The following is a 60,948-nucleotide window of genomic DNA, read 5'->3' on the forward strand; positions in this document are numbered from 1 at the left end:
GCGTCCTCTCATGAATAATGTCGTGTTCCACACAAAAGGAATCAAACTCACTCGAGAAATACTCTCCACCACGATCTAACCGGACTCATTTAATTTTCTTTTCAAGTTGATTCTCAACTTCTGCCTTATAGATTTTAGAGTAGTGTAGAGCCTCATCTTTAGTATTTAACAAATACACATAGCAATATCTAGTGGAATCATCTATCAATGTCATGAAGTATTTCTTTCCACCTTTAGCCAACACACCATTCATCCCACAAAGATCAGAATGTATGAGTTCTATTGGTGCCAAGTGTCTCTCCTCCGCGGCCTTGTGAGGCTTGCGAGGTTGCTTAGCTTGCACACATGAAAGGCACTTAGAACCTTTGGCTAAAGTGAAACTCGGGATTAAATCCAACTTGGCTAGCCGCGTCATAACACCGAAACTGATGTGACAAAGACGTGAATGCTAAACTTCAGATTCATTAACATTCGAATGAACATGGTTCAAGACTTTATTACAAAAATCTGCGAGGGAAAGGCGGAACATCCCTCTGCTCTCATAACCTTTTCCAACAAAGAGTCCATATTTCGTAACAACTAGTTTATTAGACTCGAAAACCAACTTAAACCCTTCTCTACATAGAAGGGAGCCACTAACGAGGTTCGTCTTGATGGCGGGGACATGCTGCACGTTCTTCAGCTACACGATCCTTCCCGAAGTAAACTTCAGATCGACCGTGCCAACACCATGAACAGAAGCACTCGCGCCATTCCCCATCAATACGGACCCGTGCCCTGTGACCTGGTAAGAAGTGAACAATGAAATGTCAGCACACACATGAACATCTGCACCTGTGTCCACCCACCAATCGGTAGGCTGAAACACTGAAAAAACAGTAAATAAATTACGGTACCCAGATGCACCATTGTCATTGTTGCCCACAATAATGTTGACAGACTTGGAGTCCTGTCCTGACTTCTTGTACTTGTTTGGGCACTTGTTGGCCCAATGTTCAACTGACCACAAGTAAAGCAGCCCTCGTCCTTCTTGTTCTTCTTGAAGGTCTTCTTACCCTTCTTCTTAAAGTCGGTTTGTGTTGGACACCGTTCTTTCCCTTGTGCTTGTGGGAGTTATGGTTCCTCTGGTTCACCATGTTGGCAACAGAAGTTCGTTCGACCCCTTTTCCGTGCGAGTCCTTTGCCCTTGAATTCTGCTCAACACTCAGATGGCCAATGACATCCTCTACAGAGAATTCACGCCTCTGATGTCTCAGAGTGGTGGCAAAGTTCCTCCAGGAATTAGGGAGCTTAGCGATTATGCAGCCCGCGACAAACTTGCCCGGTAACTCGCACTTAAGAAGCTCAAGCTCCTTAACAATGCATATTATCTCATGAACCTGCTCCAATACAGGACGGTTTTCAACCATCTTGTAATCGTGGAACTGCTCTATAACATACATCTCGCTCCCTGCATCGGCGGCCCCGAATTTAGATTCGAGCGCCTCCCACAAGTCCTTGGCGACATGCACATGTAAATATGCGTCGACCAGTTTATCTCCGATCACCCTAAGAACTGCTCCGAGAAAAACAACGGTAGCCTCCTTGAACGCCTTCTCCTGTTCAGGAGCAATCGTTCCCATGGAGACACCGGTGACCCAGAACACGTTCATTGCCGTGAGCCATAATGTGGTCTTCGTCTGCCAACACTTAAAGTATGCACCGGTAAACTTATCCGGTTTCAGTGCAGCGGCAAAGCCACTTGCCGAAAAATTCCTACCCATAATAGGTTTTTGGATTGTTGAGTAAATAGGCAATTTCCCGATTAAATTAATCCACGAGTAAATCACTAGCATGGCATTGACACAAATAAATGCATACTGATATTCAGTCAAGCTAGCACATACTACGCTAATTGTAGAAAGATCTATGTACAACGCTAGCATGGCTAAAACAGAAAACAGTAGGAGCGGGATAAACGAGTTATACCCTCCAGTAGGCCATGCAGAGGCCGCGGCTTTGGTGGCAGCTGATACGTCTCCGTCGTATCTACTTTTCCAAACACTTTTTCCCTTGTTTTGGACTCTAACTTGCATGATTTGAATGGAACTAACCCGGACTGGCGCTGTGTTCAGCAGACTTTCCATGGTGTTATTTATGTGCAGAAACAAAAGTTCTCGGAATGACCTAAAACTCCACGGAATATCTATTTGGAAAATATTAAAAATACTGGAAGAAAAATCCACGTTAGGGGGCCCACACCCTGTCCACGAGGATGGGGGGCGCGCCTGCCCCCCTACCTCGTGGGCCCCCTAACGCTCCACCGACCTCAACTCCAATTCCATATATTCACTTTCGGGGAGAAAAAAAATCAGAGAGAAGGATTCATCGCGTTTTATGATACGGAGCCGCCGCCAACCCCTAAAACCTCTCGGGAGGGCTGATCTGGAGTACGTTTGGGGCTCCGGAGAGGGGAATCCGTCGCCGTTGGCATCATCAACCATCCTCCATCACCAATTTCATGATGCTCACCACCGTGCGTGAGTAATTCCATCGTAGGCTTGCTGGACGGTGATGGGTTGGATGAGATCTATCATGTAATCAAGTTAGTTTTGTTAGGGTTTGGTCCCTAGTATCCACTATGTTCTGAGATTGATGTTGCTATGACTTTGCTATGCTTAATGATTGTCACTAGGGCCCGAGTGCCATGATTTCTTCAGATCTGAACCTATTATGTTTTCATGAATATATGTGAGTTCTTGATCCTATCTTGAAAGTCTATAGTCACCTACTATGTGTTATGATCCGGCAACGCCGAAGTGACAATAATCGGGACCACACCCGGTGATGACCGTAGTTTGAGGAGTTCATATATTCACTATGTGTTAATGCTTTGGTCCGGTACTCTATTAAAAGGAGGCCTTAATATCCCTTAGTTTCAGCTAGGACCTGATAATCCCCAAGTGCAAGGAATCATCGTAGCAATTTCCAAAGGTGGAAGTGATAAGTATGGAGTGTCGAACCCACAAGGAGCTAAAGGTAAGATCAATATTCTCTCAAGTCCTATCTGCCACTAATACGACTCTACGTACACCGAACGTTTGCTTCCAACTAGAAACGAGAAATAAAACTACATTGTGGGTATGAAGAGGATAACTTTGCATGATATCGGAGAGCTAAAATATAAAAGTAGGTGCTGTTATCATAAAGTTAGAATATATTACTAAATATTATAAATAGCGAGTGTGGAATAATGGTGGATCGGTGTGCGGAATTGTCCTAGGCAATTATTAACAAGACCGGTAGTCATCATTGCAATTTCATATGAGGGAGAGGCATAAGCTAACATACTTTCTCTACTTGGATCATATGCACTTATGATTGGAACTCTAGCAAGCATCCGCAACTACTAAAGATCATTAAGGTAAAACCCAACCATAGCATTAAAGCATCAAGTCCACTTTATTCCCATACGCAACAATCCCTCTTACTCGGGTCTGTGTTTCAGTCACTCACCAACCCACTATAAGCGAATCATGAACGTATTGCAACACCCTACAGAGGGAATCCCTCACGCCGTGACACGGAGGGCACCACAGGACAACACCAAAATAAAACATACAACTCATACCAATCTATATCATCAATCAACCCAAGGACAAAAGAGATCTACTCAAAACATGATAGGATGGCAACACATGATTGGATCATAATATGTAGCATAAAGCACCATGTTCAAGTAGGGATTACAGCGGGGTGCGGGAGAGTGGACCGCGTAAAAGAGGTGAGGATGGTGATGATGATGGTGATGTTGATGAAGACGATCACCGTGGCGATGATTCCCCTCCTGATGGCACCCCAGCGCCACCGGAAGAGAGGCGGAGAGGTTCTCCCCCTTGTGCTTCCTCCTCCATGGCCTCCACCTTCTGGTCCTTGGCCTTCATGGTGATGATGGCCCCTCCGGGATAATCCTCCATGGCCATCGATGGTGATGGCCCCCTCCGGCAGGGTGTCGGAGAGGGCCTAGATTGACTTCTCGTGGCTACAGAGGCTTGCGGCGGCGGAACTTCCGATCCAGGTTTCTTTCTGGAAGTTTGGGTATATATAGAAGAGTTTTGCGTTGATTTCATGTCAGGGGGTTCTCCGGGCTGTCCACGAGGTAGGGGGGCGCGCCCTAGGGGGGTGGGCGCGCCCCCCACCCTCGTGGGCAGCCCGGGACTCTTCTGGCCTGCTTCTGGTACCCCGTGGGCTTCTTCTGGTCCAAAAATGTTCTCCGTCAAGTGGCACGTCAATTGGACTCCGTATAGTTTTCCTTTTCTTCGATACTCTAAAACAAGGATAAAATAGAAACTGGCACTGGGCTCTAGGTTAATAGGTTAGTCCCAAAAATCATATAAAATATCATATAAATGCATATAAAACATCCTAGAAGGATAGTATAATAGCATGAATACTTCATAAATTATAGATACGTTGGAGACGTATCAGCATCCCCAAGCTTAATTCCTGCTCGTCCTCGAGTAGGTAAATGATAAAAGAAATAATTTATGAAGTGTGAATGCTAGCAAGTGCATAAGTTTGATCAATGATAATTCCAATCACTTTTCTAGCATCATTATATATCATAACAATAGCTCATCTCATAAAACTTTTCATGATCAAGTAACAAGCAAATCACATGTTTAAAGTATAGATCATAAACTTTCTTGAAAACTAACAAACAATATTCTCAGCCATCAAACAATTGCAATTCATCTTATTTTTAGGAAGAGTCTATGTCAGAGCTTTGATTTAGCAAACTCCACATACTCAACTATCATTTAGTCTTTCACAATTGCTAACACTCATGCAATACTCGTGGTTATGCAGTTTTAATCGGACACAGAGAAAGATAGGGGCTTATAGTTTCGCCTCCCAACCTTTTACCTCAAGGGTAATGTCAACAATAATAGCTCATGCTAACTTACATCCAATTAGATATATATATCAGCATCCTTCCAACATCCTGTGCTTGCCATAGGATAAAATGTAAAAAGGAAAGGTGAAGATCACCAAGACTCTTGCATCAGGTAGAAGATAAAAGTAAAAGATAGGCCCTTCGCAGAGGGAAACAGAGGTTGCCATGCGCTTTCAGGGTTGGATGCACAAAATCTTAATGCGAAAGAACGTCACTTTATATTGCCACTTGTGATATGGACCTTTATTATGCAGTCCGTCGCTTTTATTTCTTCCACATCACAAGATCGTATAAAGCTTATTTCCTCCACACCAATCAATCATACATATTTAGAGAGCAATTTTTATTGCTTGCACCGATGACAACTTACTTGAAGGATCTTACTCAATCCATAGGTAGATATGGTGGACTCTCATGGGAAAACTGGTTTTAAGGGTATTTGGAAGCACAAGTAGTATCTCTACTTGGTGCAAAGAATTTGGCTAGCATGAAGGGGAAAGGCAAGCTCAACATGTTGGATGATCCATGACAATAAACTTTATTTCAGATATAAGAAAACATAACCCATTACGTTGTCTTCCTTGTCCAACATCAACTCTTTAGCATGTCATATTTTAACGAGTGCTCCCAATCATAAAATATGTCCAAGATAGTATATTTATATGTGAAACCTCTCTTCCTTCAATATTCTTTCATGAATTGTTCAAGTGACCAATTCTACGTTTGCTAATTTCCAATAAGTTTACTACCTATACTTATTATGTGTGAAGTCATTACTCCCCATGTTATAAGCATAAGAAACATATATAGATTCAGATTTATGACATTCAATTTATTCAACCATTTACTCATAGGATATACGTGAAGCACATGAGTAAATGACAAACTACTCCAAAAATTCGAGTGAAGAACACTGAGTAGTCAAATAATTAACTAGCCATGGGAGGATTCTTTTTCATTCAATATTTAAGATCCAATGATTTTATTCAAACAACAAGTAAAATTGAAAATACGCTCCAAGCAAAACACATATCATGTGACGAATAAAAATATAGCTCCGAGTAAGGTATACCGATAGTTTTGAAGACGAAAGAGGGGATGCCTTCCGGGGCATCCCCAAGCTTAGGTACTTGAGTCTTCCTTGAATATTGCCTTGGGGTGCCTTGGGCATCCCCAATCTTAGGGTCTTTCCACTCCTTATTCTCATCATATCGATATCTCACCCAAAACTTGAAAACTTCAATCACACAAAACTTAACCAAACTTTGTGAGATGGGTTAGTATGATAAAGAGCAAACCATTCACTTTGGTACTGTCAAAGACAAGGTTCATAATTGTTCTCACACAATGCCTACTGTACCATATCATTTCTATAATTTATATTGAGGAATATAAGTCATAGAAATTAGAAAACAAGCAAACTATGCAATGAAAACAGAATCTGTCAGAAACAGAATAGTCTGTAATGATCTGAACATAAATCATACTTCTGCTACTCCAAAAATTATGAAATAAATTGGTGGACGTGAGGAATTTTTCTATTAATATTATTCAAAAATAATCAACTCAAAAGCACTCTTCTGTAAAAAATGACATCTATTCTCGTGAACGCAAAGTTTCTGTTTTTTTTACAGCAAGATCACATTAACTTTCACCCAAGTCTTCCCAAAGGTCTTACTTGGCACTTTATTGAAAAAAAAGATATAAAACATGATGAGTACAGTAGCTTAATCATGTAAACACACAAAAACAGTAAGGGTAAATATTGGGTTGTCTCCCAACAAGCGCTTTTCTTTAATGCCTTTTAGCTAGGCATGATGATTTTAATGATGCTCACATAAAAGATAGGAATTGAAGCACAAAGAGAGCATCTTGAAGAATATGACTAGCACATTTAAATCTAACACACTTCCTATGCCTAGGGATTTTGTGAGCACACAACTTATAGGAACAAGAATCAACTAGCATAGGAAGGCAAAACAAGTATAACTTCAAGACTTTAAGCACATAGAGAGGAAACTTGATATTATTGCAACTCCTACAAGCATGTATTCCCCCCTCATAATAATTTTCAGTAGCATCATGGATAGCAACTTTGTTCTCATCCTCAATTGGAACCTCTTCCGAAATAGTGGAATCATTACTAGCTAAAGTTGACACTCTTCCAAATCCACTTTCATACATATCACACTAAGATTCAACACCCTCCAAAATAGTGGGATCACTAATTCCTAAAGTTGACACTCTTCCAAACCCACTTTAAATGATAGTATTATTCATACTCCAGAATATATAAGTGAAGTTCATGGAGAATTCTAGAATTAATATAGACTAACCAATATCCAAGCTCAAAATATGTAAGTGAAGCACACGAAGCATTCTATAAAACCATACTCAAGAGATTTAAGTGAAGCACAAAAAGCAATTCTATAAGATCATACTTAAAAGGTATAAGTGAAGCACATGAAGTATTCTATAAATCAATTAAGGGATATCTAATGCTAGCATGGTTCTTAAAGGAAAAACAAAAACACAAAGGACACAAATCATGTGAACAAAACAAAAACCAAGGTATACCGATATTTGTTGAAGAAGAAAGATGGGATGCCAACCGGGGCATCCCCAAGCTTAGATGCTTGAGTATCCTTTGAAATATTTACTTGGGGTGACTTGGGCATCCCCAAGCTTGAACTCTTGCCTCTCTTTATTCTTCTCATATTGATAGCTCCTCGACCTTTGGACACTTCATCCACAAAAACTTAACAAAAACTTTGTGAGATCCGTTAGTGTAATAAAGCAAATCACTACCTTTAGGTACAGTTGCAAACCAATTCATATTTTGTTTTTGCATTGTATCTACTGTAATATAACTTTTCCATGACTTAATCCACTGATAGAAATTGATAGTTTCATCAAAACAAGCAAGTAATGCATCAAAAACAGAATCTGTCTTAAACAGGACAGTCTGTAGTAATCTGGAAGTTTAGCAAACTTCTGTAACTCCTAAAATTATGAAATACATTTGACCATTTTAAAAATTTGTACAGAAGTAATGTGCAAAAAGTTTCAGACCCATTTTACTTTCCAGTAAAAAATGTAAAATCATGCACTACAGCCAAAGTTTCTGTTTTTGTTCTGCACATAGTAAACGAGCAATCTAATCATCCTAAAACCATAGCTTGGCACATTATTTTTATAATACAATGGATATATACAAGGGGATAATTATTTACAGGGAAAATTGCATGAAAAATTCTACATTGTTTCCGTGAGCATGAACACAAGTGCTCAAGGTTGACCCTCACTTCTTCAATGCATAACTTTCCAATCACTTCTCTTTTTTGAAAAACTTTTTAGGCATGAAAGGCAAGTAATTTTTTTGTATTTTCATTCTATTAATTTTTTTGTATGTTTCACCCACAACTAAACAGAACCAAAAAGGAAAAAACAAAATCTACTTAGTGAAGAAAGCAAACAAGCACACACGAGAATATCAACCCCACGCTATTGCTCCCCGGCAACGGCGCCAGAAAAGAGCTTGATAATCCCCAAGTGCAAGGAATCATCGTAGCAATTTCCAAAGGTGGAAATGATAAGTATGGAGTGTCGAACCCACAAGGAGCTAAAGGTAAGATCAATATTCTCTCAAGTCCTATCTGCCACTGATACGACTTTACTTACACCGAACGTTTGCTTCCAACTAGAAACGAGAAATAAAACTACGTTGTGGGTATGAAGAGAATAACTTTGCATGATATCAGAGAGCTAAAATATAAAAGTAGGTGTTGTTATCATAAAGTTAGAATATATTACTAAATATTATAAATAGCGAGTGTGGAATAATGGTGGATCGGTGTGTGGAATTGTCCTAGGCAATTATTAACAAGACTGGTAGTCATCATTGCAATTTCATATGAGGGAGAGGCATAAGCTAAGATACTTTCTCTTCTTGGATCATATGCACTTATGGTTGGAACTCTAGCAAGCATCCGCAACTACTAAAGATCATTAAGGTAAAACCCAACCATAGCAATAAAGCATCAAGTCCTCTTTATTCCCATACGCAACAATCCCTCTTACTCGGGTTTGTGTTTCAGTCACTCACCAACCCACTATAAGCGAATCATGAACGTATTGCAACACCCTACAGCGGGAATCCCTCACGCTTGCGCGACACAGAGGGCACCATAGGACAGCACCAAAATAAAACATACAACTCGTACCAATCTATATCATCAATCAACCCAAGGACAAAAGATATCTACTCAAAACATCATAGGATGGCAACACATCATTGGATCATAATATGTAGCATAAAGCACCATGTTCAAGTAGGGATTACAGCGGGGTGTGGGAGAGTGGACCGCGTAAAAGAGGTGAGGATAGTGATGATGATGGTGATGTTGATGAAGGCGATCACCGTGGCGATGATTCCCCTCCCGATGGCACTCCGGCGCCACCGGAAGAGAGGCGGAGACGTTCTCCCCCTTGTGCTTCCTCCTCCATGGCCTCCACCTTATGGTCCTTGGCCTTCATGGTGATGCTGGCCCCTCTGGGATACTCCTCCATGGCCACCGATGATGATGGCCCCCTCCGGCAGGGTGCCGGAGAGGGCCTAGATTGACTTCTCGTGGCTACAGAGGCTTGCGGCGGCGGAACTTCTGATCTAGGTTTCTTTCTGGAAGTTTGGGTATATACAGAAGATTTTTTCGTTGATTTCATGTCAGGGGGGTCTCCGGGCTTTCCACGAGGCAGGGGGCACGCCCTAGGTGGGTGGGAGCGCCCCCACCCTCGTGGGCAACCGGGGACTCTTCTGGCCTGCTTCTGGTACTCAGTGGGCTTCTTCTGGTCCAAAAATGATCTCTGTCAAGTGGCACGTCAATTGGACTCCCTTTAGTTTTCCTTTTCTATGATACTCTAAAACAAGGATAAAACACAAACTGCACTGGGCTCTAGGTTAATAGGTTAGTCCCAAAAATCATATAAAATATCATATAAATGCATATAAAACATCCTAGAAGGATAGTATAATAGCATGCATAATTCATAAATTATAGATACATTGGAGACGTATCAGGACCCCGCTGCCATGGGAGGGTAGGACAAAAGATGTCATGCAAGTTATTTTGCATAAGCACGTATGACTATATTCGGAATACATGGCTACATTACATTGGTGAATTGGAGCTAGTTCTGTGTCACCCTATGTTATGATTGTTACATGATGAACCGCATCCGGCATAATTCTCCATCACCGATCCGATGCCTACGAGCTTTTCACATATTGTTCTTCGTTTATTTACTTTTCCGTTGCTACTGTTACAATCACTACAAAACCCAAAAATATTACTTTTGCTATCGTTACCATTACTTCCATATAACTTTGCTACTAAATACTTTGCTGCAGATACTAAGTTATCCAGGTGTGAATTGACAACTCAACTGCTAATACTTGAGAATATTCTTTGGCTCCCCTTGTGTCGAATCAATAAATTTGGGCTGAATACTCTTCCCTCGAAAACTGTTGCGATCCCCTATACTTGTGGGTTGTCAAGACTATTTTCTGGCGCCGTTGCCGGGGAGCATAGCATTATTCTTTGAGTCACTTGGGATTTATATCTGCTGGTCACTATGAGGAACTTGAAAGACGAGAAGACAAAAATTTATCCCTCAACTACGTGGGGAGGTAAGGAACTGCCATCTAGCTCTGCACTTCATTCACCTTCTGTTTTGAGTAAGCTTGTGACACCTAAACCTGCTTCTGCTATTCGTTCTGATATGTCGCATGTTATTGATAATGCCACTTCTGCTATGCATGATACTTATGATGAAACTACTTCTATGCTTGATACTACTGAGCCACTTGGTGAATTTCTTGATGGACAACTTGCTAGGGTTAGAGAGGATGAAATTATTGAAACTGATAACATTGATGAAAGTGATGATGAAGACTCTCCCCCTAATAAATATGAATCGCCTGTTATTCCTAAGGGTTATGTTCTGGAAAAAGAAGCTGCTTTAGCTATTTTAGCTTGCAAAGGTAGATATGAGCTCAAGAGGTTATTAGCTAAATGGAAGCAGCAATCTCTTAATGCTAGAATGAAACCTGACCCTGCTTTTGCTACTTCACCTATCTGTGTTACTAATAAGGATTATGAATTCTCTGTTGATCCTGATATAATTACTTTAGTTGAATCTGATCCTTTTCATGGCTATGAATCTGAAATTGTTGTGGCACATCTTACTAAATTAAATGATATAGCCACCCTGTTCACTAATGATGAGAAATCTTGCTACCTATATATCCTTAAAATATTTCCGTTCTCATTAAAGGGTGATGCTAAGATATGGTTTAATTCTCTTGATCCTGGTTGTGTGCGTAGTCCCCAGGATATGATTTATTAGTTCTCTGCTAAATATTTCCCCGCTCATAAGAAACAAGCTGCTTTAAGGGAAATATATAACTTTGTGCAAATTGAAGAAGAGAGTCTCCCACAAGCTTGGGGGAGGCTTCTCTAATTACCTAATGCTTTGCCTGATTATCCTCTTAAGAAAAATGAAATACTTGATATCTTTTATAATGGACTAACCGATTCTTCCAGAGATTACCTCGATAGTTGTGCTGGTTCTATTTTCAGGGAAAGAACACCAGACGAAGCTGAAATTCTATTGAATAATATGTTGACAAATGAAAATAATGGGACACTTCCTGAGTCAACTCCTGATCCTATTCCTAAACCAACTCCGAAGAAAAGAGGTGTTCTATTTCTCAGTCCTGAAGATATGCAAGAGGCAAAGAAATCTATGAAAGAAAAAGGTATTAAAGCTAAAGATGTTAAGAATTTACCTCCTATTGAAGAAATACATGGTCTTAATTTACCGCTTGTTGAAGAAACATATGATCTTAATCCTTCACCTATTGAAGAAACTCATGGTCTTGATAACCCGGCACAGGTAGTAAAGGTAAATTCTCTCTATAGATATGATAAGGCTGAAATCCCTCCTACTAAGTTTGCTAGCCAATGCTTGGATGAGTTTGATAACTTTATGGTTAAGCAAGAAGATTTCAATGCTTATTTTGGTAGACAGTTAAAACAAAATGCTTATATGATTGAACACTTGGGTGATTATATGTCTAGAGTTAAAGGTGAACTTAAACTCATTACTAAACATGCTTCTATGGTTACCACTCAAGTAGAACAAGTACTTAAGGCTCAAAATGATTTGCTCAATGAAATGAATAGTAAGAATAATGACTATGCTGTTAGAGTGGTTACTAGAACTGGTAAAATGACTTAGGAACCTTTGTATCCTGAAGGCCACCCTAAGAGAATTGAGCAAGATTCTCAGAGAAATAATATTGATGCACCTAGTCCTTTTAAAAGGAAGAAAAAGAAAAATGATAGGACTTTGCATGCTCTAGTAAACATGTTGCTGAAACACCCGAGAATCCAAATGTTATTTCTATTTCTGATGCTGAAACACCCGAGATTGAACCTGCGGTTGATCTTGATAACCCACAATCAAAGAATCAACGTTATGATAAAAGAGACTTTGTTGCTATGAAGCATGGTAAAGAAAGGGAACCATGGGTTCAGAAACCCATGCCGTTTCCTCCCAAACCATCCAAGAAAAAGGATGATGAGGATTTTGAGCGCTTTGCTGAAATGATTAGACCTATCTTTTTGCGTATGCGATTAACTGATATGCTCAAAATGAATCCTTATGCTAAGTATATGAAAGATATTGTTACAAATAAGAGAAAGATACCGGAAGCAGAAATTTGCACCATGCTTGCTATTTATACTTTTAAGGGTGGAATAACTAAGAAACTAGGAGATCCAGGAGGACTATACCATGCTCCATTAAAAGAAACTATGTTAAAACTGCTTTATGTGATCTTGGAGCCGCTGTTAGTGTTATGCCTCTCTCTTTATATCGTAGACTTGATTTGAATAAGTTGTCACCTACTGAAATATCTTTGCAAATGGCTGATAAATCAACTGCTATACCTGTCGGTATTTGTGAGGATGTGCCTGTTGTAGTTGCAAACATTACTATTTTAACGGACTTTGTTATTCTTGATATTCCCGAGGACGATAGTATCTCTATTATTCTTGGAAGACCCTTTTTGAATACTGCAGGGGCTGTTATTGATTGCAACAAAGGCAATGTCACTTTTCATGTTAATGGTGATGAGGACATAGACCTGGGGTAGGGCAATAGGCCTGACCAATACCTCCTACCTAAGGTCGTTGTCCTAGAAGGAAAGAGGTTCAAGAGTAAATAGAGGGGACCCAACAAAGGTGTCGAGTGTAATCCACTTGACCTACCATTCACTCGGAGACCCCCCTTTGTTTCTGTCACTCTACCACTAAACCACTCGACGTGCAGAAGACCTAAAGCCACTCCGCGCAGCAACGGTCGGGCATTTACTCTTAGACTTAATAGTCATTTATATTACTTTACTACAGACGTTACCTGTAACGCTCCTGCTTTATGAACATTGAACTCCTTGTAACGTGGGCTGGCCGGGGTCCTGGCGCACTCTATATAAGCCACACTACAGGAAACAGCTATTTTGCCGTCCGCCACGGCGGACGGCAAAGGCACGAACGACAAACGGCAAAGGCCTTTGCCGTCAGCCGCGGACGGCAAAAGGCTCCGTCATGACTCTTGAGACCAAATATCTTCAATTTATCAAGACTGGCTCCCCTTTGTAGATTCGCTGCATACCCATCTGGGAACATCAACTGCATTTTCACCCACAAGATAATTTCCCTCATAGCTGGCCATCCAAGATTGAACCATGCCTTTGGCTTCGTCCAGTTCTGCTTTCCTTTCGGTTCTTTCATGTTTTGTAACGGCCTATCACATAGCGCCTCCAGATCGACTCTAGCCTTAGTATTATCCTTTGACTTCCCATCTATGCCGAACAATGTACCAAAAAGTGCCTCGGCGATATTCTTCTCAGTGTGCATCACGTCGATGTTGTGTGGGCAAAGGAGGTCTTTGAAGTAAGGCAGATCCCATAAGCATGTTTTGTGAGTCCAGGCGTGCTTAGAATTATACCCCTTGAAGTACCCTGGACGCTCTGGATCTGGCTCGAGAGCGTTTAACTGATCCAGGGTCTGTTGGCCTGTCAATGCAGGTGGTGCAGAGTTTTTGACAACTCTACCTCTGATGAAGTTCTTCTTGTCTTTCCTGAACTTATGGCGAGGATTCAGGAACTGTCTATGCATGTCGAAGCAAGAAAACTTGCGACTGGCCTGAAGCCAACGAAACTCAAGAGCTCCCTTGCATGTGGGGCACGGGAACCTTCCATGCACACACCAGCCAACGAATAGCGCATACGCTGGGAAGTCATGCGTCGAGTACATGTACCAGACACGCATTATGAAGTTCCGTTTGCTATAGGCATCGTATGTCTTGAACCCATTATCCCAGGCTTCTTGCAATTCGTCCTTAAGCGGTTGCATGTACACATTCATATTTTTCCACGGATAGTTGGGCCCTGGAATTATCAACGTCAGGAAAATGTTCTTTCTTTGCATAATCTGTCCGGGGGGAGATTGAGTGGAAAGACAAATACGGGCCAACAACTGTATTGGGCTGCCATCATACCAAACACACTGAACCCATCCGTGCTGATGCCGACTCGAGGATGCCTCGGATCTGCCGCTTTGTCACCATGTAATTCATCAAACTTTTTCCACGCAACACCATCCGATGTGTGTACAATCATCAGATTCCCATCTGCATCTAGTTCGGTTCTTTTGCCCGTTTTGTGCCATGTCATCTGTCTGGCCGTCTCTTCGACCATGAAAAGACGTTGAAGTCTTGGTACGATTGGCATATACCGAAGAACACTAACGGGGATTTTGGTCTGTGTCTTCTCACCCATACCGTTGTCTACCACAAGATACCTGGAAGACTTGCAAATGGGACAATAGTTCAAGTCCGCATAGTCAAGCCTAAACAAGACACATCCTTTCTCACAGGCATGTATCTTATCATAGGGCATCTTCAGTGCACGGAGGATTTTGTCCGACTGGTACAGGTTTGTAGGCATTACAAGGCCTTTGGGTAGAAAGCGTCCAAATACTGTCATCATTGCATCGTAGCATTCTCTACCCAAGTTGAACTGAGCCTTTAGAGCCATTACTTGTGAGATGGCATCCAACTGACACAGCTCAGTGTGCTCATGGAGCGGACGTTTTGAAGACTCCAACATTTCATTGAAGGCCTTTGCAGATTCCTCCATCTCCTCGTCCGAATCCCGAGCATCATCAAAGTCTTGCACCATGTTTTCCATCCCGGTACCATGCTCGTCGGTGTGACGACGATCCACCTCAGCTCGGTCACGTTGGGCAGACTCACCATGAAATGTCCAGGCTGTATAATCGGGCGTAAAACCACTCTTCTGTAGGTGTTTGCCCATTTCAGCCTCTGTCCTCTTTTCCCAATTGCCGCACCGTAAACAGGGGCACCAGGTTTTCCTCTGGACATTTGCAAATGCGGCTCACACAAACCCCTTGGTTTTTGTGAACCATTCAGTGCTCCATTTGTTCTGACCAGTGTGACCGGTGTACATCCACGCACGATCACTCATCTTGACTTTCAGAGCTACTAGACACACAACAAATATATATATATATATATATATATATATATATATATATATAATTCAGCATGTATATATTCATCAGTTGATCTACTTTGTCAATTTTATTACGTCCATGCAACCTACACTCTAATAGGTAATGATAGGTCCTAATCCCACCCGAGTATGTTTAGATTGGGTTCATTTTCCCATGCTATGCTCCGGATCCTACGCAAAATTTCGGCAGCACCTCCCCGCTGTTCTCCTGATACACGTCTCTGCAATAAACAGAGAGGATGTGTACCCGGAGAACAACAGGGGAGGCACTGACGAAATTTATTCGTCGGATCCGGAGCAAAGCATATGGGAAAATGAACCCAATCTAAACATACTCGGGCTGTCCATGGATACCGTTGGACAATTCGAAAGAATCAAGGTTATAAATATGCAAATGCATGCATATTTATAACTATGACGCTTTCGAACGGGAGACACATATTGGTTACGCATACTGATGATTCAAGACACATATATACCTAGCTATCAAGTTTCATCGGAATAGATCAAATAATTAATGGGGGAGGAGGACATGTCATTTGTGCTCACCCACGAACGAAGGGGCAGAGCTCGTCAAACGCACGGCGAGGTCGTCGAACACCAAACCTCGCAGCGATGAAACAACTGCACATTTAAAACTACCCGATCAACACAATTATATATGATGTTTTTATAACAAAATCGAAAAATATATGACCTAATTAATAATTCACAAATATATGACCCCGTCGGCCTCTGGAAGGCCAAAGAACACCTTTTCGGGAGGTGTCGGGGGTCGGGGTGTCGTGTTGGTGTCGGGGTGCCGTGTCGGGGTCGGGTTCTCGGGGTCGGGGTGTCGGGTCGGGGTGCTGGGTCGGGGTCGGGGTGTCGGGTCGGGGTGCCGGGTCGGGGTCGGGGTGCCGTGTCGGTGTCGGGGTCGGGGTGTCGGGTCAGGCTCGGGGTCGGGGTCGGGGTCGGGGTCTCGGGTTCGGGATGTCGGGGGTGTCGTGTCGGGGGTCGGGGTGTCGTGTCGGGGACGCGGTGCTGTTTCGGGGTCGGGGGCGGGGTGTCGTGTCGGGGTCAGGGGGTTAGGGGGTCGGGTGTCGGGGTGGAGTCGGGGTCGGGTGTCGGGGTGTGGTGTCGGGGTTGGGGGGTGAGGGGGTCTTCTCATTCTTCTACTACTTCTACTTCTCATTCTTCTACTTCTTCTCATCCCCCGTCTTCTACTTCTTTTCTTCTTCTTCTTCTTCTTTCTCCTCCTCCTCTTCTTCTTCTTCTTCTTCTTCTTCTTCTTCTTCCCCCTTCTACTTATTCTACTTTTCGTCTTCTTTTTTCATCTTTTTTCACTTCCTTTAATTATGACTATTTAACTAAAACCTAACACTAGTCTAATATAATCCAATCTAATTAATCTAATCTAGCTAACTATATAACCTAAACCTAAACTAAAAACCTAAACTAATTAAAACTAAACTATTTAAACTAATTAAACCTAAACTAATTAAACTAAATAACCTAAACTAATTAATTCTAAACTGAAAAAACTTAAACTAAAAAACCTTATCTAAACAGAAAAGAAAAAAAACAGAAAAAAATAGGACACAGGGGGGCGGCAGGGGCTCACCGTGGGGGCGGCGACGGGTCGGGGAGGGGGCGGCGACGGGGCGGCAGCAAGGCGGCGCAGCGATGGGGAGGGGAGGGGCAGCGATGGGCGGCGCCCCTCGGGGGGCGGTCGACCCACGGCTGCAGCGGCAGCGGCGGTTGGTCGGGCGTCGGGGGCGGGGACGGGCGCGGCGGTACGGGGCTTGGACGGCCGCGGCGCGGCTGGCCGACGTGGAAGGAGCGGCGGGGCCGCGATGGAGGTTGGGGAGGGGTGCGGGGCGGCGGGGAGGCCGGCTACGCCGGACGGGGTCGGCGGCGGCGGCACGGGCTGGTGTGGGCGGGGCGATGTGGAAGAGGCGGCGAGGGTGCGGTGGAGGTCGAGGCGGCGAGGGTGCGGTGGAGGTCGGGCCGGGGCGGCGGGGGGCCGGGGCGGGGCGGGCGGCGGCGGCGGCGGCGGGGTGGGAGGAGAGAACGGCGAGGAGAGAAGAAGTGAGTAACGGGCGGGGGGGTACGGGCCGTTAGGTACTGCCCTATTTGCCGTCCGCCTATCTTTGCCGTCCGTCCTTTTTGCCTCTTTGCCGTCTGCTGGCGGACGGCAAAGAGGTGGGCCGTTAAGTTTTTTCCAAACGGGCGGGGGGTGGGGGCCACCTCATTCTTTGCCGTCTGCCAGCGGACGGCAAAGATTCTTTGCCGTCTGCTGGCTGACGGCAAAGAGCTCGCAGATGGCAAAGAGCTTCTTTGCCGTCTGCCGTTTCTTTGCCGTCTGCTTTTGGGTAGCTGATGGCAAAGAGCTTCTTTGCCGTCAGCTAGCGGACGGTAAAGAGCCGGCAGATGGAAAATTAGCTGATTCCAGTAGTGCCACCCCCCTCCACTGGCACAAGGGTTCGCACCCCCTGTAACACACACGCATATAATCCAGTCGACCGCCTCCGGGCTCCGAGACGTAGGGCTGTTACTTCCTCCGAGAAGGGCCTGAACTCGTAAAACTCGTGCGTACAGCTTCTCCATAGCTAGGACCTTGCCTTTACATCCCTACCCCCCATTCTACTGTCAGACATAGAATCACGACAGTTGGCGCCCACCTTGGGGCAGGTGTTTTAGCGACTTGTTGGAGAAGTTGCAATTTTTCCGATCCCCATCAGCTTGGTTTCAGGCGGAGGATTGACCGAGGGCCGCGAGATCCGTCTCGGCGCACTCGTGTTCGTCGTAGATGACTCCGCTTGGCCCCAAGAGGCTCCACTCGACGTCGAGGCGCTCCCCGTCCGTGGGGCAACACACTTTCGCGCGTGCGTCCGCGGCGTCCTCCTGCAGCAGTCGTCGACCCAGCATCGGTCGGCTCCTGTGGCGTCTTCACTCCCTGCAGCCCGCCGGCACAAGCGTTCCGGTCAGTCGAGGCTCCAGCGGAGGGTGAGGCACGCGGTGGCTCGCCAGTCGGCCACCCCTCAAGTCGCGGCAATCAAGCCCGACGAAACTCTCTACGGCCTGTTCGACCTGTCGACTGGCTCCGTTGAGACCGCATCCGAGTGCGACAGCAGTGACCCAGCGGCGGAAGTCCTAATGGTCAACGGACCGCGCAGTCCTCCTGGCTTCCCCCGCGTCGACGGTGGTGATGGCGGAGGCCATCCGTTGCGTGCCCACGAGGAGTACCTCCCGAAACCCCTCTCTTCGCAGCAGAGGGAAGAGCTTCGCCGCCGTAACATGGATGCACTTCACACTCCTATCATTGGAGAAACCCCCGAGGCCCGGGCCTTGGAGGAGGTGCGCCTGGCCAACTTGGCTGAGCGCACTCGACTGGAGAATCTCCAGCACGCACTCGACGAGCGTGCTCGGCAGCGAGTTCCTGAATCCAGTCGACGTCAACTCTTTCCGCCTCCAACCCAGGTATATCGAACTCCGATCCAGAATCTCACAGCTGCTGCCCGAATAGCAGAGTCGATTCAGCCTTCCCAGTCTGAGGCTGGTAGGGGTTTGATGCAGATCCGGGCTTTGCTCCGGGCGGCGGGGGAGCAGAACACAGATGTGTCACAGTCTCGGAATAGGATTCATAGTAGGTCTGTGATGGCAGATACAGTTTAGTCGGCTCACAGCCTGAGATCACCTCCAAGGCGTGAGGGACGTGGAGATCGACAGGATCAGTACAAGAACCATGAGCAGTACGATCGTCGTTGAGTACCCACGCCTCCCCCAAGGAGTGGGTCATACGCGCCTCGGCAACACGATGACAGACGACCTCATAGTGGTGGGCGAAGGATTCCAGTTGACCCCTGGGAGCCGGGCTTTGGCACGAGATCCATTCTCGTTCAAGGTCTGGTTGACAGGAATAGAGCACACAAAGATGGCCATGATAGAGATTACCCGACCGGCAGCAGGGTGCATGTTTCAGGTCCCGAGTGTTTCAGCAGAGCCATCAGAGCAGCAGTGATTCCTCCCAACTTCAGGTTGGCGACTGGAGTCAGCAAGTTCACTGGTGAATCCAAGCCTGACACTTGGCTTGAAGACTACCGAATGGCTGTGCAGATTGGTGGTGGTAATGATGAAGTGGCCATGAAGCACCTTCCTCCTATGTTAGAGGGCTCGGCCAGAGCGTGGTTGAATCAGCTAGCACCTGGCAGTATTTATAGCTGGGAAGAGCTTGCCCGAGTATTTGTCAGAACATTTGAAGGTACATGCAAACGGCCAGCAAGGCTGACAGAGCTACAACCTTGTGTGCAGAAGTCGAATGAAACTTTGAGAGATTATATCCAGAGATGGATCACGTTGCACCACACGGTGGAGAATGTGTCTGATCACCAAGCAGTTTGTGCCTTCAAGGAAGGCGTCAAGTATCGGGAAATGAATCTGAAGTTCGGTCGGACCGAAGATATGTCTCTAAGTCGAATGATGGAAATTGCCACCAAGTACGCTAATGGTGAAGAGGAGGATCGGCTCCGGAGGGGCAAGCACAAAACAGTCGCCCACGAAACCGGGGGAGGGAACCCCAGTCGGAAGCACAAGCGCAAAGCCGAGCCAGCTGCTCCTGGAGAAGCCTTAGTCGTGACTCAAGGAAAGTTTAAGGGGAAGCCCAAAGGGCCATGGAACCCCAAGAAGGTAAAAGATCAAGATGGAAATGATGTGTTGGATTTACCGTGCCACATTCACATCAAAAAAGATGAGGAGGGTAATCTCATTTACCCGAGGCATACCACTCGACAATGTCATCTCCTAATCCAGCAATTCCGAGAGAAACAGCCCAAAGAGGAGGAGAAAGAATCAGACAAGGTTGAGGATAAGGAAGAGGAGGATGATGGTTACCCCCACGTCAATTCAACTCTGATGATTTTTGCTGATGTTGAGAGCAAAAGTCGACTAAAATTCATCAACAGAGAAGTGAACATGGTCGCCCTAGCGACGCCCAGTTATTTGAAGTGGTCTCAGACTGCCATTACATTCGACCAGTCTGGTCACCCAACACACATAGCCACCCCTGGGAGGCAAGCATTGGTGGTCGACCAAGTCGTCGAAGGCACTCGGTTGACTAAGGTTCTGATGGATGGTGGCAGCAGCCTGAATATACTGTATGCAGAGACCTTCAAAGGAATGGGCATTCCGATGTCCAGACTCAGTGAAAGCCATATGAGTTTCCATGGAGTTATTCCTGGCAAGAAGGCTGAATCACTCGGCCAGATCGCCCTTGATGTGGTTTTCGGTGATTCCAAGCATTACCGCAAAGAAAAGTTGACGTTTGAAGTCGTCGATTTCCAGAGTGCTTATCATGCTATCCTGGGCAGGCCGGCTTATGCAAGTTGTATGGCTCGACCATGCTACGTGTACCTCAAATTGAAGATGCCTGGTCCCAAAGGAGTGATCACTATCACTGGCAATCGGAAGAAGGCAGAAGAGTGCTTCCAGAAGGGCTCAAAGATCGCCGATGCACAAATGGCAGTAGTGGAATTGCAAGAGTATCATAAGAATGCAGATCCGAGTGATTTGTTGCGAACAAAGAAGCCTACCGCGGATTCAGCATTTCAGTCGTCTGGTGAAACGAAGCCGATTCATATTCACCCAACCGATCCCAATGCTGCTCCGACTCACATTTCGACAACGCTCGACTCCAAATAGGAGGAAGCGCTCATCCAGTTCCTCCGTGAGAACTGGGACATCTTTGCATGGAAACCTTCTGACATGCCGGGTGTTCCCAGGGGGCTAGCTGAGCACCGTTTGCGAGTTGACCCAAAAGTGAAACCAGTCAAAGAACATCTTCGACGGTCCGCCGTACAGAAGAGAAAAGCGATCGGTGAAGAAGTAGCTCGGCTCCTAGCAGCTGAGTTTATCCGAGAGATTTACTAGTCTGAGTGGCTAGCCAATGTTGTCATGGTCCCCAAGAAGGACGACTCACTTCGCATGTGCATTGACTTCAAGCATATCAATCGGGCCTGCCCGAAAGATCACTTTCCTCTACCCCGCATCGATCAAATAGTCAACCCGACTGCAGGGTCTGAGCGCTTGTCCTTTTTGGACGCTTATTCCGGGTATCATCAGATCCGACTGTATGGACCCGATGAGATAAAAACAGCTTTCATCACTCCATTTGGGTGCTTCTCTTATGTCACCATGCCATTCGGCCTGAAGAATGCTGGAGCTACATTCATGAGGATGATTCAGAAGTGTTTACTCACTCAAATCAGTCGGAATGTGGAAGCATACATGGATGACATTGTGGTCAAGTCACGTAAAGGTTCCTTCCTGCTGGCTTACCTTGCTGAAACTTTTGCCAACCTCAGAAGGTATGATATCAAGCTTAATCCATCAAATTGCACATTCGGAGTTCTGGGCGGAAAATTACTCGGTTTTCTCGTTTCCGAACGAGGGATCGACGCTAACCCAGAGAAAGTTGGTGCCATTCTCCGAATGAAATGCCCTGTGCGTGTGCACAATGTTCAGAAGGTTACAGGTTGTTTGGCCGCCTTAAGTTGATTCATTTCTCGCCTTGGTGAAAAGGCATTCCCTCTTTACCGACTAATGAAGAAGTCTGATAAGTTCGAGTGGACTCCTGAAGCTGATGCAGCATTTGCAGAGCTCAAAGCCCTGCTTTCCACCCAGCCGGTGCTTGCTGCCCCAATCAGCAAAGAGCCTTTACTGCTTTACATTGCAGCCACTGGACAAGTCATCAGTATAGTACTTACGGTCGAGCGGGAAGAAGAAGGAAAAGCCTATAAAGTTCAGCGCCCAGTATATTATGTTTCTGAAGTTTTGACTCCATCAAAGCAAAGATATCCACATTATCAGAAGCTTGTTTATGGGATTTATATGACCACGAAGAAGGTTGCACATTATTTCTCTGGCCACTCCATTACAGTCGTCAGCGACGCTCCATTATTAGAGATTCCGAACAACAGAGATGCAACTGGTCGAGTTGCAAAGTGGGCGATTGAACTTCTTCCCTTGGATATCAAGTTTGAGGCAAAGAAAGCTATCAAGTCCCAAGCAATAGCAGATTTCCTCGCCGAGTGGATCGAACAGCAACTGCCGACTCAAGTCCACTCGGAGCACTGGACCATGTTCTTTGATGGTTCCAAGATACTGAATGGTTCCAGTGCTGGGGTGGTACTGGTATCCCCCCGAGGAGACAAGCTCAGATATGTTCTCCAGATTCACTTTGATTCCTCCAATAACGAAGCAGAATATGAAGCAATCTTATATGGGCTACGTATGGCCATCTCACTCGGCGTCTGTCGCCTCATGGTCTACGGCGACTCAGATTTGGTAGTCAATCAAGTGATGAAGGAGTGGGACGTTAGAAGCCCAGCTATGACTGGTTACTGCAATGCGGTGAGGAAGTTGGAAAAGAAGTTTGAGGGGTTAGAGCTCCGTCATATACCCCAACTGAAAAATCAAGCAGCCGATGATTTGGCAAAGATAGGTTCCAAGAGGTTAGCCATTCCCAGCAACGTGTTTTTGGAACATATTCATACACCTTCAGTTCAAGAAGATCCTTTCACTGAAGAGCCCCCGCAGCCTAAGAGCGCCACAGATCCGACTGAAGTCGAAGTCCCAGCCGTGGTCGACCTGATCATGGAGGTTTTGGTCATCACTCCCGACTGGATAGTGCCATACATTGCATATATCCTTAGGAAACTCCCAGAGGATGAAGAAGAGGCTCGACAGATCGTCCGTCGATCCAAAGCCTTTACTGTGATAAAAGGACAACTATTTAGGGAAAGTGTAACTGGAGTCAGCCAGAAATGCATCACACCAGAAGAAGGTCGAGTGATCCTCAACGACATGCACTCGGGGACCTGTGGTCATCATGCGTCCTCTCGGACCATTGTGGCCAAAGCATACTGAGCCGGATTTTATTGGCCACGAGCAAATGAAATGGCGAAAGATATAGTCGACAAATGTGAAGGCTGCCAGTTTTACTCCAATATGTCCCACGAGCTTGCGTCAACCCTGAAGATTATTCCACTTGTCTGGCCCTTTGCCGTTTGGGGGTTGGATATGGTTGGACCCCTGAGGACTGGTAGGAGTGGCTTCACTCATGTGCTTGTAGCAGTCGACATGTTTACCAAGTGGATTGAAGCCAAGCCTATCAAGAATCTTCAAGCCAGTACTGCCGTCAGCTTCATAAGAGAATTGACATTCAGATATGGAGTTCCGCACAGCATCATCACTGACAATGGGTCGAACTTCGATTCTGATGAGTTTAGAGCCTTCTGTGCTTCCCAAGGCACGCGAGTCGACTATGCTTCAGTCGCCCACCCCCAGTCGAATGGACAAGCAGAAAGAGCAAATGGCTTGATTCTCAAAGGACTGAAACCCCGACTGATGCGTGATCTCAAACACGCAGCAGGCGCCTGGGTCGATGAACTTCCATCAGTTCTTTGGGGATTGAGGACAACTCCCAATCGGTCGACTGGCCAAACTCTATTCTTCTTGGTTTATGGAGCTGAAGCTATTCTACCGAGTGACCTGCTTCACAATGAACCCCGAGTCGAGCTCTTCTCTGAAGATGAAGTAGAATAGGCCCGGCAGGACGCAGTCAATCTCCTAGAGGAGGAAAGAGAGATGGCCTTAATCCGGTCGACCATTTATCAGCAAGACTTGCGTCGATTCCACGCTAGAAACGTGAGGGGCCGAGCCTTTCAAGGGGGAGACTTGGTTCTTCGAGTGGATCAGCAGAAACCACACAAGCTCGCCCCTGCTTGGGAATGTCCCTTCATTGTCACCAGAGTTCTCCACAATGGAGCATACCATCTTTACAATGTCGAGCATCAGAAAGACCAGCCATGGGCTTGGAACGCGGAGCTGCTCCGCCCCTTTTATACTTAAGTACTCATTCGGATGAGATGTAATAAGAAGTACCTTTGTAGTTTGTTTATCAAAGACAAGAGCTTTACAGTCTTCCTAAATGGTTGTTGTTACTTTTGTTTACGTCTGAAATCCCCCAGTGGGTGACATTGCCGCGAATCCGTTTCGCCTACGTTTGAAAAATCCTACCGAGTGGTGAGCAAGCCTCTCACTCGGGGACTTAGCCGCGAATCCATTTCGCCTAAGTTTGTAAAATCCTACTGAGTGGAGAGCAACCCTCCCACTCGGGGACTTAGGTGCAGTTCAGTACTCGCCTAAGTTTGAAAAATCCCACCGAGTGATGAGCAAGCCTCTCACTCGGGGGCTTAGCTGCAGTCCAGTACTCGCCTAAGTTTGAAAAATCCCACCGAGTGATGATCAAGCCTCTCACTCGGGGGCTTAGCTGCAGTCCAGAATCGCCTAAGTTTGATAAATCCTCCCGAGTGATGAGCAAGCCTCTCACTCGGGGGCTTAGCTGCAGTCCAGTACTCGCCTAAGTTTGAAAAATCCTACCGAGTAGTGAGCAACCCTCCCACTCGGGGGCTTAGCTGCAGTCCAGTACTCGCCTAAGTTTGAAAAATCCTACCGGGTGATGAGCAAGCCTCTCACTCGGGGGCTTAGCTGCAGTCCAGTACTCGCCTAAGTTTGAAAAATCCTATCGAGTGATGAGCAAGCCTCTCACTCGGGGGCTTAGCTACAGTCTAGTACTTGCCTAAGTTTGAAAAATCCTACCGAGTGGTGAGCAACCCTCCCACTCGGGGGCTTAGCTGCAGGCCAGTACTCGCCTAAGTTTGTAAAACCCTACCGAGTGGTGAGCAACCCTCCCACTCGGGGGCTTAGCTGCAGTCCAGTACTCGCCTAAGTTTGAAAAATCCTACTGAGTGGTGAGCAACCCTCCCACTCGGGGGCTTAGCTGCAGTCCAGTACTCGCCTAAGTTTGTAAAACCCTATCGAGTGGTGAGCAATCCTCCCACTCGGGGGCTTAGCTGCAGTCTAGTACTCGCCTAAGTTCGAAGTCCATCCCTATCCGCAAGGACGACGAGGTGCAGGTCGACTGCAACCTTCTCCTTCGGAGCTGCGCCACAAGTACAATGTGCGCTCCATCTCTATCCGCAAGGACGACGAGGTGCAGGTCGTCTGCAACCTTCTCCTTGGGAGTTGCGCCACAAGTACTACGTGTGCTCCTGCCCTATCCGCAAGGATGACGAGGTACATGTCGACTGTAACCTTCTCCTTTGGAGTTGTGCCACAAGTACAACGTACGCTCCATCCTCGTCCGCAAGGACGACGAGGTACAGGTCGACTGGGATCTCCTCCTCAGAGATGCATCTCAAGTACAAAGATTATTCCGAGTGAAGAGCCAAATCCACTCGAAGGCAAACACAAGCATATTCAGAGATAAACCAAGTTTAGATAAATTCTAAAATTCCGAACGACGGATCAAAAGTATTCGAGCACCAAGCCTGAAGAAGTTTAACGATTACACAATCACTCGGCATTACGAGGCAAATAAAAGTGGAGCATAATGTTTTTCGGTCACGCGTCAGAAGAAGAACTGGCTGGGTCGCAGAAACTGTCAAGGTCTACGCTGTCTGCTATGCGAGTGGCAGCGTCAAGAAAAGTGTCCATGAAGGATTGGAAGGTGTGCCTCTTTGTGTTAGCAACCTTGAGCTCCGCCAGCTTGTCTTCTTTGACGTCTTTGCAGTGCACTCGGACCAAGGACAACGCGACATCAGCGCCACAGCGAGCAGATGACTTCTTCCACTCCTGCACTGGGTCAGGTATTTGATTCAGTCGAGCCATCAGAGACTCGAGATCTTGAGACAGTTCCGCCTGAGGCCAGAGTTCAGCATCAACCCGAGTCATCGCTGCCTTCAGGCGAGCAAGATAAGCAACCGCGTTGTCCATGCTAGATTCCAACCGCAGCACATTCATGGCAACATCATCCTTGACTGGACAATTTATGGGATCGAGACCTGTCTTGACCCACCCAGTTTCCGCTTCAAAGTCTTGGCAAAGCTCTGCACAGTCGAGTAAATGATGAGTCGGCGATATAATCAAGCTGGACAGTCGACCGTAATAAGTTAGTCAATCATCAGTACCTTCAAGTTTTAGGACCAGCTTTGCAGCAAGCTGGCCCAGATAAGACTCCAACTCGCCCTTCTTGGCCTTGAGACTCCCAAGCTCGTCAGTCAGCTTGTTCTTGTCTTTCTTCAGTCGCTCGACTTCCCGATTGGCGTCGGAGACAGCAGCCTTCAGTTTGGAGTTCTCCTCTTATAACTTACCGACTGAAGCAAGCTTCTTGTCAGCAAGCGCCGTTTTCTCTCGCGCTTCCTTCTGTGCAGCAGCAAGATCCAGATCCTTCTTCTCCAAAGCCTGCTACATTTTCTCTAAAGAAATAACATTCTTCAGACGGGCTTGGAGTTGACGGTTTTCACTACATACATCTGCTCGACTGGAGTCACTCGGTTCAAAAAATGGAAAGGAGAAGGGCCGGCAGCGAGAAAGACAATTGTCGATTGGTTACCTCCCATGGCAGCTACTTCATCATGAGTAGTCTCGAGATTCTTCTGGGCCAATTCTATATCAAGGTTGAGGCTGATTTGCTGCTTGTTCATTGCGGAAAGCTGAGCCCCAAGATCACAAGATTTCTGAAGTTTAAGCCATATCAATTGACCAGGATAAAAAGACATCACAGTGATAGCTACTCTAAGACTACTGCCGAATCAAACATTCAACGGCAGTCTCGGGGACTACACCCAGTGGGTGCACCAAGAGTGCCCCCACTAGTTCAAAAATTCAATCCAAGACGACTCAAATTGACTCATGCAACTTCAAAACAGTCACACCCCAGTGGGTGATCGGACGAGAAATATGATCAATCAGAAATCAACTAACCTGGACATTGGTCTGCAGAGCAGCTCCGGCGTTGAAGGCCACCTGACTGGCCTCATGCACCACTTTCATCTGCCCAATCACAAGGTTCAACTGAAGAAGAGCTTCCTTGGCGGCAGACGACGGGTCGTCCGGGGTTTGATACGCAGTAAAAAGCGATGATGGCAGAGGAGTCGGAGCAACCGCTGGGTCTGATGCGTGGGGTTGTATTGGTACAGCAGAAGTATGAGCAGCTGATCCTGATGGGCAATCAGTCGACAGCGGGATAGCGAAAGTGACGTTGGTACGTGCCGGATCTGACGATCGCTCGACGGCCGTCCCAGGCATATCAGTCGACTGAGGAACCTGGGCCTCAGGCGCTTTCCCGCTCAGTTCCTTGTCCCTCCTCCTCGTTCCCCTCAGTGGTGCTTCTTCTTCATCGTCCGGGAGCACAACAACGTCCCGTGGCGCTGCAACAAACAGAGAAAGTCAAGGAGATAGCTCACAAACAATCCAGCCGTCCAAATAAACTCGAGTCGGACAAACTTACTGGCTTTGGAGGTAGCTGCGTCGTCGGTTTCCTCGTTGTCTGGGGTCTTGTCGATATCCATATCAGTCGCAGCCGAGGCCGGGCTGCAAAGGAACATCATCCACTCGGTCAGTACAAGAGAATCGGTCAGAACAAGAAAATACAGAGAGAACATTTGCCCAGAAGCAACAGGAACGTCCATCTTGATCCTAGGAAAGGTCTTCCGAGCCTTCGAAGGATTGATCTTGGGCTGCTTGGTGACCTTCTCAGCCAATTCTGGAGTCGAAGACCGAGCGCGCTTTTGAGATGGAGCGCTCGAGGCCACAGCCTTGCCGCGCCTGCCCGCGGGATCATGGCGCTGCTTGGATCGACGTTCAGAACGGGGTGGTGAGTCGGCTACCACCTCGTCGTCCGACTCATCGCTCTCATCTTCATCGTCGTCGGCTGGTGACTCCCACTCGGCGCTCTCTCCGTGCTATCCTCTCCTTCATGGTACTGCTCCAGAGCTTGTTCCCCATTGGGCATTGAGTACATCTCTCTATAAATCTACAAAACAAGTAGCCGAGTGGAAATCAGTCGGATCAACAAACAGTCAGAAAACACATCCAAATTCAATCAGTTGTAATGGCCAAAACTTGTCTGGCTGGTTGCTGTCGCTGAAAGGTTTGACTCTCCTGGCGCCCTGGGGTTGTCCTTGTTCCCGGTGATGCCGCTTAGCCACTCGGCCACCGTTTTGTCCGTCACCTCCTCCGGATGAACCGAGCGGTATCACCAGCCCCGGAGTACATCCACATGGAGTGGTCACGAGCTTGGAGTGGTTGAATGCGCCGACTGAGAAACACCTCCAGCAGAACCATGCGGTGACACCTTGGTTGATCAGTCGAACTACCCTCTCGACCAACATGCCCGTCTCCGCCTTCTCCGCGGCAGTCACTTTCAACGAAGATGGAGTCTGAACACGATCAAAAGAGAAAGGGGGAAGTCCAGTCGAGTGGCCTGGGGTCGCGATATCCTGGCAATAGAACCAGGTCGACTGCCAGCCCCTAACCGACTCAGGGAGAGTCATTGGAGGGAAGGAACTCCTCTTCCTCTTCTGAATACCCAGACCCCCACGCATCTGGATAACATGCTTTATCTCATCGTTCGAGTTCGCTTTCTTCACTGATTGGGAGCGGATAGTGAAAATATGCTTGAAAAGACCCCAATGCGGTCGACACCCCAGGAAATTCTCGCACATGGACACGACTGAGGCAAGATATGTGATGGTGTTGGGAGTAAAATGATGGAGTTGAGCCCCGAAGAAATTCAAGAAACCTCGAAAGAAGGGGTGTGGAGGAAGCGAGAAGCCGCGGTCGACATGGATGGCGAGCAGAACACACTCACCCGGTCGCGGCTGTGGCTCCGTTTCCCCCTCCGGCAGCTGCGCAAACTCATGGATGATCAGCCCTAGCTCGGCCATATCATCCAGGTCTTCCTGCTGAAATGAGGATCGGATCCAATCTCCCTGGATCCAACCCGACGGGAGCCCCGAACGCGATGAAGATCCCCGATTCGTCTTCTTGCTTTTCGCCGCCCCCGTCGCCTTCTTCGCGCGTTCCAGCGCCGCCGTTCTCTCCTTCCCCATGGCGGCGGAGCGGCGGCGTCGAGGGTGGAGAAGCCGAACGAGGTAAAGGAGCAACAGGAAGAAGAGGGAGAATGGGCACGCACAGTGCGAACGCCTCGACCTCGCCGCTTTTAAGGGCTTACTTCCGAGTGGCTGACGCGTGGGTCCGGGCGATCCTGTCAAATCCCTTAACAGTCGCACAAGGGATACGTGGCGAAAAAGGTGGCATGGAAATCGAAACGCCCTGCTTATCCACTCCGCTTACAACGGCGCGCTCCGCCTGGCGCGCTTCCACCAAAATTCCGAATCCCGCAAAATCCGCGATCCTCTACAACCGATCACGCCAAAGATTCCATGTCAAAGATAACACTCGACGGATGACGTTATAAAACCAGTCGGTCATTCCTGAATCGATCAAGGCAACTGAAACGAAGCGGAAGTTCCAACAACTGGCATCCATTTGGAGATGAAAGCAAGAGCCAGAGCAAAGTCAACTTCAACTTTCTTTTCACTCGGACCTCAATCCATTCGGGGGCTAATGATGAGGGCATAGACCTGGGGTAGGGCAATAGGCCTGACCTATACATCCTACCTAAGGTCCTTGTCCTAGAAGCAAAGAGGTTCAATAGTAAATAGACGGGACCCAACAAAGGTGTCGAGTGTAATCCACTCGACCTACCATTCACTCGGAGACCCCCCTTTGTTTCTGTCACTCGACCACTAAACCACTCGATGTGCAGAAACGGTCGGGCATTTACTCTTAGACTTAATAGTCATTTATATTACTTTACTACAGACGTTACCTGTAATGCTCCTGCTTTATGAACATTGAACTCCATGTAAGGTGGGCTGGCCGCCTGGCGCACTCTATATAAGCCACCCCCCTCCACTGGCACAAGGGTTCGCACCCCCTGTAACACACACGCATATAATCCAGTCGACCGCCTCCCGGCTCCGAGACATAGGGCTGTTACTTCCTCCGAGAAGGGGCTGAACTCGTAAAACTCGTGCGTACAGCTTCTCCATAGCTAGGACCTTGCCTTTACATCCCTACCCCCTATTCTACTGTTAGACTTAGAACCACGACAAATGGTAATGAGCATACGGTACGCATTCCGAGGAAACAACCTCAAGTTCATAGTATCAACTCTATTGGAAAAATTCGATCGATTATTTTTGGAGGTTTTGAATTTCCTCTTCCTACTGTCAAGAAGAAATATGATATTCTTATTATTGGGGATGTGCTTATCCCCGTTGAGGTAACATAGTGTTATTTGAAATTTCTCCGGTTCCATGTTATTCGGAATGAGTTTGTTAACAAGACTTGATCAACCTTGTTAGTGGATTCCTTTTGATGAGCATGAGATGGATAAAACTAGAAGGCACAACCTTCTGTACCCTGCTTTTACTTTCTGTTATTTAGTTGAAATAAAGCAAAAATAGTATTTTTCTGTCTGTTTTCTGATTTACCCGTGCAATATAAAAATACCCTGAAAATAAAAGTTCTCCAAATACCCTGAAAATAAAAGTTCTCCAAATGCCCTGAAAATGGAACATGATTTTTTCTGGAATATTTGAGAATATCTGGCACTGAGAACACAGCAGGGGAGCAAGCACCTGGCCACGAGGGTCCAGGGCGCGCCCACCCCTACAGGGCGCGCCCCCTGCCTCGTGGGCCCATGGTGGCTCCCCTCCACTTATTCCTGCACCTACACACTTCTTCTTCCTCCCAAAAAAATCACCATCCAGCTCAAGCACGAGTTCTAGCTCATTTTGCTGCGATTTTCGATCTCCTTGCTCAAAGCACCTCTCACAAAACTGCTTGGGGAGATTGTTCCTTGGTATGTGACTCCTCCATTGGTCCAATTAGTTTTTGTTCTAGTGCTTTATTCATTGCAAATTTTTGCTGCCTAGGTGACCATGTTCTTGAGCTTGCATGTCAAATTTATATGGTTCCAAGTAGTTCTAATGCATGATATAGTCTCTAGGCACTTGTAGGAGTAGTTGCTATCAATTTTGTTGAGCTTGGTTCCCTTTTATTTTGAAGTTACTAAAAATTTCAGAAATTTTTCAGAGGAAGAAATATGCTTAGGAAAATGTTCCAAGGTGGTTCTTCAAGGAAGCAAGGACCCAGGCTTGCAATGCGTGATGCTGACGATGAGCCACCAAGGGACGCTCCAGTGCGACCTTGTGAATGGCCTTCAGAAAACTTTATGGATCGAGCGGGAATCAAGGAAGAATTTAACGCGTATTTGCGTAACGCTGATCTTGTGAGCTTCGAGGGAGAAAAGTGCCGCCAGTACCACTATCTCACTAGTTCCTTTGTGAGGAGGTTTGAATTTTCATCTTCACGTAATTCTCCAACTGTCCTGTTTGATCTTTATGAAAAATCTTATACGATGGACTTAGAGGATTTTACCACTGCTTGCAAACTTCCACAATGGGGTATTGCTAGTGAACCCTGCAAATCTAAATTTAGAGAATTTCTTGCTAGTATAACTATGGGGGAATCTAGAGATATAGCACAAGCTACCAGAGTGAGCATTCATTTTCCTGCTATACATTATTTTGCTCTCTTCATAGGTAGGTGCATAAATGGTAAAGATGAAGCATGTCACATGTGTGTCCCTGACCTCAGTATTCTTAGGAGTGCTGTGTTAGGAGACAAATCTTATAATATGGGAGCCATTGTTGCACGTAGGTTGCATAATAATAGATTTAATGGAGATTTCTTCGGTGGAATTTATGCAACCCGCTGACACTAGTAGAAAAAGAGGCTTCCATACGCCCCCATTAGTCCCCAAAATAATCGAACCGCGACCAAAGGGGTCTTTAGTCGTGGTTCGGGAGGAGACCCGCGACCAACTATCTGGGCCCAGCGTGAGCTGGCGGACAGGAGGGGCTTTAGTCCCGGTTGGCCTGGCCAACCGGGACTAAAGGTCCTCAGGCTGGCCCGAAGGCCTTTAGTCGCGGTTGGCCAGGCCAACCGGGATTAAAGGTTAGACCTTTAGTCCGGGTTGGTCTGGCCAACCACGACTAATGGCCCGAACCTTTAGTCGCGGTTGGCTGGCCTCATTTTCAAACTCTACCCCCCCCCCCCCCCCCCCCGTGGATCGCCTTTTCAGTTTTAGAAAAAAAAAGAAAATGATGGAAATGTCAAAAAAATAAAATAAAATAAGTTTCTCATGTGATATGTGGTCTAGTTGTTGGGAAAATTAACAAATATGAATTTCGACTTTATTTGCAAAATCTCTCTGGAAAATGGGCATAACTTTTGCATACGAACTCGGATGAAAAAGTTTTTTATATGAAAAATCATCTACTCGAAAAGTTAAACATTTTCAAAATCCTCAAAAACCTAACAGAAAAAAAGATACGGGGCTTTGAAGATCTGGAGAGGCAAAAAAATTCAAAAAATTTCAAATTGTGGTCAAACTGTGGTCAAACAATGGTCAAACTAATTATTCTAGAATATTAGTGTTACTAAATAATTATTTCAGTTTTTTTTAATTTTGGTCAAATCTGGTCAAACTATGGTCAAACAGTGGTCAAACAATGGTCAAACAGTGGTCAAACTAATTATTTCAGAAATATTAGTGTTACTAAATAATTATTGTTTTTTTAAACAATAGTTTCAAACTCAAACAGTGAAATGTGTCACTTCATGCTAAAGCTAAATTCCTGAGGGTTAATAGAATTGACATCCTACTATTGTTAGGAAAACAACAAGTGCAGACTTGGAAACGAGGGAGAATAGAACCCGGAAGTTAAGCGTGCTCAGGCTGGAGTAGTGAGAGGATGGGTGACCGTCCGGGAAGTTAGATGATTTGGAATGATGAGGGGTGATTAGAGATTAGAGGATAAATTGAGCAGTGATGAGGGGTGGTGATTAGAGATTAGAGGTTAAAATAATTCAGAAATTTGAAAATAAAAAAATTAAAAAAATTCGCAAAAAAACCAGGTTTAAACCTGCGGAGGACCGGGACTAAAGGACGGGCCTTTAGTCCCGATCAGCCACAAGAACCGGGACTAAAGCCTTTAGTCGCGGTTCGTAAGAGGCGCGACTAAAGGGGGGGTCTTTAGTCGCGCATATTTAGTCCCGGTTGCACAGCCGGGACTAAAGGCTGTTGCGAACCGGGACTAAAGGGCTTTTTTCTACCAGTGTGAGCCGATTTTTTTGGTGTAACCATACGTGATGATGATATTGAATTGCCTCCTGCTTACCTAGACTTTAATGCTATGGTTCACCACTTGTTGAGAGGAATGAATCACCTCTCCAGTATCGCTTAATCTTTAACAGACGTCGTGCTGTCCGTATTACTCTCCCTGCTCCTGCCTTCTTTGATTATCAGGCAAAAGGAAGATATGTTATTACCAGAGAGGAGGCAGATGAGTACGAGAGGAGGGCGGAGGCAGCTCGCCGCCATGCTGCAGCTTAGGAGGCAATAACTGCCGCAGCTCAGTACGACCCCAGCTACAACTATGGATATCCGCCAGGCCATCCGTGGCAATAAACCAACTTAGGCCAAAATCCTAAGCTTGGGGGAGTACGTATCTCTCACCGACATTACATTCATGTTCACACACACTCATTGCTAGATGTCGGTGCTCATACTTTTTCACTGTAATATCCATGCTAGTTTATTTTCCTTTTTCTTGCTTTCTTCTTGTGTGTTTAAAAACCTTAAGAAAACAAAAAAAATTAGTGTAGCTTTTAGTTAGTTTACTTTTCTTGCTCTAGTAGTAATAATTAAAAAGAAAACCCAAAAAGATTTCCCGTTCTTCTTTTGCTTGTTGGGAGCTTTCTCGTGTAAATAGTTTTATTTCTTTTCTTTTCTTTGGGGGTCGATGGGAGAAGACCATGATTAAATTGTTGAAGTGGCTCTTATATGCATTATTGTTGATTTAACCAAGAGCCCATATTGCCTTGTCTTCTCCTGTTTATTGAATACTCACAGATTCCAGCTTAGTCCAATGCACATGCACTCTTATTATTATTCACTTCGTTCGGTCGTGCAAGTGAAAGGAAATTATAATGATATATGATGGACTGATTGAGATGAGAGAAGCTGGTATGAACTCGACCTCTCTTGTTTTGGTAAATATGATTAGTTTATCGTTCCTGATTCAGCCTATTATGAATAAACATATTTGCAATGACAATTAGAGATCATAGTTGCTCGTGCCATGCTTGGTTAGCTATGAGTTATAATGGTTTACCTTGCGTGCCAACATGCTATTAAAATGGTTGTGATGTGGTATAGTGGGGTAGTATCCTCCTTTGAATGAATTAAGTGACTCGACTTGGCACATGTTCACACATGTAGTTGAAACAAATCAACATAGCCTTCACGACATTTATGTTCATGGTGGATTATATCCTACTCATGCTTGTACTCAATGTTCATTAATTTTAATGCATGTTCATGAGTGTCGTCGCTCTCTAGTTGGTCGCTTCCCAGTCTTTTGCTAGCCTTCACTTGTACTAAGCGGGAATACTGCTTGTGCATCTAATCCCTTAAACCCCAAAGTTATTCCATATGAGTCCACTATACCTTCTTATATGCGGTATTTACCTGCCGTTCCAAGTAAATTTGTATGTGCCAAACTCCAAACCTTCAAATGAAATTCTGTTTTGTATGCTCGAATAGCTCATGTATCAACTAGGGTTGTCCGTATCTTCCATGCTAGGCAGGTTAATCTCAAGAGGAGTGGACTCCGCTCCTCATTCACGAGAAAATGGCTGGTCACCAGGATGCCCAGTCCCATGCTTTATGCAAACTAAATCAAAATAATTCTGAACAAAACTCCTCCCGGGACTGTTGCTAGTTGGAGGCACTCGTTGTTTCGAGCAAGCCATGGATTGATGCTTGTTGGTGGAGGGGGAGTATAAACTTTACCATTCTGTTTGGGAACCGCCTATAATGTGTGTAGCATGGAAGATATCGCCATCTCTTGGTTGTTATGTTGACAATGAAAGTATGCCGCTCAAAATATTATTTATCTGTATTTCAAAACCGAGCTCTGGCACCTCTACAAATCCCTGCTTCCCTCTGCGAAGGGCCTATCTATTTACTTTTATGTTGAGTCATCACCCTCTTATTAAAAAGTACTAGCTGGAGAGCACAGTTGTCATTTGCATCCATTACTATTAATTTATATTGGGTATGACTATGATTGGATCTCTTTTACCATGAATTACAATGTTTAGTCAGTCCTTGATCTTTAAAGGTGCTCTGCATTTATGTTTTGTGGTCTCAGAAAGGGCTAGCGAGATACCATCTTATTATATCATATTATGATTGTTTTGAGAAAGTGTTGTCATCCGAGATTTATTATTATCGCTCGCTAGTTGATTATGCCATTGACATGAGTAAACATGAGACCTAAGAGTTATTGTGAATGTGGTTAGTCATAATCTTTGCTGAAACTTGAATGTTGGCTTTACATATTTACAACAACAAGAGCAAATAGAGTTTGTAAAGTTTTTCTTTATCACTTTCAGTTTATCAAACGGAATTGCTTGAGGACAAGCAAAGGTTTAAGCTTGGCGGAGTTGATACGTCTCCATCGTATCTACTTTTCCAAACACTTTTGCCCTTGTTTTGGACTCTAAATTGCATGATTTGAATGGAACTAACCCGGACTGACACTGTTTTTAGCAGACTTTCCATGGTGTTATTTATGTGCAGAAACAAAAGTTCTCGGAATGACCTGAAACTCCACAGAACATCTATTTGGAAAATATTAAAAATACTGGAAGAAAAATCCGCGTCAGGGGGCCCACACCCTGTCCACGAGGGTGGAGCGCGCCTGCCCCCCTGGGCGCGCCCCCTACCTCATGGGCCCCCGATCCAATGCCTACGAGCTTTTCACATATTGTTCTTCGTTTATTTACTTTTCCGTTGCTATTGTTACAATCACTACAAAACCCAAAAATATTAGTTTCGCTATCGTTACCATTACTTCCATATTACTTTGCTACTAAATACTTTGCTGCAGATACTAAGTTATCCAGGTGTGGTTGAATTGACAACTCAACTGCTAATACTTGAGAATATTCTTTGGCTCCCCTTATGTCGAATCAATAAATTTCGGTTGAATACTCTACCCTCGAAAACTATTGCGATCCCCTATACTTGTGGGTTATCAGCAGCAGTGGCGTGCTCGACGGCCTTCTTGTCGGCTTCAGCTTTCTCGGCGGCAGCATGTTCGGCGTCGGTGGACATGGTGATGATGAAGGCGACGCGGACGTAGAGGAAGTAGACGATCGGAAGTGAGCAGTCGCGTAATCGCTGCCCAAAAACCTATTCGCCCTCACCCTGTACAGGAACCAGAGGGCGTGGTTTCGAAGACCTGCTCTCCCGTCGACCGTGTACGCGGCGGACGGGATGGAGTCACCGGCGGCAGCAGAAGCAAGGGAACGACGATGGGCGTGCGCGTGGAGCGTATGTGATCTGTTCAAGGCGACTAGGGTTAGGAGACACCGCACACTTATATAGGCGCAGCCGCGTGGAGAGACGTGGGCTCGACCCACGTCCGAGTCCGTGACAGCCCACGATCCGATGTCTCAGATCATGGCCTAGCTGTCAGAGAACTCTCCGTTAGTGACTGGCAAAAATAAGCGCGTAGGTGTGAGCTCGGCTCGGCTCAATCCCGCAACCCGCGTCGCGTCGCGGCGCGTCGTGACGAGGCGTGGCGTGGCGTGGCGAGGCGGGCGGCGCAGGAGGAGTGCGCGAGGGCCTCTTCTCTTCTCAAGCTCCAATAGCATGTAGACGAGAAACCCTTATAAGGAGGTCCAACTCCTCTTCCACTTTCGGGGTGGGACTAAACTTCCCACTACACCTAGTGCCATATAACCATCTTTGATTAACGAGCTAGTCAAGTAGAGGCATACTAGCTTCTCCGCCGACATGTCCAGCCCCTTCTCCTCCGCCATGTCCGGCCCCTTCTCTGCCGCCATGTCCGGCCTCTTCCCCGCCGCCATTATCGATCATCTCTTCGTCTTGCCCAGTGTCGTCATTGGCTGCCCCGTCGGCGTCCTCAACATCATCATCCTCATCTTCATTTATCCACCGAGTATAGCCATCCATGAAACCAGTCATGAGAAGGTGCGCTTCGACACGACCTTCGTCATAGGGGTCGAGCCAAACTATTCCTTTGCATCTTTGACACGGACATAAAACCTCTGTCAGGTTATTTTCTTTCATGTCCTGCACCGCCGACCGCAACCACCTGTCCACCATCGTTCCACTGACCATCATGAACACCTGCACGGTAGTAATAAACAAATTTATTATAAAAATGCGTGCATGCATCAAAGTCATACAAAAATTCGGCATGACCTTCCCTAAAAATAGGACATATATAGATCTAGAGTTTGCCCGGAATTCGCCGAAACGGAAATAAATCGACATTTCGGCAAAACATAGGCAACTCAAAAGCACAATTTGGCGTCAACTCATGCCACACACATAATTTCCATCATATTTCCCAATTATCATATCACACACACACACATACACATATTTCCATTTTGCAAAAGCATGAAATTTTAATCACCTCTATCTCGAGATCGAGCACACGGTGTGGGATGATGATGTAGGGAGATCAAAAGTGCACAAAGCTCTTCTTGACAAAGAAAGATCTAGTTAGGGGGCAAATTGGTCACTTAACTAAATGCTACATCTACCTAGCTAGCTAATTTGGGAGGAGACAACTTCAACTAGTGGAGGGGGAAGGAAAAAAAGAAAGGAGATGCATTAATGGAGGTGGTGTAGTTAGCTAGGAGTAATGAAGAGAGAGAAAGGTAGGTAGAAGAGGGAGAGTAATGGGGGGAGAAGTATTGAGGAAGAAGAAGAGTGAGAGAGGGAGGACATGGGAGGTAGGGGAAAGGGAGGAGAGGAGATGGGGAGGGGGAGGTGGAAAAAGGTGGTGGGTGCTGCGTCTTAGCAGTAGCGCGGGAGCAAAAGCGCGCTACTGATGTAAATTTAGCAGCATCGCGCTTTCCTATCACGCGCTACAGCTAAATGGGCCAACCGTGTGGACAATTTCAAAATTAGCAGCAGCGACTTGACTAAAAAGCGCGCTACTACTATGCCATTAGCAGTAGCGCGCTTCTTGACGCCGCACTGCTGGTAAACTTAGGTCTCTGTCTACTGTCGGTGGATTTTTGTAGCAGCGCGGTTTAAACATCACGCGCTACTGCTAAATTTACGTTAGTAGCGCGCTTTACCTAACCGCGCTGCTACTAATTAGCAGCAGCGCCTCTTTTTGTGCCGCGCTGCTGCTAAGATTCTGTGTATAACGTTTTTCCTAGTAGTGTAGTGACACTATGTTTGTCTATGTATTCACACATGTATTATGTTTCCGGTTAATACAATTCTAGCATGAATAATAAACATTTATCATGATATGAGGAAATAAATAATAACTTTATTATTGCCTCTAGGGCATATTTCCTTCACAATAGAACCGTCGTTGACATGGCGAGAAGTTTACTCAAGAGTAAGAACTTGCCGGGAACCTTTTGGGGAGAAGCTGTCTCGATGGTGGTCTATCTTCTAAACTGGCCTCCAATGAAAGCGGTGATCGGCAAGACTCCATATGAAGCAATTTACGGACGTAAGCCCAATGTGTCTCAAAGCTTGCCGATCGTAGCACCAAGATGGTGTTCATCGGATACGAGAGGAGTCCCGGCACCAAGGCATACCGCTTCTACGATCCACGAACCAAGCGTCTACGGATTTCACGCGACGTTGTGTTTGAAGAAAACCAAGCGTGGAATTGGAGTGCAGCAGCCGACAATGCTCCAAACGGTAACATATTCACGGTTGAATTTCCAACTGATGATGATGCAGGGGAGGATGTCCAGGTGGTTGGCAAGACGCACAACCAAGGTGACCGGAATGGTAGTGATCACCATGGTGCCGACACCGACGACGACGCGCATGGGTCGCAAGGTAGCGACAACGACGCGCATGAAACGGGCGGAGATCTCGGCAATGACATCGACAACGAGGCGCATAGTGACGACGACAATCAAGATGAAAGTCACGGTCACGACGACTACGCCGACGACGCGGATGTCAATGATGCGGATGCCAATGATCCGGCATCCACTACGCCCGAGACTCAACGGTCTTCCTCAAGTGCATCGACGCCGACACAATTTGTGTCGCCCCCTTCGCAAGCCACGACGGATTCTTCCGCGCCTTGTCTCTACAAGCCCCTCAAGAAAGTCTACAAATACGCAAGGCCAGTTACGCTCAAGTATTCCGGACTATGTTTGCTCAGAGTTGAGGAGCCAGCGAACTTCGTAGAAGCGAGCAAAAGTTCAAGTTAGATGCACGCCATGGATGAGGAGATGAAGGCGATCGAGAGAAATGACACGTGGACTTTGGTAACCTAACCTCCGAACCAAAAGGCCATAGGTTTGGAAGTGGGTTTACAAGTTAAAGAAACACACGAAGGGTCCCATTGTGAAGTACAAGACAAGACTCATTGCAATGGGCTATGTACAATGTCAAGGAGTTGACTATGAGGTGTTTGCACCGATTGCCCGACTCGAGACGGTGAGAGTGCTCCTAGCTTTGGTAGCACAAAAGGATTGAAAGGTTCATCATATGGATGTTAAATCCGCTTTCCTCAACGGCGTCCTCACAGAAGAAGTGTACGTAGAACAACCCCTCGGCTACGAGAAGAAAGGAGAAGAAGGGAAGTTTACAAGTTCAAGAATGCACTTTACGGGCTGAAGCAAGCGCCAAGAGCTTGGAACTCAAAGTTAGACCGAAGTTTGGTCATGCACGGGTTCAAAAGATGTCCCCTCGACGATCCAAAGGATAGTCTATCAAGCACCGAAAAACGGGTGAAAGTTGAAGACACGGCCAAGGAGGAGTGCTGGCATCAAGCTATGGATGAGCTGACGGTAGTAAAGTCAGTGACCGGGATGCTGCTAGTAATGGTGAAAGCAAAGCTGAGGATAACACCAAGGAGTTGCAGCATTGGATCCATCCAGGTCGAGAAAGTAAGCACGTCATGTTTAGGAGGATGAATGTCTAGGGGATGAATGTTGTAGCACGTGATGTTCGAGTGTGTGTCACATGTGGCACGTCATTTGCTAAAAGTTATGTCGAGACATTCGGCCGACGCTGCCGGCCAGGTCAAGTTCACGTATACGTCTACGTTTAGCGTGTGTGTTGCTTGAGAATCAATCAAGCTCGCCTAGCTAGCTTTGCACTTTCCGTGCATATATAGTTTCTGGGTGATTTGATCTAGGGATAAAAACCAACACAGAATAGGGCCTGATGGCCATCCCCCACCGTGGTGATCGTAGCAGCTTGGAATATCCGCTTCGCCTCTGCTGGTACCCTAATATCCAGCCCTTTCCAAGGTCTCGAATCGTCCGTTCTGCCCTTTCCAAGCACAGGCCGGTTGCTCCGTGGCAGGGCCACTCCTCTCCACGAGGGCAGTTTGTTGGCCACCTGCCCCACCAGGTCCTCGAGTTGTAAGTGTAACGCGGTCAGCTTCCGCAACCCGAGGGGCAGCCCCAAGTATCGACAGGAAAACGTCCCAATAGCACACGTCGATACCGTACTTAGCTCTATGCAGAAGTCAAGGTACCTCAAAGGACCCTCGTTAAAAATGAAGTGACCATGTGCTCCCCTCATAGTTTTGGAATACATTTCTGGATAGCCTCTTATAGCGTCCAGGGCTGAAGGCAGTTTCCCATTGGACGGGCTTTGTGTTAGTGTTGGGCGAGGGAACGGTATAGAACTAGATGATACCTCATGCATTGTTGTAGAAGTTGGTTGCAGTATATTCAATATAATTTTGTTGTATGAAACATGAATTTTTGAATTAATAATATGGTAACTAAAACTAGAAACACATAATTTATTTAAAAATGATTATTGTATAGTTGTAAAAAAATAAGAATATAAATAGCATAGTATAATAGAAATGGTTGAAATTTTTCCCATGAATGGTTACGTGTTGAGGTGATATGTTTACATGTTAAGAGATCAACTATTTAGTATACAATCTCTACCCATTATAACATTATTCAAGCAGATATAGATCAAGGATGGCTTGGTTAATTTGCCACATTTTTTTTAATTAATTAGCCACACTTTGCCATCTTTGGTTTGGTTTTAAAAAATGGTTTTAAAGACAAATATTCGATGGGATGATACACTCAGAAATGGTATGGATAAGTTTTGAAATGAACCATCGTGAACACTAGGCAATCAGTGGCGGAGCTCCGAAGAAAAAACTGGGCAGGCCAGCTCAAAGAAAACACAAAAACTTGGCTCCTTGGCGTAATTTGTAGAATGTAAATAACAGTTGCGTGAAAAAAAATATCAACCAATTGCTTAGGTCATAGGCTGGCCGCTGCTTGCTCCAACATTGCCTCCTGCGACTCTTGCGACTGGCTTGGACGCGTTGGATCGATCGAGTAGCGAAATTAGCTTTGCTTAGTTGATCACTGACCTCCGAAGTTATTAAAATCACAAAAAAACCTCGGCGGGCTATGGCCAAGTTCTGCCCTAACGAAGCTCCGCCTCTGCTAGGCATTGTCCATGCCTTGTCATAAACTTATCATGACGATTATTAGTTGGTTAGATAAAATGTTTGATCATATGCTGAACCCACAGTCATTTCTCTTTTAAATTTACAAAGTGACTTGAGGAAACATGCAACTATAATGAAAATTGGAGAATTACAATGGGGTCAACCAATAACCGTTTAATAGTTCACCTTTGCTACCGGAGACGACAAAGAAAATAATAATTGAAACAACTGAGAACATGACTGTTTTTCTTTCATAAAAGCCGAATTAGGGTAACCATATTGTTGACGTATAATGAGAGGTCTTGAGTTCAAGACCCGGCTGGCGCAATTAAATTGCAGTCCACTTTCGGTCCACGTTTAGGCCTGAAGGAGCCACACGTGAGGGGGAGTCTTGAAGTATAATGTGTTGTCTAGTCTCTTTCATCAGATCGGTCTTTTGGTTGCATTGGCTAGAGCATGCACTTCTACATGGTATCAGTTTCCGGGTTCTACACCCTAGCTGCCGCCGCTTCCACACCCGCGCGCCGCCCCCGGGGCGGTCGGCCTCCAAGACTGGCCGTCGGGGGGCCTCGCCGCCCCTACCTAGGGTTCGTTCGCCGATTACGTTGATCAATTGCTTTAGAAAGTTTTTTTGCCAATCCGTTAATTAAGGTTTTTTCTCTCTCGCCGATCGATTGGTCGGTGATCATTTTTGTTCTCCGATTTAAGATCGGATTGAGTCGCCCGTACGCCGTCATTCATCTTTGCAGCTACTCGGACGTTGGATCACAGCCTGCAACAACTCTCCCGCGGCGCCGCACAGGGCCACCGCACGCCTCCCACGCGCCCGTGGTTGCCGCTGGTGTGGCCGGCCGCTCGCGTTGCCCCAGTGGACAACACGTCCATGCATGGATCTAGGTTGTGACCCGTGCGTGTGCCCTTCACATGCATGCTACACTCGCAATTGATCTCCTGCTAACTCTCGTGTCTCTGTTGGGTTGCACGCTCCTGCTACGTCCGGCGGCGGAGCGCACGATGCCGGGTTCCTCCATCGTCAGGTTTAGTGAAGATCGTCATCGAGTACAACACATCCTTTACCGATCGAGCAATGAGCTGCCGCTGTGTCGTCCCGTCGGGCCGTAACTCCGCCATCCTATGGTTTTTTCCGTGGTTGCACAACCTCGCGCGCTGCCGCTGTGTCACCCCTTCGGGTCGTAGTGTCGTGGCCCGCGGTAGCTGCACCGAGGCCGTCCGTTCTAGGCCCTCCCCGAGGCTGCACCGACCCTCGCGCTGCCGCTGCATCGCCCCGTCGGACCGTAGCGAGCGGGGCACGCGATGCCTGCAGCCGCCCTGAGGTCTTCCTCGCCTCGCACCGACCTGCCCGCCGCCGTTGCGTCGCCCCTTCGGGCCTTAAAGTTGCGGCCCGCGGTGCACCGCCGTCCACGCGCGTTGACTTTCACGTGATATGCACCACGCTGCCTCCCTTGGCGTGGGAACTTCACTGTCCGCACCGGTCTTCGTCACGCTGTCGGGTTCATTATCGCCTACTTCGAGCACCGCCGCCGCGCTCCTTCTCTAGCCGCCGCCGCCTCCTCCTTAGGCCGCCGCCGCCGCTCTTCTTCCGCGGCTCCACGGTGATTACCTCGACACCTGCGACCCCCGACTCGACACCGACCACGGCGTTCTTCGCACGACTACCTCGACTACGGCTCCACCACTTACGCTCTCGGCTACCACGACAAACAGCACAAAGGGCTACCGCCTTGCTTGAGCAACCTCGTCGGTTGCCACTCCAGCCACGACTCCACGATGCATCAACCGTTACGACTGTGGGGGGTGTCTGTCGGCTTGCCTTCGGATTCTTCCCCAGTCTCACCATCTGCGTCGCCACCGTTGTGACTGCGGGGGGATGTTGAGTATATTGATTATTAGGAAAGATGAGATAGACTAGGATATGTTCTTGCCTTGTCTTGTACTCCAAGTTGATCATGTACTCCTGTATATACGCCCACGAGGCTCAAGCAATACAACAAACAATTCCATCAATCCTCTCTCTCCCTTCTAACACATATAATGGTATTACATTGTAAAGAAACATGCATTACATTACAATCTTCAATCAAATAAAAGATTAATGAATCAAATAAACAAATCATGTGGCGTATTCCTAGAACTGAGCGTGAATATGGTCTACCATCTTCTTGTCCACCTGGAAGGCTTTGGCAAGTATATCACCTGAGATGGATGGATTCGATCCAAACACTGTATTGGCTATGGTGATCACTCCAGGATTTTTGCTGCTCAGCGCTGCAATGGCTATCGCCTTGTTGGTTCCGTAGTTGAACTGAAAGTGAATCAGCCCTTGTGGAAACACAAACACATCCCCTTTGTTAAGAAATTTTGAGAACAACTTGTTTTCAGGGTTCGAGGTGATGAAACCAACATAGAGCGAGCCTTCCAGCACGGTTAGGATCTCGGTTGCACGGGGGTGGATATGCGGTGGGTTTTGACCGTAGGGTGCATAATCGACACGGGCCAGGGAGATGCCCAAAGTGTTCAACCCAGCAATCTGCGCCACGTTAACTGCGGTCACTGCAGAACCTTGCTTGTTGCTCGTGTTCCCGGCCATGTGAAGGCCAGAGAAAAAGAAATCCTCTACCAAGGCAGTCTTTGGGTCTTTGCATGCAAATCCATTGACAAAAACTGCACATACATATAATGATTTTCAACAGTTAACAACTACATATTGGCACAAATAAGTAGCTCGAACGTTCCAGCGCAGGAATGCATATGTGTACCTTGGGATGTCCTGTCAGCGATGCAAAAATCCTGGAGCTGGCCTGGGTCGGAGGCAAGAGCATGAGAAGCCGATAGAGCCAAAAGGACAAGGAGGAAGAACCCTGATGCCATTTGGATGCGAACGTTAATTCGCTCTAGATCAAGTGCCTTCTATCGAGTAGACAAAGAGCTGTGCAGACTAGTTCTTGTGAGTTGTGATGCTTCGAAGTATTGAAGACGCCACTATATATATGGAAAGGGAGCATGGAATGGAAGAGCTTTGTGTTTGTTCTGTTGGGGCGCATGTGGATATTAAGGAAATGGTCTTCACCAATTCCCACCTGAGTAACGAGGAAACCGTTTCCTTGTAGTGGCAGGCCTGCAACGGCCAACTAATCATAGTTGTAAATTCATGGTTTGAACAAGTCATGTTCATACTTGTAGTAGCTCTCTTGTCTCACCAGATGGAGCTAGCGATGATGCCATCAAACATATTGTCATGGGGAGTGCTCCCATGCATACGACCCCCTTGAAAAACCACTAAAAGGTAATTTTCGTGTTATAGGCTGATTATAGCTAAGACTAATCGCAATTAAATAGCTGATTGATCTTTTCCTTTTGGCCCTAACCTGCACACCTAGGCCCACAGTCCATACCTTAAATGCTTCGACCCGATCTCTGTATGCTACGATTCCTTCTTATGCCTGCTGGAAGAGCCACGACAGCTGCCGGCCTGCCTCACGGCCGGCGCCCAGTGGACATGCTCACTAAATTTGTTCAAGCTCTTGTATTTGTTTAGATTCCCATGTCCCTAAGTTTTTTTTAACGAACTCGTGTTTCACAAGAAAAATTGTCACTAGGGTAGGGTGCTCTGAGATTTTATATAAAGATATATAGACTTGGCCCGGTTCATATGGTAAACTAGACCGAAAATCACACGAAGGCTTAATTGATTATTAAGGAACAATCAAGCTAAAACCCTAGCTGTGAGCACACAAAAGGACATAGCCAACCTGATATATCTTGACCTCCAGCGCCTACATGCCCTCTACGTGGAGAGAAGTGAGCGGGATCTTCGGAGACGCTTCCAAGAAGGAAAAGTGATGCATGTGTTGAGTAAATAGGCAATTTCTCGATTAAATTAATCCACGAGTAAATCACTAGCATGGTATTGACACAAATAAACGCATACTGATATTCAGTCAAGCTAGCACATACTACGCTAATTGCAGAAAGATCTACGTATAACGCTAGCATGGCTAAAACAGAAAACAGTAGGAGCGGGATAAACGAGCCATGCAGAGGCCGCGGCTTTGGTGGCAGCAGCGGCGTCCTCGGCGGCCTTCTTGTCGGCTTCAGATTTCTCAGCGGCGGCACGTTCGGCGTCGGTGGACATGGTGATGATGAAGGCGATGCGGACGTAGAGGAAGTAGACGATCGGAAGTGAGCAGTCGCGTAATCGCTGCCCAAAAACCTATTCGCCCCTCACCCCGTACAGGAACAAGAAGGGCGTGGTTTCGGAGACCTGCTCTCCCGTCGACCGTGTACGCGACGGACGGGATGGAGTCACCGGCGGCAGTAGCAGCGAGCTCGGTTCGGCTCAATCCTGCAACCCGCGGTGCGGAGCGTCACGTCGTGACGAGGCGAGGCGTGGCGTGGCGAGGCGGGCGGCGAAGGAGGAGTGCGCGAGGGCCTCTTCTCTTCTGAAGCTCCAATAGCATATAGAAGAGAAACCCTTATAAGGAGGTCCAACTCCTGTTCCACTTCCGGGGTGGGACTAAACTTCCCACTACACCTAGTGCCATATAACCCACATGGGCCCTTAGATTTTTCAAAAATTGCTATATGGGCCTAGAGCCCATCTCAAATTTTAGCAATCCCCCACGAGATATCGAGGGCCCATTGTGTCCTCTGTTCCAATTACTGTTTCGATATACCAGTGTTTTAGTGAAGACCTGTTAAGGTTAAACTTCACCTAGGGCAAGTAGCTACACTCCTTCACAACTGAACAATGGACTATGCCTTGAATTGTCAGTTTGGCGTAAAGAAGTTTCACCACATGTCTTACTAGTACTAGGCTGCCGAAGCCTGACCCCTCGGGTGGAGCATGTAAGTCACACTCCTGGCCTATTCATGAGCTTACTAGAGATCACCCCAATCTCATAGACTGTGACCAGCAGTCTGGCTCATATAGGTGTGTTCCTCCAAAGATTGCTCTGTAGGATAGCATCTTCCTTTCATAAGCTTTGGAACACGTTAAGACAGTAGTCATCCTACCATACACTATCGAGAGTATTGCATCTCCAACGGAGTGGGTTACTATAGTTACTCTCGTAATCGAAATATGCAGCTATAGCTAGTACGATCCTCACCGACTTCAGCATCGCTACCGACGAGTAAGTCTCGTCGTAGTCAATTCCTTGAACTTGTCCATAACCCTTAGCGACAAGCCGAGCTTTGTGGATCTAAAAATTTCCATCCACATCGGTTTTCTTCTTAAAAGAGCCATTTGCAACCAATGGTTGTTACGCCAGGTGGCGGATCAACCAAGTCCCAGACTTGATTCTCATCCATGGTCTTTAACTCGGATCTCATGGCCTCCAGCCATGCCTCGGAATCTGGGCTCACCATCGCTTCCGCATATGTGGCCGGCTCGTCACTTTCTAGCAACAATACATCATGCACTCTGCGCAATCTTTCCGACCTTCGTGGTTCTGGTGCCGCTTCCACTATGGGTTCCCTGACTGACTCCGGATGATCTCATCACCAGCCGAGCCGTCCTCGAGTGGTCCTCAAATTTCTTCGAGTCGGACCGTCCTCCCACTGGCCTCCCAACTGAGAAACTCTTTCTCTAGGAAAACCCCGTTCCGAGCGACAAACACTTTGTTCTCTTCCCGGTTGTAGAAGCTATATCCCAAGGATTCCCTCAGATATCCCACGAATATGCATTTATCTGACTTGGGTGTAAGCTTGTCTGACATAAGTCGCTTGACAAATGCTTCATCTTGATAACCCACAAGTATAGGGGATCAATTGTAGCCTCTTTCGATAAGTAAGAGTGTCGAACCCAACGAGGAGCTAAACGTAGAACAAATATTCCCTCAAGTTCTATCGACCACCGATACAACTCTACGCACGCTTAACGTTCGCTTTACCTAGAACAAGTATGAAACTAGAAGTACTTTGTAGGTGTTTTTGGATAGGTTAGAAGGAATAAAAAGAGCACGTAAATAAAAGCTAGGGGCTGTTTAAATGAAGACACAACTAAATTAGTTTTAGTACAGAGCTTTTTGTCACGAGAAAGTTATTTGTCCCTAGGCAATCGATAACTAGGCCGGTAATCATTATTGCAATTTTATTTGAGGGAGAGGCATAAGCTAACATACTTTCTCTACTTGGATCATATGCACTTATGATTGGAACTCTAGCAAGCATCCGCAACTACTAAAGATCATTAAGGTAAAACCCAACCATAGCATTAAAGCATCAAGTCCTCTTTATCCCATACGCAAACAACCTACTTACTCGGGTCTGTGCTTCTGTCACTCACGCCACCCACCATAAGCAAATCATGAACATATTGCAAACCCTATAGCGGGAATCCCTCACGCTTGCGCGACACGGAGAGCACCATAGGACAGCACCAAGAACAAAACATGCAACTCAAACCAATCACGATCATCAAATAGCCCATAGGACAAAACGGATCTACTCAAACATCATAGGATAGCCATATATCATTGGGAAATAATATATAGCGTTGAGAACCATGTTTAAGTAGAGATTACAATGGGTAAGAGAGAGGTTACACTGCTGCATAGAGGAGGGAAGAGTTGGTGATGATGGCGGTGAAGTTGTTGGTGAAGATTGCGGTGATGATGATGGCCCCCGGCAGCGTTCCGACGCCACCGGAAGAGAAGAGGAGAGGGGACCCCTTCGTCTTCTTCTTCCTTGACCTCCTCCCTAGATGGGAGCAGGGTTTCCCCTCTGGTCCTTGGCCTCCATGGCGTGGGAGAGGCGAGAGCCCCTCCGAGATTGGATCTTTCTCTCTGTCTCTCTCTCTTTCTATGTCCACCTCTGCTGCCCTTTCACCGTCTCGTATATAAATGGAGATCCGTAACTCCGATTGGACTGAAACCTTCGCCGTGATTTTTTACCAAAAATTTGCTTCCTTGCGGCCGAAGAAAGGCATCAACCGCCTTACAGGTGGCTAGGGTCAGGGGCGCGCCCAGGGGGGCAGGGGCGCCCCACTGCCTCGTGGCCACCTCGGGCACCGTCTTGCGTGGATTTTTCTTCCAGAATTTTCCAAATATTCCAAAAATAAGCTCCACCCGTTTTTATCCCGTTTGGATTCCGTTTGATATGGATATTCTGCGAAACATAAAACATGCAACAAACAGGAACTGGCACTGGGCACTGGATCAATATGTTAGTCCCAAAGATAGTATAAAAAGTTGCCAAAAAGTATATGAAAGTTGAATAATATTTTCATGGAACAATCAAAAATTATAGATACGACGGAGACGTATCAGCATCCCCAAGCTTATTTCCTGCTCGTCCTCGAGTAGGTAAATGATAAAAAAGATAATTTTTGATGTGGAATGCTACCTAGCATAATCTTGATCATATGTCTAATCATGGCATGAATATTAAGACACGAGTGATTCAAAGCAATAGTCTATCCTTTGACATAAAAACAATAATACTTCAAGCATACCAACCAAGCAATTATGTCTTATTGAAATAACATAGCCAAAGAAAGCTCATCCCTACAAAATCATATAGTCTGGCTATGCTCCATCTTCACCACACAAAATATTCACATCATGCACAACCCCGATGACAAGCCAAGCAATTGTTTCATACTTTTGGCGTTTCTCAAACCTTTTCAACTTTCACGCAACACATGAGCATGAGCCATGGACATAGCACTATAGGTGGAATAGAATATGATGATGGGGGTTATGTGGAGAGGACAAAAAAGGAGAAAGTCTCACATCGACGCGGCTAATCAATGGGCTATGGAGATGCCCATCAATTGATGTCAATGTGAGGAGTAGGGATTGCCATGCAACGGATGCACTAGAGCTATAAGTGTATGAAAGCTCAAACTGAAACTAAGTGGGTGTGCATCCAACTTGCTTGCTCATGAAGACCTAGGGCATTTGAGGAAGCCCATCGTTGGAATATACAATCCAAGTTCTATCATGAAAATTCCCACTAGTATATGAAAGTGATAACTCAAGAGACTCTCTATATGAAGAACATGGTGCTACTTTGAAGCACAAGTGTGGTAAAAGGATAGTAACATTGCCCCTTCTCTCTTTTTCTCTCTTTTTTTCTTTTTTTTCCGGGCCTTCTCTTTTTTTTATTTTTTTCGTCCGGAGTCTCATCCCGACTTGTGGGGGAATCATAGTCTCCATCATCCTTTCCTCACTGGGGCAATGCTCTAATAATGATGATCATCACACTTTTATTTACTTACAACTCAATATTACAACTCGATATCTAGAACAAAGATATGACTCTATATGAATGCCTCCGACGGTGTACCTGGATGTGCAATGATCCAGCGTAGCAATGACGTCAAAAAACGGACAAGCCATGAAAACATCATGCTAGCTATCTTACGATCATGCAAAGCAATATGACATTAAATGCTCAAGTCATGTATATGATGATGATGGAAGTTGCATGGCAATATATCTCGGAATGGCTATGGAAATGCCATGATAGGTAGGTATGGTGGCTGTTTTGAGGAAGATATAAGGAGGTTTATGTGTGATAGAGCGTTTCGTATCACGAGGTTTGGATGCACCGGCGAAGTTTGCACCAACTCTCGAGGTGAGAAAGGGCAATGCGCGGTACCGAAGAGGCTAGCAATGATGGAAGAGTGAGAGTGCGTATAATCCATGGACTCAACATTAGTCATAAAGAACTCACATACTTATTGCAAAAATCTATTATTCATCGAAACAAAGTACTACGCGCATGCTCCTAGGGGGATAGATTGGTAGGAAAAGACCATCACTCGTCCCCGACCGCCACTCATAAGGAAGACAATCAATAAATACCACATGCTCCAACTTCGTTACATAACAGTTCACCATACGTGCATGCTACGGGAATCACAAACCTCAACACAAGTATTTCTACAATCCACAACTACCCACTAGCATGACTCTAATATTACTATCTTTATATCGCAAAACTATTGCAAGGAATCAAACATATCATATTCAGTGATCTACAAGTTTTATGTAGGATTTTATGACTAACCATGTGAATGACCAATTCCTGTCAACTCTCTAAATAGATATAAGTGAAGCAAGAGAGTTTAATTCTTTCTACAAAAGATATGCCCACGCTCTAACAAGTATAAGTGAAGCAAAAGAGCATTCTACAAATGGCGGTTTTCTATGTGAAGAGAAACAGGCAATCCAAACTTCAAATGATATAAGTGAAGCACATGAAGCATTCTATAAAGCCATACTCAAAAGATATAAGTGAAGTGCAAAGAGCATTCTATAAATCAACCAAGGACCATCTCATACCAGCAGGGTGCATAAAATAAAAGTGAAAACTAAATGCAAAAGACGCTCCAAGATTTGCACATATCACATGAATGAAACGAATCCGAAAACATACCGATACTTGTTGAAGAAAGAGGGGATGCCTTCAGGGGCATCCCCAAGCTTAGACGCTTGAGTCTCCTTGAATATTTACTTGGGGTGCCTTGGGCATCCCAAGCTTGAGCTCTTGCCTCTCTTCCTTCTTCTCACATCAAGACCTCCTCGATCATCGAACACTTCATCCACACAAAACTTCAACAGAAAACTCGGTAAGATCCGTTAGTATAATAAAGCAAATCACTACTCTAAGTACTGTTGCAAACCAATTCATATTTTGTTTTTGCAATGTGTCTACTGTAATATAGCTTTTTCATGGCTTAATCCACTGATATAAATTGATAGTTTCATCAAAACAAGCAAACTATGCATCAAAAACAGAATCTGTCTAAAACAGAACAGTCTGTAATAATCTGAACATTCACCATACTTATGTTACTTGAAAAATTATGCCAAAATTAGGAAAAATAAAAAATTCGTATAGAAAGACATTTCAAAAAGAATCAGAACAATTTTACGTTCCATTAAAAAATTAAAAATCGCGCACTACAGCCAAAGTTTCTGTCCTGCACCGTACAAACCAACAAGCATTGTAAACATCCTAAAGGCAAACCTTGGCACATTATTGTAATAATACAATGGAATTGTACTAGGGGGTAATTATTTTTATTGAAAAGTTTCTGTAATTAAGATTCAGAAAGTTTCCGTGAGCATGAACAAAGTTCAAGGAGCTCTCCCACTTCAACAATGCTTGTCTCTCTCACTTTCACTTTCCTTTTTGAAAAGTTTTGGGTTCCCCTCTTTATTTTTGTTGTTTTTAAACTATATAAAGTCACTCAATAGAAATAAATGACTCTCTAAAACTTCCGAGTTGTCTCCCTGGCAGCGCTTTCTTTAAAGCCATTAAGCCAGGCATATAGTGCTCAAGTAGTGAATCCACCCGGATCCCAAGGTATATCAAAGCCAATTTTAATTAACAATGATTTGGCATTTAGTAGTGAGCACAAAGAAACATATATCATGTAATGATGAAGTCTAACTCTCTTCCTATGCATTGGCATGTCATAAAAGAACAATTCATGCACACCTAGTAAAGGTCAATGCATAGTATAAACAGTTTCTTGCAATTTTATGTTGTGGGAAACATAGAGAGGTGGAGATATAGTTACTCTCTCATAATAATTGCAAGTAGGAGCAGCAAGCACATGCATATTATATTCGTCAAAATCATCATGTGCAACGATAAAAGGCAACCCATCAATATAATCCTTAATAAGGGCAAACTTCTCCGATATAGTGTAGTCAGGAGAATTCAAAAAGATAATAGGACTATCATGCGTGGGTGCAATAGCAACAATTTCATGTTTAACATAAGGAACTATAGCAAGTTCATCTCCATAAGCATAATTCATATTGGCATCTTGGCCACAAGCATAGCAAGCATCATCAAAAAGGGATATTTCAAGAGAATCAACGGGATCATAACAATCATCATAGCAATCATCCTTCGGTAAGCTTGAAGGGAAATTAAATAATGTATGAGTTGAAGAGTTACTCTCATTTGAAGGTGGGAACGGGTAGCTAATCCTCTCTTCCTCCTTTTGTTCTTCGCTCTCCTCATCATCTTTTTCATCTAATGAGCTCACAGTTTCATCAATTTCTTCTTCCATAGACTCCTGCAAAATATTAGTCTCTTCTTGGGCAGCGGGGTAGTCCTCAATATATGGTTCAACATAGGCATTAGAGGCATAATTATCATAGCAATATTTAAGTATGGCAAAATTTTCAGATTTGTAAAGAGTAGCATCATACGTTTCAATCTAAGAAGCAATTTCGTAAGCACCCTTAAAAGCAACAAATTCTTCAATTTGTTGAATATCATAGTAATTATAAACACCCTTAGCATACGAAGATAGGATTCCATTATCAATAAACTCATATTGGTAGGGGAGGTGTTTCTTAGGGTTTTCAGAACAACAAGTAACATCATAAATATCACATAAATTCCAAGCAGAGCATTGCAAACGATGAATTTGACCCAATGGAGTTATCCCTTTTTCAGACATTCGGTGTCGCACATAACAAGCATGCTCATCTAAGGATTTGCCCTCAACTAAGCTAGTTGGGGTTTCAGCACGAGCACATAGGGATCGAAGATGATCCAAGTAATAAGCTTCAGGAGTGTGATAGATTTTGAGTAGTTCTTCAACCATTGGTTCAGTAGGTACAACAATTTTTTTTGGTATTTTGCGTTTCCTACCCATAACTAAAGATAGAAAACAGCTAAGAACAGCAAATAAAAATTACTTAGTGATAAAGCAAACAAGCACACACGAGAATATTCACCCCACGCTATTGCTCCACGGCAACGGCGCCAGAAAAAGGTCTTGATAACCCACAAGTATAGGGGACCAATTGTAGCCTCTTTCGATAAGTAAGAGTGTCGAACCCAACGAGGAGCTAAAGGTAGAACAAATAATCCCTCAAGTTCTATCGACCACCGATACAACTCTACGCACGCTTAACGTTCGCTTTACCTAGAACAAGTATGAAACGAGAAGTACTTTGTAGGTGTTTTTGGATAGGTTAGCAAGAATATAAAGAGCACGTAAATAAAAGCTAGGGGCTGTTTAAATGAAGACACAACTAAATTAGTTTTAGTAGAGAGCTTTTTGTCACAAGAAAGTTATTTGTCCCTAGGCAATCGATAACTAGACCAGTACTCATTATTGCAATTTTATTTGAGGGAGAGGCATAAGCTAACATACTTTCTCTACTTGGATCATATGCACTTATGATTGGAACTCTAGCAAGCATCCGCAACTACTAAAGATCATTAAGGTAAAACCCAACCATAGCATTAAAGCATCAAGTCCTCTTTATCCCATACGCAAACAACCTACTTACTTGGGTCTGTGCTTCTGTCACTCACGCCACCCAGCATAAGCAAATCATGAACATATTGCAAACCCTACAGCGGGAATCCCTCACGCTCGCGCGACACGGAGAGCACCATAGGACAGCACCAATAACAAAACATGCAACTGAAACCAATCACGATCATCAAATAGACCATAGGACAAAACAGATCTACTCAAACATCATAGGATAGCCATACATCATTGGGAAATAATATATAGCGTTGAGCACCATGTTTAAGTAGAGATTATAGCGGGTAAGAGAGAGGTTACACCGCTGCATAGAGGGGGGAAGAGTTGGTGATGATGGCGGTGAAGTTGTTGGTGAAGATTGCGGTGATGATGATGGCCCCCGGCAGCGTTCCGACGCCACCGGAAGAGAAGGGGAGAGGGGGCCCCTTCGTCTTCTTCTTCCTTGACCTCCTCCCTAGATGGGAGAAGGGTTTCCCCTTTGGTCCTTGGCCTCCATGGTGTGGGAGGGGTGAGAGCCCCTCCGAGATTGGATCTGTCTCTCTGTCTCTCTCTGTTTCTGCGTCCTCCTCTGCTGCCCTTTCACCGTTTCGTATATATATGGAGATCCGTAACTCCGATTGGACTAAAACCTTCGCCGTGATTTTTTACCAAAAATTTTCTTTCTTGCGGCCGAAGAAAGGCATCAACCGCCTTACGGGTGGCCCACGAGGGTCAGGGGTGCGCCCAGGGGGGCAGGGGCGCCCCTGCCTCGTCGCCACCTCGGGCACCGTCTCGCGTGGATTTTTCTTCCGGAATTTTCCAAATATTCCAAAAATAAGCTCCGTCCGCTTTTATCCCGTTTGGATTCCGTTTGATATGGATATTCTGCGAAACATAAAACATTCAACAAAACAGGAACTGGCACTGGGCACTGGATCAATATGTTAGTCCCAAAAATAGTATAAAAAGTTGCCAAAAAGTATATGAAAGTTGAATAATATTGGCATGGAACAATCAAAAATTATAGATACGACGGAGACGTATCACTTCACAACCCCTAATCTTTAGAAAAGACAAACTGGGAGTCTTCCCAGTCCACATTTCATGTGGTGTCTTATCTACAGATTTTGATGGTATCCTGTTAAGTGTGAAAGCTGTAGTTTCTAGAGCGTATCCCCAAAATGACAAGGGTAAATTCGATTTGCTTATCATTGACCGAACCATGTCCAACAAGGTCCTATTCCTCCATTCTGACACGCCGTTTCTCTGTGGCGTACCTAGAGGTGTGAGCTGAGGTACTATACCTCGGCTCTTCAGATGATCATCAAACTCCTGGCTCATGTATTCACCTCCACGATCAGATCGTAGAAGCTTTATAGTCTTGCCGAGATGATTCTCAATATCGTTCTGCAACTCTTTGAACTTTTCGAAAGTTTTCGACTTGTGCCTCATCAAATAGACATATCCATATCTACTCAAGTCGTCGGTAAAAGTCACGAAGTACTGATAGCCACCTCTGGTAGTTGTGCTCATTGGACCACACACATCACTATGTATAAGTACCAACAGCTCAGATGCCCTCTCGCAACTCTTTGCGAAAGGAGACTTAGACATCTTGCCGAGCAAGCATGATTCACATGTCTTGAACGACCCAAAGTCGGACGAAGTTAGGAGCCCATCATCATGGAGTTCCTTCATGCGTTTCAGACTAATGTGTCCAAGCTGGCAATGCCAGAAGTATGTAGGATTTATCTCATTAGGCTTATGCCTCTTGACATTCACGTTATAGACTGGTTCCTGTTACAGATTCAATATAAATATCCCATCAACAATGGGTGCATAGCCGTGGAACATACCATTCAAATAAAACAAACACCCATTGTCCTTTAAATTGAATTCATAACCCTGACTCATCAAACATGAGGCAGAAATAATGTCCCGACTAAGTGCAGGAATGTAATAACAATTATTCAATTCCAAAATAAATCCAGAAGGAAGCTGGAGCTGCATCGTGCCGACCTCCAACGCAGCAACTCTTGCTTTTTTGCCGACCCTGATGTCAATCTTCCCTTGTGCCACACGCCTAGTTCTTACCAGCCCCTGCATCGAGTTGCAAATATGAACAACCGATCCGGTATCAAGTACCCAAGAGCTACTAGGTATGTCAGCCAGGTAAATGTCTATAACATATGCAACAAGTGTACCTTTGCCTGAAGAAGCATTTCCGGCCTTCTTGCCATGCCCTACAAGCCACTTGCTATAGTTTCTCTTCCAATGACCAGTTTCCTTGCAATGGTAGCAAATGGTCTTTGAGTCCGGTCCAAAATTTGGCGCAGCAGCGAAGGTTACCATCTCCGTGCCCTTTGCCTTAGCCTTCTTCTTATATCAACTCTTCTTGAACTTAGCCTAGTTCTGCACCATCAACACTTGATGCGTGCCTTTCTTAATATCTTGCTCTGCCACCTTGAGTATCCCGTGTAATTCAGTGAGCTTATTATCCATGTTGTGCATATGATAGTTCGAGATGAACATCCCATAGCTAGGCGGAAGAGAACCCAGAACTACATCTGTAGCCAGCTCATCCAAGAGTGGGAAGCCCAACCGATTCAAAGCTTGCACATATCCGATCATCTTGATCACATGCGGGCTCAGTGGATCACCTTCCTTCAGCTTACAATCCATCAAGGATCGCCAGACGTTGAACCTTTCGGTCCTAGACTGCACCTGAAACATGATCTTGAGACTCTTGATCATATTGAAAGCCCCAACATCTTCGAAATGCTGCTGCAAATCGGGCTCCATACAAGCCAGTATGAGGCAGCTGATCTCGTTTGATTCATCAACGAGTTTCTGGTACGCATTCCTGGTTGTGGTATTAGCATTATCGGCAGGTTCCTCTAGAAGTGGATCCTCTAGAACATGTTCCTTTTTGTCATGCTTGAGAACAATTCTCAGATTTCTATACCAGGTGGTAAAGTTTGTTCCATTTAGTTTATCCTTTTCCAGAATTGATTTCAATGCAAAGTTGGGTTGAGTTGGTGGTGCCATTGATCTACAACAGAAAATATGCAATCACTAAGCAATGTGTTTATGTAGAGTAATTCTAGCCTTAAACAAAAATACTCCCACTGAAGTTGGCATCCCTCCGCAAACTCTCAGTGCTTCAGGATCCGACTAGCACATGCGACTAGTGAGCTTTAGCATCACTGCTAGACAACATGCCTATCCGTTAAGCAACTCCTTGATAACCGTATCTCTATACGACTCCTGTCGGTCGAGAAGGTATCTCATACCCCGGCCCCCAACCTTCTTTGCCACAAGGCCCAAAACCATTTTGATAGCCTTGTCAAGTTAACCTGATGCAGTGCGTGTCCGTGTCCGACACGAACCCTTCAGTTCAAGGACACCTAGCAGCACCCCAATTTTATGAGCCCACTACTAGACATACTTGACGTGCGAAGGCGCAACATCGGGGATGGAAATTCGCTTGATATTCATGAGGGATCTTTCTACCATTCTAACATGCATAGAAACAAAGAAGCATAACAATCACAAATAAATACATATTGTGAAATAGTATGGCTCCTTCATGGATGTCCTTCTAGGTCGGCTCTGACTCCGATGACCACCTAGGAACCCCATCTTGTTTGTCACGCCGGGACGCCAAGCCACCAACCTGATCTCTATTATCCAACTACTACAACTAGTAATGAATTTTACATAGAGTCACAAGTCGACACGCAGGTCGTTATACAATATAATGACAGCGCTTTGGCTCCTGTCGGCTGACAAACATGACACGCAGGCCATGTATAATTTACACACATGCATTACATACACATGAGCCATACTATTCACATCAAACCTTGCAAAATAAAGTTATGCATAGAATCGCATTCTACCGGTTTGAGTGACCGTGTACGAAATACAAGGCGCTACGCACACGGCGGTCATCGCAAATCCGATTTGGATTTATGTTTCACTGTTAACCCCGATGGCGGATACCGACCAGTAGGGGTAGGTTGTGTCACCCCAACGACAGCAAGCAGTAGGAGGCGTGATTCGATTCCTCTCGCGATCTAAGATCAAGAGGTACTACTGTACCGCACTACTGCCTAGATTTTCGATTCTTCCCACAGTTTCTGGTTTAGTTTGTTAAAACTAAGTAAATAATAAGTGAAACTCGAATTGATGTGGATGTTTGATCCATTGGTGTCATTTTATCAGAATTGCAGATAAGCTCATGGATGGATCACACAGCCAGTCGTCGGATCCCACGTACAAGTTCGCCGGAGCGGAGCAAGTGCACCACCTCTAACGGTATCTACGTGTGTAGGAGGAACACCGTGCGGCGGACTGCTAGGTCCGATCACACAGTCGGCGGCGAGTGGAGGTGGCTATTCGCAAGACATGCAAACCCTAGTGACAGCGCCGAAGCAATCAACCACATGTGTGTGCGGCACCTCCACTTTATATAGGCGTCCGTCGCGGGATCAACACTTGGGCCTCGCACGGACCCTAAAGCCCATAAGTCTACTCGGCCACAATCCGAATACAGCTCGGATCACATCTGACCAGTGTCCTCGGATCCGACCTTATAGGTTCATTCCCTTAAGCGCGCAACCCCTTAGGTTCAAGCCGGCTTGGTCGCAGTTCGGATCACCTCCGAACTGCACGGTCGGTAGTGGACCCTAGCAAGGCATGCCGAACACCAAGCAGACTATGAAGCTGGTTAGGGGAACCTGTACATTATACTTCCATTCCTTTTGCCGCACGATATATGTTGTCGGGCTCAAGGCGAGTTTGTCATCCTTCTGCTAGGCCGACCTCTTTCTCGTTCTAGTGATGCCGACCACAAACTAGATTATCTCATAATCCTTGTCGCATGGCCATGCTTATCCTGGTTGGATCACACGAGGGGCCCAGAGTACATCTCTCTTGATCGGAGGGGCAAATCGCATCTTGCTCGACCATGTCTCGCAGCATGGGTCTGGACAAGGCCGAAACCTACCTTTGTAACTACCCAGTCATGGAGTAGCGTTTGGTCGACCCAAAGCAGGTCTATCACCATCCCGAGTACATGCACCAGCTCAAGTCTTAGGATATAGAACATATGTTGTACTAGAGACTCACAACTGACATATCGATGCATCTCATAGTTGGGTCTGTCCGACTCGGACCTTATCTCGACTCGGATCCGACTATGTTGAATCCGACCAGATCCTTCCAGGTCCATATTATCTGGTTAGCATCCAATGCTCCATGGCTAGTGAGACCAAGCCATCAACCGTGCCATATGCTAGTCTAGTCGGTTGCGCGTCCACACAACCCTTTCGACTAGGGACCTTTTAGGAGAGTAATCATACAATGCATAGTCCCACAAACCAGTCACGTACTTGCTGATATACATCATTGATAATGTTCAAGGACTATCTTTATTAACACATAGGAAATATCATCATACATGATTGCCTCTAGGGCATATCTCCAACAGCTAGAACGGACCTATGCCGCGCCACCCATATGCGCCGGCACCAAACCTGCACCGGCTTAGATCATACCTGCACCGGCTCATATCGGACCCGCACCAACGTAGATCAATGTAAACTTGCTAAAATCATCCATACAACTGACATAATATGCATTCCTGCCAAGAGAGATACAAGCCTCCCCCACACACCGGAGAACACAACCTCAAGAGGGGTCGGTACTAGACATCGGTTAAGGTAATTGGTGACTCTTTGTCTTTTTTGTAGAATCGCGCACTGGTCGATGTCTAGCTCACCATGAAAGGGTAGCTTATTATTCCTCACTTGTTGACCAATAGAAAAGGATGGATGACCATTACGTTTGTGCCACCATTTTGAAGTTAGTTTGGTTACTGAAAGGCCACTTATTGGACACCCTATATGGAATCAAGGGGTAGTGGGCTCCTTCACATCTGCCTTGATGTCTTATTCTCCTTGTTGCCTGGCCCTTGATCAAAAAGTATTTGAGTCAAAATTCAAGATAAGCCTTCTTATCACTGGGAAGGCATTTAATGGAAGAAGTACTAGGAACATGTAATATGTTTTGTAGATGAAGTTTTCAGTGAGGGATTTTATAACCGGAATGACCAATGTAATAAATGTTCATACCTAATCCACTCGTGGTGTGCACTTGATCCTGTCTGCGATACCGGTCGCCATGGTGAGCTTCTCAAGATCACTGATGACGTGGTTAGTGGCACCACGATTTGTGTATCAATTTATGTCAATGATGTAGGATGTGTTTTAGGAGCCAACCACCCTTTCTTGCTAGTAGTCGGTCATCGTAGCAGTACCAAGTCTTGAGTACATTATGCCATAGCTTGGTAAAGATCTGACCTAGAGGCCTAGGTCCGTTGCTCTGAGCACCATTTCCATTGCAGCCGAATCGCACGTGTCTATTGGTGTTGCTGAAGAGGCACGCGCCGCAAAGGTTGCCACTATAGGTGGGCGTTCGGTATAAACCGAAAATTTGGTTTCTAACATTCGGTTTTTTCTTAAATTCGGCTAGTGAATCTAAAAACTAAAAATGGCAACTCAATGTAGCTAACCGAAATTTCGGTTTAACCGAATAATTCGGTGGC

At 45.7% G+C, this 60,948-nt stretch overlaps 1 protein-coding gene across 1 annotated transcript; it reads right to left on the minus strand.

Annotated features, from left to right (window-relative positions):
• Positions 1-44,228: 44,228 nt before the first annotated feature.
• Positions 44,229-44,971, minus strand: LOC109735646 (putative germin-like protein 2-1). The gene is made up of 2 exons (XM_020294859.1): positions 44,860-44,971; positions 44,229-44,764 (listed from the first exon to the last, which is right to left on the minus strand). Exons 1-2 carry the CDS (start codon positions 44,969-44,971, stop codon positions 44,229-44,231), a joined length of 648 nt encoding a protein of 215 aa, XP_020150448.1.
• Positions 44,972-60,948: the final 15,977 nt, after the last annotated feature.

This window comes from Aegilops tauschii, chromosome 1 (genome assembly GCF_002575655.3).
Source record: "Aegilops tauschii subsp. strangulata cultivar AL8/78 chromosome 1, Aet v6.0, whole genome shotgun sequence".
NCBI classification, from domain to species: Eukaryota; Viridiplantae; Streptophyta; class Magnoliopsida; order Poales; family Poaceae; genus Aegilops; species Aegilops tauschii.

What these genes read in the sequence shown, in the direction of transcription:
- LOC109735646 (XM_020294859.1), bottom strand. Translation starts at nt 44,971, where the DNA reads ATGGCATCAGGGTTCTTCCTCCTTGTCCTTTTGGCTCTATCGGCTTCT. An exon ending in CGCTGACAGGACATCCCAAG is followed by an intron (nt 44,765 to 44,859) that starts GTACACATATGC and finishes ATGTATGTGCAG; the next exon opens with TTTTTGTCAATGGATTTGCA.